The sequence below is a fragment of the Talpa europaea genome, assembly GCF_964194135.1.
Source record: "Talpa europaea genome assembly, chromosome: 6".
NCBI lineage: Eukaryota > Metazoa > Chordata > Mammalia > Eulipotyphla > Talpidae > Talpa > Talpa europaea.
In genome coordinates this window covers 65167414-65239502 of record NC_140072.1, presented here as the reverse complement: position 1 = coordinate 65239502, position 72089 = coordinate 65167414, and the positions used below count along the sequence as shown (strand labels likewise).

The 72089-nt window shown below is 39.7% G+C and overlaps 1 protein-coding gene across 2 annotated transcripts; it reads left to right on the top strand.

The window, feature by feature from the left end:
- Positions 1–40382: 40382 nt before the first annotated feature.
- Positions 40383–71201, top strand: PAPOLG (poly(A) polymerase gamma; the record flags this gene model as incomplete). Of its 2 annotated transcripts, none has more annotated exons than XM_084234449.1 (22): positions 40383–40399; positions 43495–43656; positions 45331–45397; positions 49089–49170; positions 49364–49473; positions 51398–51451; positions 53254–53365; positions 55397–55486; positions 57816–57954; positions 58595–58667; positions 59430–59550; positions 60182–60266; positions 60637–60690; positions 62971–63090; positions 63543–63652; positions 66306–66427; positions 66888–67060; positions 67455–67543; positions 67684–67904; positions 68421–68486; positions 68656–68712; positions 71103–71201. In XM_084234449.1, the coding sequence occupies 22 exons, from the start codon at positions 40383–40385 to the stop codon at positions 71199–71201; spliced, it is 2223 nt and encodes a 740-aa protein (XP_084090575.1). The 2 variants fall into 2 exon arrangements, with proteins under 2 accessions (XP_084090575.1, XP_084090574.1); XM_084234448.1 differs by having other exon boundaries at positions 66885–67060.
- Between the last annotated feature and the right edge of the window lie 888 nt (positions 71202–72089).

The following is a 72089-nucleotide window of genomic DNA, read 5'->3' as shown; positions in this document are numbered from 1 at the left end:
CATCTATCAATGTAGACAACCCATGCATTACCCTAACCCCTTTATTGCACCCCCACCTGGTACCTCACATTGGACCTCAAATTTATCCTAGTAGTTTGTCTTTGAAGCACACCAGGAACCCCTTCCCATCATGCTCATCCTTCACTCATTAACATGTCTGCTGTATTTTCTCCCCAAAGTTCAAGTGGATTAATTCTCTTCCTATCCAATCTATATAATCCCACTATTTTTCCAACATCATACAATCCTTTTCCACTTTAATTTTCTCCCCAGCCTTTGCCCAGACAAAATCATAACTGAATAAATCCAACTGTTTTCCATTTCTACTCCTGCACTAAGCACGACAGAAGAAGATATCAATAGTAAATACTGAGAAATGTGTGAAGTGAAACTATTATCATCTACAGACTACATATGAGAAAAATAAAGCCCAGAGGGAATAAATCACTATACACCACATAACTAATAAACCAAACTATCTGGCTTAATGAAAAATCTTTAAAATAAAATAAAAATTAATAGAACTACAGGGAGAAACTGACAAATTAATCATGGAAGTGGGAAATTTCAATTCACTTCTCCAAATTATAGGTAGGTCAGACATTCAAAAACTTAGTAAAGATATAGATGACGAGACCACACTTAGCAAGTTTGATTTAGTTGCTATATATGAACCCTGTTCCCAACAATGAGACAAGTTCACATTGTATATTGACAAAAACTGACAATGAATTAGGCCAGTGATTTCCAACATTTTTGGTCCCAGGACTCCTTTACTCTGAAAAATTTACTGAGGATTCCAAAGAGCTTTTTGCTTATTTATTAACTTAACAAATACATTTTTTAAAGATTTATTTATTTATACAAGAACTGGGATATAGTCAGAGGCATGGGAGGGTGAGAGAATTCACCAGAGGCAGAGTGGGGAGCAGAACAGGCAGACGAATGGATGCAAGACACTGCTGAGGGGAGCAGCAGGCGAGGCAGGAGAGGTCTGCCCCGCCATGTGGGATTCTCCCTGGCCAGCCAGGAATCGAACCCACGCTGCAGAGGCTGCGGACAGCTTCACAGCGCGGCACTCAACCTGCTATGCCACCGGGGAGGCCCAACAAATACACTTTTTAAATTTTAAATAATAGGTCCATTGCATGTTATCATGAATAAATTTTTATGAAAAACTTTTAATTAATGAGGAAAATGATATTGTCCTCCATTTTGGCAAATTTCTTTAATGTTTGGCATAGTAGGAAACAACTAGATCATCATAGTCGCTTCTACATTCTATCTGTTCTGATAGGTTTATTGAAATCTATCAGGAAAGTCCAGCCTCACACATGAGAAAGAGAACAGCAGCCCCCGAGGCCCAGCCAGGCCTTGATGTTGCTAAGAGCTGGCCTGATACTCACAGCTGAGAGGCCAAACATCAACAATGTACAGAACATCCACAACTCGCAGGGCCACTTTGGGACCATGATAGGCCAAGACAAAAATAAGACCATGACCTTTTCTCAACTACAAAGGTGCCCGAACATCCCCCTGTGTGTGACAGCATGAATAATTGCTCCTTCTATACCAATTACAGCTTCAATGGCACTCCAGCCTGTCTTTCTGTGTTATTTCTGGAGGCCGCTACTACAAATGCCAAACTTGGTGACTTAAAACAACAGAAATTTGTTCTCTCAAGGTTCAGGAGTCAGAAGTCAGAAATGAAGCTGTCCCCAAGTTCACTCTCCTGATGAAGGGACAGGAGAACCCTCCCTTGTCTCTTCCAGGTCCAGGTGGCTCCGGGTGTTCCTGGGCCTGTGGGCAAATCACTCCAACACCTGCCTCCGTCTTCCCATGGCTTTTGCCTCTCAAATCCCCCTCTGCCTTTCTCTACACAGACACTTGTCAGAGATTTGGGGCCCACTTACATAATCCAGGATGATCTCATCTGGAGACCCTTAACTTAATTACATCTGCAAAGACCATTTTATTCAAATAAAATAACACTAGTAAGGTCTAAGGTAAGAATGTGGACATATCTTTTTTGTGGGTGGAGTGAGGGAATCACCATTTGACTTACCATCCCTTCCTATAGTAAGATTTATTAAGATCCTGACAGCACCCAATCCAGAATAAAGTTTTGTTTCCGTAAGCCCTTCCCGCAAATAACCTAACAGAAGCCCAAATCCTATTCTCTTCTCAAGCTATCTTACCAAAATGACAGACAGCTCCCTGTGGTGTATGTTCTCCTTCCTTGCTGTGAATAATAAACCCAGCTTGTTCAATTACAGATCAGTTCTTGGTGGTCTTTAACTGGAAGGCATTGACACATGAATATGGAGCTAGAAAAGAGAGGAGTATATTAATTGCGGATGTTCTCTGATACTACACCAAAATTCAAGAAGTGATAATTCTTTTTTCATGTGATATATGTGTTCATTATCTTTTTTTAAATGAAGTACTGTTGTTTTACATCCTTGTTAATATTTTGACAGAATAGGATTCACCCTTCAGATATGTTCACCGTAGCTTTCCCACCACCAAAGCACCCATAATTCCCCACCATAGTCCATTGTGCAGTTGATAATTTCTTAAGAGGTAATTGGGGGCCTCCCTGGTGGTGCACGGGGTTCAGATGCAACCTATGAAGCTATCTGCAGCCACTGCAGCTCAAGTTCGATCTCTGGCCAGGGAGCTACCCACATAGTACAGCGGACCCCTCCTAACTCTCCTGCTGCTCCCCTCAGCAGTGTATTTCAGTCAGTCTGCCTGTTCTGTTTCCTACTCTTGTCTCTTGTGAATCCTCTCAACCCCCTGCACCTCTGGCCTGTACCAGGTCTTGTATGCATAAATAAATAAAACCTTTTAAAAAGAGGTAATTGAATGTGAAATCTGAAGGCATATCAGTGAACTTTATTCTGTTCCATTAAAATCTATCAATCTATTTTGCACTTTGTGTGGATCTTTTACTCATGCATAATTTTTAACAGTTTTCACTGATCATCTGGAAGATAATGGTTCAGAGTTATGCAGATCTTCCAAAAGTTGACACATTTCATTATACAATCTATATTTCTAAAACTCACACTTTTTGGTATCACCATTAGTCTCATCAGAAATGTTTTATGTAGGAACCTCTCTGGTGGCACAGCGGGTTGAGCGCAGCACTGTGAAGCGGTGCGCAGCTTCTGCAGCATGGGTTCAATTCCCGGCCTGTCAGGGAGATCCCCACATAGCATGGCAGACCTCTCCTGTCGTACCCGCTGTTCCCCTCAGCAGTATATTTTGGTCATCTACCTGTTCTGCTCCCCACTCTGTCTCTGGTGAATCCTCTTACCCTCCCGCGCCTCCGGCCTGCACCCCAGCTCTTGTATAAAAATAAATAAATGTTTAAAAAAAGAAATGTTTTATGTATCAGGAAACTGTCAGGCTTACAGTGGCAGATCCAGAACTCCAAAATTTGAATTTTTACTTAAAGGTTCAAATTTTAATACTGACAACAACTATTATCAGTTATTTTCCTCAAAGTGGCTGGCAATGACCATTTTCAAGAAAATGTCTACCAAATACCCAACCCTGAGTAACCCAGTTTTGTTTGCCAGTTATTTGTTCCAGTTTAAAAAAAGAAGAAGCTGATTCTGCTCTCACTCAAACAATCACACAAGAGCTATACCACAGGCAGCCGTCGAACTCCATTATGCACAAACATGTTTTATATGTGCTTTCCATCTTGTCAAGCAGAAGACAAAAAAGATGTATTCTCAAGGCTTAAAATTTACTAAAAGGATAATATTTTACTGTTTCATGAAGGACATTCTTAAATGAAACTGGTTTTCTTTCCCCTGTGAGTTTGTGGCGGTGACAAATACAAGGATTACGTATAAAGCAGTGTGGTGCCACAGGTAGGACATCACCAACGCAAACAGCAACATGGTGAAAATGGCAAACAGTGTCCCAGTCTTGTTATGAAAATAATGATGGACTCACAGACCTCCTCAAAGGGGCTTGGGAATCCCCAGGGATCTGTAGACTACACTTTGAGAGTTTAAATACCCTCTAAAGCAAATTTCAACAAATTGAAAAGAAGGGGTATCCATCATACAGAACATAGTCTCTGACCACAATCCAATTAAATGAAGACTCAATTACAGAGATAAATGTCCCCTTACACTTGGAAATTTTAGAACAGTTTTTAATAACCCGTAAGCCAAAGGACAAATCATGACAAAAATTATAGAAACATAATTAGAATTGAATAATAAAAAACAATGACAAAACTTGTGAGAGTCAGCAAGCGTGGTATTAAAGGGAAGTTTGGAGTCTTTTTTTTTTTTTTAAAAAAAAAAGATTTATTTATACAAGCACTGGGTATAGTCAGAAGCTCGGGAGGGTGAAAGAATTCACCAGAGCCAGAGCGGGGAGCAGAGCAGGCAGAAGGACCGAAGTACACTGCTGAGGGAAGCAGCTGGTGGCAGGAGAGGTCTGCGCGCCATGTGGGACCCTCCTCCAGAGGCTGGGGAGCAGCCGGGGATCGAACCGGCGCTGCAGAGGCTGCGGCCAGCTTCGCAACCCAGCGCTCAACTGCTGTGCCACCAGGGAGGCCCCAAAGTTTGGAGTCTTAAATGCTAACACTAGAAAAGAAGACTCAAAATGAATGACCTAAATATTCCAGTTAACACATTGAAAATAGCAACAGAGCAGACACAGAAAACATAGAAAGAAGATGCTAATAAGGACAAGAAAAAACATTAAAGAAGTCACAGGGGAAAAAGTGATAGGAAGGATGAATAAATTCCAAAACTGATCCTTTGAAAAAATAAAACTCCCTGTTAAGAAAAATAGCAGCAGGCCAGATGGAGCTGATTACTTAAGCCAAGTGACCTAGACATAGGGGAAGGGATCCTATGACTCCCCATTTCAGGGGTTCATGCAGCCAGACTGTGGCCATGCAAATATTCAGCCCCTTTATTTTATGTTTTTTTAAAGATTTATTTATTTATGCATACAAGAACCGGATACAGGCCAGAGATAGAGGGCCTGAGAGGATTCACCAAGAGACAGAGTGGGGAGTAGAACAAGCAGACTGACTGAAATACACTGCCGAGGGGAGCAGCGGGCGAGACAGGAGAGGTCTGCTGCACCATGTGGGTTGATCCCTGGCCAGGGATCCAACTTGTGCTGCAGAGGCTGCGTATTGCTTCACAGTGCTGTGCTTAACCCCTTAAGCCACCAAGGAGGCCCTATTCAGCCCCTTTAAAAATAAGTTTTATTATTTTCCAGATTTACTATTTTCTTAATGATATCATTTGTAATATTTGAAATATTCTGGGAAACTCATTGTCTTTAAACCAAGTTAGATTCAAATAAGTTTAAAAATGTATAAATAGTCCTGTTTGGCTTTGCCGGCTACATAGTACTGCCTGGAATACAGCACTGAAGAGATGAAGCAGGTCATCTGGCCCTTGCTTAGCATCTGGCCTGAGCAATCTCATAACGCCTGCCTTGCAGGGACCAGGCAGGTATTAAGCCAGGTAAGCACTTAGAAGAGTGTTTGCACACAGTAGGCTCCCAGAAGCCCTCCTAGACTCCCCCACGGTTACTAGGGAGCTCAGTCTTCTGGAAGGACATGGAAGAGACTGCTTTATATCAATTCCACTCTACAGTCAGAGTGAGTAGTCATCAGTGTATTTGCTCATCACTATGGACTAAAGGCTGAAGAAAGGGGATATAAGGAAAGTGAGCCAGAGTACGCCCACTGCTGCCTGTGATCACATCTGTTGATTTTTATTTGTCTGATTTTTATCACCTGCCTGACCCCGTGAGGTATTTATATCTGTGATGGCTGATATTTTGCTAATCTTCCATATTATAGACTTCCCCGACACTTCCAGTAAACAGCTGTGTTTGAATTTTGGCATTTGCCATCACTTTGTAATGCCACTTATTTAAGGGTTTCGTACACGCAACCTCAAGACTAAGTAAGTAGAAGAGGGGTGAGTGATGGATTTTAGGAATTTTCAAGTGTACTTTAGGTTATCTGTCATGCTGGATGTCTTCTGTTTGCCCTCCAACTCCTCTCTCCAACTTCCCCACTGTGCTCTTTAACCAGGACTACATCAACAGCTGCTTTGTTCAACCAAAGATGTGTGTTAGGTGGGGTATGAGGGGCTCACTGGTAGGAGATGGAGGGGCAGGAGAGCAAGGGGGGAGACGGACTTCCCAGCAGACTCACTTTAAAGACATCTGCTCCTGTCAGATGACCTTATCCTTCAAGAATTCTCTGTCTGTGAACTCCTGTAACCACGCCCTTCCATGGTCCCTGCAGGCCTAGGTATGGGAGCAGAACGTGCAGTTACAAGCCCTGGGTACTGCACAATCCCTTCTGGCTCATATGCTGATATCTCTGTATATGGTTCCTGTGAAATAAGAACAAATATATACATTGGTCTCAATGTCTAACACAGAGTTCCTAAACCCTTGTGAGTATGGGTGCCATGAAAATCATTTTCTGTGGTTCCTGATCCAGAGCTACAAAGACTTGTGTAATTTCCTGAATGATAGGACTGTATTTGTTTTTTGTTTTTGTTTTTTTTTTCAAGATTTTATTTATTTATGCATACAAGACCTGGGGTACAGGCCAGAGGTGTGGGGGTTGAAAGGATTCACCAGAGACCGAGTGGAGAATAGAACAGGCAGATTGACTGAAATACACTGCAGAGGGGAGCAGCAGGCGAGTCAGGAGAGGTCTGCTGCACCATGTGGGTAGCTCCCTGGCTGGCCTGGGATTGAACTCGTGCTACAGTGGCTGCAGATAGCTTCATAGGTTGCGTCTTAACCTCTTGCACCACCAGGGAGGCCCCAGGAATATCTTTGTTTTAACGAGGCAACTCTTTTGGGCTCCTGCATAGTAGCTGGTCCCAGAAAGACCAACGCAGGATTAGAAGTTAGGAATTTTCAGCAGCATCCCACCCTACTCCATTCTCTAGAGACCACAAAGGAACTTGAAGGGGAGATAATAATCAATTATGACTATGTGATGAAATCTTCATTAACATTCCCAAAGTAATGAATTCACGGAGCTTCTGGGTAGCGGGCGCATCCATGTACCAGGAGGGTAATCACCCCAATTCCGTGGAGACAGAAGCTTCTGTATAAGAGATCTTTCCAGATTGTGTCCAATAGTTTTGCCACAGCGTTTTTGCCATTTCTGGCCATAAGACATGTTTTTCCACAGAACACAAAAGAACTAACTGGTTGACCATTTGACTTCATTTCTTCAACGATAAATCAACCAACTGCCTTTGCCACACCTTATTTAATGAATTTAATATATTTGTCCATTTGATTTCATTTCTCCGTTGATGAAAGAAGAAACCACCCCTGTAAACCAACATGTTTTGCTTTCTCATATAGTAATGCGCAATGTGGCTTTACACACTCCAAGTTCACACTTCCAGTGTTTGATCACCAAAAAATACAAAAATATATGTGATTCTATTATTGGGACACAAAAGAAGTCAACACATACCCTCTAGGTTCTTCTAGACTAGAAAATAATCGAACAAACATCTGACAGATTGATGAAAGAAAAATAAACAAAAATAAGTTTAGTAACATTTATACTTCCTGAACACATGGGAGAGACCCAGCATGACTGAGTAACTCACCCACATGGCTTCAGACACCATCTTAAATAGCTAAGCTAAGACAGTGGAGGTTGGAGAGGATGGTGAGAATAGGGGAAATTCAGTTAAGAGTTTACCAAGAATGGGCCTCCCTGGTGGCACAAGGGGTTAAGACGCAACCTATGAAGCTAGCCACAGCCTCTATAGCATGAGTTCGATTCCCCAGGCACCAGGGAGCTACCCACATGGCACAGCAGACCTCTCCTGACTCGCCCGCTGCTCCCCTCAGCAGTGTGCTTTGGTCAATCTGCCTGTTCTGTTTCCCACTCTGTCTCTGGTGGATCCTCTCACCTCCCCCTCCCCATACCTCTAGCCTGTACCCCAGCTCTTGTATGCATAAATAAATAAATCTTTAGAGAGAGAAAGAGAGAGCGTTTAACAAAGTCATGCAGCTCTAAGTTCTGCCTTCTTCATTAAAGAGAAAAGGAGATCAGTTCTCCCCAGTACTATGAGGGAGATACCTTAACAGAGAGATGTCTTTGTCAAAAGCAACATCCCCCCAGTCTTCAGAACCCCTCCCAGGAAGTCAATCTTTTGCCAAAGATACATTTTGGGGTGGAAGATTTTTGCTCCCCAAGATACGCATGAAAGTAAAGGGAAACAGCTGTTATTAGACATTCCCTTATTAAACTCTCCTTGAACATCTTCACTTGACAGTGCTATCTGCTTTCTATCAATCTACCTAATAAATTCCCATGTGTGGTTCACCTTCTTCACCTTTGAACCTAACTCCTGGGTGAAATATGTTTCTTTGTACCAGGGGCCAGGAACAGTAAAGGTAGTAGATTCAAACCTCAGCCTGAGAACTCTCATGTGTATAAAAACTACAATTTTTTCAACTTTTCTATAACCCAACTTAATTTCTATTTCAGCCCCAATTCTCCAGGGTGGCAGAAACATTAGCTAAATCAGTTCAGGGCACCCCCTGATAATTAAAATACAATTAATAAGTCTAAGAATAGAATTACATGCCTGGAGTTTGGGAGCCAAGAGGAGGGACACCTAACAGCCTCAAAGGAGGAAAAAAGGGGCATCAAGGAACTTCCTGGAGAGTGTGATGTCTGAGACGAGAGAAAAGGGTGAATGGAATTAGTCAAGCAAAAAAAGAAAATGCCATGCTAGACACAGGATACAGCCCAAGCAGAGGCACAGCGACAGGAAACAGCAGAACTTGTAGGACACCACAATCCATTCAGTGTTGTTGGAGCATAAGGTTCAAGGCAGAGAGAAGTGACAGATAAACAGTGGCTTGAGCTTGAAGAGCTGTTACATCAGATTAAAGAGCTTGAGCTTTATCTTATAGGTCAGTGGTCCCCAAAAGGGGAAGGCTCACACCACAGAGAGTGCAAATGCTAGGACACCTAATGTAATTTGTGTGTGTGTGTGTGTGTGTGTATGTGTGTGATGTACATAATATGTTAGTATCACAGGATATGTTATACAATAAATAGTATGCATATTCTGAAGTTGGATTCAACCTCAGAATTCAGCCAGAATCTGCCAATTGACTTTGCACAACTGTTTTATAATCACAACAAATGACTACAGAGAATGCCCTGTGCAAACAGTACAAAAGAGATTCAGATTGAGGTGTTCCCTCAGGCAAGACTGAAGAGGTCAGCCTCTGATATTTGGAATTTAGGATGGCTGTCGTCATCGTGTGGCGGCACAGCCCATACGTTCTATCAGATTTCAACTGAATTCTTTTTTTTTTTAAGATTTATTTGTTTATGCATACAAGAACTGGGGTGTAAGCCAGAGGTGTGGGTGGTGAGAGGATTCATCAGAGAGAGTGGGGAGCAGAACAAGCAGATCTACTGAAATTCACTGTTGAGGGGAACAGCGGGTGAGACAGAAGAGGTCTGCTGCATCGTGTGGGTTGCTCCCTGGCCAGCCAGAGATCAAACTTGTGCTGCAGTATCTGGCAATAGCTTGATAGCGCTGTCTTTAACCCCTGCACCACCAGGGAGGCCCTAAACTGAATTCTTGAGAAGAATGGCCCTTGGCCCAGATGGAAGTGGGTGAAGTGTTTAGTTTCCTGTGTCATATAACTAGGAAAGTGTTTCCCCTTTGATGCAGCTCCAGGTGGGGTTGTGCTTCTTAGCAAACTCCCTCTTAATATGGGCAACACTGTCCTTCTCCAGTGCCTGAGAAGTACACTTGGCTGAGTCCTGTTACATCTCCCCTGACATGTTTGCATGTTTGATCATGGCCTTTCAGTTGTTACACTGGGTTACTGTGGAGCCCTGGCTGCTAAGGTCTCCTAGGGGAAGGGGTCGGGAGGCTCAGAGCTACAATGGCTAGTGAAGCCATGGTGCACCTCCAAGTGCCCACCTTCAAACATTTCTGAAAACCTCTGCAAAATTAGTGATCCTATAAAAGCATATGTCACCACCATATGTAACATTAACAGTTACGGAAACAACGCATGTAATTTGGTTTCTTGGCTAGTATTAGAGTATTTGTTTTCCAAAATCAGTGAGAATTCTAGATGCAGTTTTGAATATATTCTCCTGATATATTTTATTAGTGAAAATTCTACCAGTTAGATTAAATGTGTGTGTATTTATTTATTGAAAGAGTAAAATGCCAATGATGACTGTGAAGCTAACAATTTTACATATAAAATTAGCTTAAAATTTTCAAATTCTAAAATAAATAGGGAAATATATTGGTACCTAATATGAAGATTAAGAAAGAGTGTAGTAGTAGGATAGTTTTATGAAGAACTTTATATTCTTTAGAGCCAATGTTAATAAAACTGAAAGAATGATATAATGCAGAATCAAAGGGACTCTGTTATATGGTAACCTAACATTCGTGGAACTACTTGGTGTACTACTTGTATTCATAACACAAAATGAAACTATTTACTTCCAGTTTAGCCATGACAATGTCAAGAAAAAATACCTAGTTGGGTGCTGATATCTAATAAACATGAAGTCACAGCATAGCATCAACTTTGCCACTTCAAAATTTCACTCCCCTATCAAGTAACATAATATCCATGACACATTATCTTTAATTCAGACATAATAAAGATTATAAATAACATTTTAAAGAGGAAAACTTTAGGGGAAAATGAAATGCCAAGTCTACCTTTGTCCATAGGTGAAGTAAAACAATCTTTAAAAATCTTTTCATTTGATAAATTCTTTTTATTTATTTCCCAAGCTAAGAATCCTAGGTATAAAATTCCTTCAAAATTACAAGGCAGGGCCTCCCCGGTGGCGCAGCGGTTGAGCACTGGGTTGCGAAGCTGCCTGCGGCCTCTGCAGTGCCTGTTCAATCCCCAGCTGCTCCCGGGCCACCAGAGGAGGGTCCCACATGGTGCGCAGACCTCTCCTGGCACCCGCTGCTCCCCTCAGCAGTGTACCTCGGTCCTTCTGTCTGCTCTGCTCCCCGCTCTGGCTCTGGTGAATTCTCTCACCCTCCCGAGCTTCTGACTGTACCCAGTGCTTGTATAAATAAATAAATAAATAAATAATAAATCTTTAAAAAAAAAAAAAGAAGTTAAAAAAAATTACAAGGCAATGGAAAATATTTTATAGAATTTCATTTGCTGGGCAAAAAATAGCAGTGCTTTTATTGACCATGTTGCTTTGAGTTGTGATGTAGGCATCGGGCATGTGGAAAAAATCTGACATCTTCAAGATTGACAACTGAGCGACTCTTTTGGTTTTTATGGATAATGAAGAGGTTTTTTAAACTTAAACATGACACTGAAAGTTCTTAAACTTGGCACTAAAAGCATTCTTTATAAACTGATAAATTGGACCTCATTGAAAAGAAAAATATTCTGCTCTACAAAAAGAATTCAAGAGATAATCTACAGAGTAGGGGAAATAATCATAAACCTTGAATCTGACAAAGGACTTGTACCTGGAATAGATAAAGAACTCTTAAAACACAATAGTAAAAATTTAAACAATCCAGTTAATGTAAGAGTGAAGGACTTATGAAACATGAGACATGAGAGAAGCAGGGGTGAAAAATGACTCCCAAGTTTCTACCTCAAGTGAATAGCAGCTACCAGCTAAGACTGAGAATGTAAGGTTTTATATTTTAAGGTACATGTTAACTGTGATATCATAAATTTGACATAAAAGAAGATTGCATAGCTCAAAACACAAGACCTGAACAGATATTTCATCAAAGAAAATATTCAGAAAACAAATAAGCACATAAATCGATGGCCATTAAATTTTTAAAAATCATTGGCCATTAAAGAAATGCAAACTGGCCTCCCTGGTGGCGCAAGGAGTTAAGCACCACACTATGAAGCAATCCATAGCCTCTGCAATACAAGTTCAATCCCCGGCCAGGGAGATACCCACATGGCACAGCAGACCTCTCCTGACTTGCCCACTGCTCCCCTCAGCAGTGTATTTCAGTCAATCTACCTGTTCTGTTCCCCACTCTGTCTCTGGTGGTTCCTCTCACACCCTGCATCTCTGGCCTGTATCCCAGCTCTTGTATGCATAAATAAATATATCTTTGGAAAAAAAAAAAGAAATGCAAACTAAATCCACAATGAGATACCACTACATACATATCCGAATAGTCAAAATAAAAATATGATAGCTCTAAATACTGGAGAGGATGTGGGCAAACTAGATTGCTCACATATTGTAGAATGCCAACTATTACAGCCACTCTGAAACAATTTGGCAATTTCTTATAAAATTAAACGTGCAACCACATTTGACTTAGCAATTACCTTCCTGGGTTTTTAATCCCAGAGAAATGAAAACTAACATTCACACAAAAGCCAGTACATGAATGTTAGAGAGGCTTTATTTGTAACAGAAATATTACATTATAAATATTCTATCACAGAAATAGAAACAACTCAGATATCTTTCAAAAGGAAAAGGTGAAACAAACTTGTACCATAGAACTCTACTAAAGAATAAGAAGGCATAAACTTTTGTTACATACAACAACTTGGATAAATCTCCAGGAAATTTGTGGGATGTTAGAGCACCATTTATGCTCAAGTAGTTTGACAAAAACAAATAAATCCTATTCTTTGCACTATTCTTGCAAGTTGGGAATTGTATGGGGACTATTACCAAGATGAAAATGCATACATTGTGCAAAAATGAAAAATTATGTAAAAAATATATAGAATTTTAAAATAATAATAAATAAAAGAATATTAATGAGCTTACCACTTATCTCTGATGAAAATTCCCTTCCTGATACAAGTAAAAATTTGGGTAAAAACAAACAAATAAATAAATAGATAGATAAATAAAAAGGGGAAAAAAGCAAAACTCAAAGTTTATTAGGACATGAAAAAGAAGCAAGGATTAAGCATGAACTCAAAAAAAAAAAAAAAAACAAAGCTAGGAACGGAGGGAGGGAGGGAAGGAGGGAGACAGGAGAAGAAGAAAGGATGGAGGAAAGACTGGCTCCTAGACTCTTGGGTTTCTAGCTTAGGTGCCTGAGGTTACCAAATGAGACTGAGAATATAAGCCTCCTATCTTAGTTACAGTACACATTAAATATGATTTCATGAATTTAATGTGAAAGAGGATCAGAGATTCCCTTTTACTATTGCATGCTAATTTATGAAGTGGTTTGACAAATATCTTTATTTTCAGCTAAATTCTGAAAATTGCCTGTGGTCTGATGATTTGGTACAAAAAGAAACCCTGAGTCTCATTCCAGGCTCTAATTTTACACTGAGGACTTAATTTCTCCAATGCTTGCTTTTTCATTTACAAAATGGGACTAATAATTCTAGTCTGCAAAGTACTTTCCTCAGGAGAGAGTCATAATTTGAGTGCAATTAACTGCTTCTAATTCTTCAAACATAAATTCTACTTGATGATCACCTAATAGTAAAGACACAATGTCCCAAACTACTTGTTTCCGAAAAGTGATTTTTTAAAACCATCAATTCATTTTGAGGTAACTTCATAAAATGAAGATTAAACTGGATCGCAGATAAAAGTAATATCCTTTAACATTAGCCATAACAACTGTTCAACATTACCTTAATTGGAAAGTTTTGCAACATGAGGAGAGGGAGGGAAGGAACAAAAACAACAGAAAGTCAATTCCTACATAAAACTTCACTTTTTCCATCATTATTGGTATCCCTCTTCCCATCAATTTCTCAGAATCTGCAGACAGAATTGTGTATGGTCCCAGTATGAAACTAAGAAACTCATAATAAAGAATACCAGTAGGCATAATGGAGATTCTACCTTGGGGTTTTAATGTCAAACTCTAAGCTTGAAGACCAGACTTGGGGTCCTACCTTAATTAAATGGGACTTACAGGGAGATAGAATACTCAGGCGGACTCTGAGTCTAAACAGGACACTTTTATCTGCCAATTGTGAGTCAATTTTTGCCATATCTTCATAATGCCTTTCAGGTTCTCTTCAGAAGACCAAGAAAGCTGAAGAAGAAAAAAGTAGTGGGGGAGGGGCGGAGCAACATGGCGGCGAGGAGACTCTGCGAGTAAGATCTCCCATTAAAAAAAGTTAATAGGGAGGAAAAGCGGCAGGTCCCAGTGAGAACTGGGACACGGAAGATAAACGGACGACTCCAGCAAACTGCCCGAAGAAGAAAGTTGCCATAAAAGAGGACGACGAGAAGGGAGGGAAGCGCAGAACCCTGCTCCCCTCCCCCGCCCACAGAGGCGGCACTCTCCGAACGGCAGAGAGGAGGAAAACAACAAACCAAAACGCCCAACAAGAAAAACGGACGCAGCAAGTGGGACTGTGAGTGGAAAGGAACTATTTCAGCCACCACACCCCGTGAACGGGAGCTGAGGCGAACCCTGCAGGATCCGCCGCGGAGGTGAGCTCCAGGCGCCATTAAAGAGAGCCCCGCCCCCCAGGAGGAGACCAGCACCAGCACACAGCCCCGGCCGCCCGGTAAGCTTGCGCGAAAGCGGCGCTCGGATTGTAGCTGCCCAGGTCCCCGCGCCTGCGACCTAGGCTTGCGGGGAGACCGCGGAGGCCCTCCCTGAGTGAGCAGGAACAAGGTGCCCAGGCAGGGGAGCGGGATTCAAAAGGCGCCATTCCCGCGCCACTGATCTGGGCTACAGCCCGCGTCCTGGAACTGAGGGCTTTGGAACTGAGACCCGGGGCACGAAATTAGGGGCGTGGGTTCCCCACGACGGTGGGACACAAGGCAGACACAGCACCCCAAAGCCGTTGAGGTGTACCCTACCATCCCCGCTCTGCTCCCTGTCCCACGGGGTGGAAAATCAGCTCCCCAAGGGCTGTAGGAGAGATCTCTGGCGCCACCTAGCGTCTTGACCCCAGCACAGGCTACTGAAGGAGCTAGTGGCCAGCTGGGGAGTTAGCCCACACCGGGCCCCTTCCGAACAAGTAGTCTGAGCCCACAGGGAGAGCGAGCACCCACAGCCGGGGCAGACCAGGAGCGCAGAAGAGAGTGCCTGAGACCAGAAGCGCAGGGAGTGTGTCCCACATCACCATTTTAGAACAGGGACATTTCTTCAGTAAAGACTACCTGCAGAAGGCTTCCTCAGGAGCCAGAGGTGAGCGGGGGAAGTTCGCCCACGCCAGACCCCCTCTGGCCTGCAGTCCAAGCCCAGAGGGGAGCAGAAACCCACCGCCGGGGCAGACCAGGCGCACAGGGGAGTGTGTCCCCACATCGGCATTTTAGAACAGGGACCTTTCTCCAGTAAAGGCTGCTTGAAACTGACAGATGACTCCTGGAAGAACCAGAGGGGAACAGAGAAGCCCACCCAAGATGCCGGCCAGTCCCAACAACACAGTGTCCCAACGCATACGGCAAATTAGAAAACAGACAGTAGGGAGGAGAAGAACCACACGCAACCTAGCAACTCTCCAGAGAAAAAGCACACCACAAAAAGAAAGCCAGCCCCCAGATTGCAACGACAATAACTTGGAAGAATTTCTGAGCCTTCCAGAAAGAGAATTTAAAATTGCCGTGATTAAAAAACTGACAGAAGTCATAAAGGAAAACAATGATAAGGGAAAAATAATCAACGATCAGAAGAATGCAATTGAGTCCCTAGAGAGGGAAAACAATATTCAGAAGAAAGAAATTGAGTCCCTAAAGAGGGAAGTAAAAGAAATGCAGGAGATCAAAGAATTAATGGAAGAACTAAAGAATTCTGGGAAAAGCAATGAAAGCAGAATAGATGAAATGGAAGAACGAATAAGTAATCTTGAAGACACAGAAATAAAAAGAACCAAAACAGAAAAGGAAAGAGAAGTACGAAGGAAAAAGAATGAAGAAAGACTTCGGGAACTATCTGACTCCATGAGGAAAGGAAATATAAGAGTTATAGGAATACCAGAAGGAGAGGAGAGAGATGTAGGAACAGAGAAAATATTCAAAGAGATAATTGAAGAGAACTTCCCAAATGTGAAGAAGGAGCTGAAAATTGATATACAAGAAGCAAGAAGAACACCAAACTTCCACGACGAAAGGAAAAATACAGCAAGACACATAATAGTAAAGCTCCCAAGAATCCAGGACAAGGAAAAAATAATGAAGCTGGCAAGAGGAAAGAAACAGATAACATTCAAAGGAAAACCAATCAGGCTGACATCAGACTTCTCCGAAGAAACACTACAGGCAAGGAGAGAGTGGAGGGACATAGTCAACAGACTCCAAGAAAACAGATGCCAACCAAGAATACTCTATCCTGCAAAGCTCTCCTTCCTCTTTGAAGAAAGAATATGGACCTTCCCAGACAAACAGAAACTCCGGAATTTCATTGCAACTAAACCCCCACTCCAAAAAATACTACAAGGAGTCCTAAAGCCAGAACCTCAGAGCGACGAATAACAATGAAAGAAGGCCAAAAAAAAAAAAAAAGTTATTAAAAGAATAAATAAATCAAATCAAAGGAAAGACAAACACAATGGCAAATACAGATGTTAACATATCAATATTAACTCTAAATGTAAATGGACTAAACTCTTCAATAAAAAGACACAGAGTTGCAGCCTGGATTAAGAAACAAAACCCAACCTTTTGCTGTCTCCAGGAAACACATTTAGCTACAAAAGATAAAAATAGGCTCAAAGTTAAAGGATGGAAAACAATCCTACAAGCAAATGGACCAAAAATGAAAGCAGGAACAGCTATACTTATATCAGATAAAACAGATTTCAAACTCAAAAAGATAAAAAGAGACCCCAATGGTCACTACATTATGATCAAGGGGACAATACTTCAAGAAGAAATAACACTCATTAACATATACTCACCAAACGAAGGAGCACCAAAATATATCAGACAACTGTTGTCCTCTCTGAAAACAGACATCAGAGAAAACACATACGTAGTGGGAGACTTCAACACACCACTATCAACAATGGATAGATCAACAAGACAAAAAATAAGTAAAGAAACCAAAGCTCTAAATAAAGACCTAGAGCAATTGGGCTTAACAGACATCTATAGAACACTAAACCCCAAAAAAACGGAGTACACATTTTTTCAAGCGCACACGGATCATTCTCTAGGATCGATCACATACTGGGGCACAAGACAAACATCAACAGATACACCAAGATTGAAATCATATCAACCATCTTTTCTGACCATGAAGGCATCAAACTAGAAATAAACCATAAAAAGAAGGCAAGGAACTTTCCTACCTCATGGAGATTAAAAACCACACTACTGGAAGACCATTGGACTAATGAGGAGATCAAAGAAGAAATTAAAAAATTTTTTGAATTGAACGACAAGGAGGACACCAATATCCTAAATGTATGGGAAGCAGCAAAAGCAGTAATAAGAGGAAAATATATAGCAATAGAAGCTCACATCAAGAAACAAGAAAGAACGCAAAGAAACAACCTAATCTTGAAGCTCAAAGATCTAGAAAAAGAACAACAAAAAAAACCCAAAACCAGTAGAAGAAAAGAAATAATAAAAACCAAAGCAGAAATAAATGAAATTGAAACTAAAAAAACAATCCAAAAGATCAATGAAACCAAGAGCTGGTTCTTTGAAAAAATCAATAAAATAGACAAACCCCTAGCCAGGCTCACAAAGGAAAAAAGGGAGAAAGCACAAATAAACAGGATCATCAATGAAAGAGGAGAAATCACAACGGACACAGCAGAAATCAAAAGAATAATCAGTAACTACTATGAACAGTTATATGGAAACAAGTTTAATAATCTAGAGGAGATGGACAAATTCCTACAACTCTACAATCACCCAAAGCTAGATAAAGAAGAAATAGAACACCTAAACAGACCAATTACAATTAGCGAAATTGAAATGGTAATCAAAAACCTCCCCAAAAACAAAAGCCCAGGACCTGATGGATTTACAGATGAATTCTACCAAACATTCAGAGACGAATTAGTGCCTATCCTTCACAAACTCTTCCAAAAAATTGAGAAGGAAGGGACAATACCAAACACGTTTTATGAAGCCAACATTACACTAATACCAAAACCGAACAAGGACAACACAAAAATGGAAAACTACAGGCCAATCTCCCTAATGAACACTGATGCAAAAATCCTCAATAAAATTTTAGCTATCAGAATCCAACAATGTAGCCATAAGATAATTCACCACGACCAAGTTGGATTCATTCCAGGGGCACAAGGATGGTTTAACATCCGAAAATCAATCAACGTTATCCAACACATCAACAAAAAGAAATATAAAAACCATATGATAATATCAATAGATGCTGAGAAAGCTTTCGACAAAGTGCAACACCCATTCATGATAAAAGCCCTTGAAATTCTTGGGATACAAGGAACATACCTCAACATCATAAAGGCCATCTATGACAAGCCAACAGCCAGTATCATTCTCAATGGTGAAAAGCTGAAAGCAATTCCATTAAGATCTGGAACAAGACAAGGATGTCCACTCTCACCATTGCTTTTCAATATAATACTGGAAGTCCTAGCCAGGGCAATAAGACAAGAGAAAGACATCCAAGGAATCCAAATAGGAAAAGAAGAAGTCAAACTATCACTATTTGCAGACGATATGATATTATACATAGAGAACCCCAAAAACTCCACAGAAAAGCTAATTCAACTCATCAATCAGTTCAGTAAAGTGGCAGGATACAAAATCAACACGCAAAAGTCAGTAGCCTTCCTATACACAAACAATAAATCTGAAGAAGAAGAAATCAAAAAGACCATCCCTTTTGTTATTGAAACAAAAAAAATCAAATATTTGGGAATAAATCTAACAAAAGAGGTAAAGGACCTATACAAAGAAAACTATAAAACACTGTTAAAAGAAATAGAAGAAGACACAAAGAAATGGAGAGACATCCCCTGCTCATGGATTGGAAGAATAAACATTATTAAAATGGCCATCCTTCCAAAAGCAATATACAGATTCAATGCTATTCCAATCAAAATTTCAATGTCATTCTTCAAAGAAATAGAACAATTTTTGATGAAATTCATATGGAATCACAAAAAACCCCGAATAGCCAAAGCTCTCCTGAAAAAAAAAGAAGGGAATGGAGGCATCACACTCCCAGACTTCAAACTATACTACAAAGCCATAATCATCAAAACTGCATGGTATTGGAACAAGAACAGACATACAGACCAATGGAATCGAATAGAAAATCCAGAAATAAACCCACAAATTTATGGTCAACTAATCTTTGACAAAGGAGCAAAGACTATGCATTGGAGCAAAGAAAGTTTGTTCAATAAATGGTGCTGGGAAAACTGGGTCGCTACATGCAAAAGAATGAAGCTTGACCGCTACCTCACACCATACACAAAAATCAACTCAAAATGGATTAAAGAACTAGACATAAGACCTGAAACCATAAAATATATAGAAGGAAATATAGGCGAAACACTACGTGATTTGCACATCAAAGACATCTTTACAGACACATCACCCAAAGCAGTGATAGTGAAGGCAAAGATAAACAGCTGGGACTACATCAAATTAAAGAGCTTTTGCACAGCAAAAGAGACAATAACAAAAACAAAGAGAAACCCCACCAACTGGGAGAACATTTTTGCACCCAACACTAATGATAAAGGACTGATCACAAAAATCTGCAAAGAGCTGATGAGACTCAACAACAACAAAGAAAATAATCCAGTCAAAAAATGGGCAGAAGAGCTTAAAAGAAACTTCTCTGAAGAGGAAATGCAAATGGCCAACAGGCATATGAAAAAATGTTCAACATCACTTGTCATCAGGGAAATGCAAATCAAAACTACCATGAGATACCATCTTACACCAGTGAGAATGGCACATATTAAAAAAACTAGCAACAACAAATGTTGGCGAGGGTGTGGAGAAAAAGGAACTCTTCTGCACTGTTGGTGGGAGTGCAAACTGGTCCAACCACTGTGGAAAGCTGTGTGGAGATTTCTGGACCTACTAAACATAGAGCTTCCATATGATCCAGCAATTCCACTCCTAGGTATTTACCCAAAGGACACAGAAACATCAATTCCAAAGAACACCTGCACCCCTATGTTTATAGCAGCACTGTTTACAATAGCTAAGCTTTGGAAACAACCCAAATGCCCAAAAATAGACGACTGGATCAAGAAGATGTGGTACATATATACCATGGAATATTACTCAGCATTCAAAAAAGATAAACACATGCAATTTGCTGCAACATGGATGGCGCTGGAAGGGATCATGCTCAGCGAAATAAGCCAAAAAGAAAAAGAAAAATACCGGATGGTCTCACTCATAACAGGAATCTAGAAAACTTAAATAAGGGACCAGGAAAATGAATAACTATAAGAAAGTGAAAATCAAAATCAACAAAAAACTATGAACCAGAGACACTTTTAGGGGGGCGGGGGCGGGAGGGGAGGGATTGGGGTCAGAATGGGGGGCTGCAATTGTATGGGGAATATAACAATAAAATTTATAAAAAAAAAAAAAGAAAAAATTAGTGGGCCTCCCTGGTGGCGCAAGGGGTTAAGCACAGCACTATAAAGCAATCCGCAGCCTCTGCAGCACAAGTTTGATCCCGGCCAGCCAGGGAGATAGCCACATGGTGTGGCAGACTTCCTGTCTTGCCTGCTGCTCCCCTCAGCAGTGTATTTCAGTCAGTCTGCCTGCTCTGCTCCCCACTCTGCCTCTGGTGAATCCTCTCACCCCCCGCATCTCTGACTTATACCCCAGCTCTTGTATGCAAAATAAGTAAATCTTAATTAAAAAAAAGAAAAAAGTACTAAGTGTATTCATTACCTCTCTTCACAGAGAACTAATGACTTTTGTAGCACAGTGATTTTTTTAAATGTTATTTGCCCTTTCTATTTTAATGTGATTCTTGTTTAAATACAGACTGATAAAACAAAAGTCACAGAATCATGAAATAGGCCTTTAGTAGCAGAAATGGAAAAAGCTAGTACTTAGAACATTCCTGAATAAGACTGCAGTATCTGTGCCATAAAATGCCACAAAAAGTGCTTTTTTAAAATTCTAATTGAAGTATAACATGCATACTGAAAACTGCACAAATCTAAAGTGTACAGAAAATGAAGTAATGACCATATCCATGTAACCAAAATTAGGTCAAGAAATAGTAATCTGTGAGAAAACTAATGAATGATCAAAATAGGTCAGGACAGTGGTTCATGTTGGTGCTGCCACCCAGGAAGAAAACATGCCTGCTGGGGTGTGGAGAATGTTCTGTCTTTTCACCTGGGTGGTGATCATGAGCATTCACATATGTAAGACTTATTCTGTACACTTCCGATGTGTGCTTTTTCTCTATTTAAATTATAACTCAGGGGCCTCTCTGATGGCACAGGGGCTAAAGACAGTGCTATCAAGCTATAGCCACTGCAGCACAAGTTCGATCCCAGGCCAGGAGGTGACCCACATGGCATAGCCCGCTGCTCCCCACAGCAGTGTATTTCAGTCAATCCACCTGTTCTGTTCCCCCCCTCTCTGGTGAGTCCTCTCACCCTCCACACTTCTGGCCTATACCCCAGTTCTTGTATGCATAAATAAATCTTTTTAAAAATTTAAATAAATTATAACTCAAAAAATAAAACATTTTAAAGTGTTGTTATTCTCTGTTTTAGAACCATAATGAACATATTATTTGGTATTTTGTTCAACATGATATTTGAGAAATTCATCCATGTAATTGAATATAGCTACAGTTCATTTCATTCATTTGGGATGAATCCAGGTTAATATGAAAAATATTCCTGTATACAGCTCTTGTTATATATGTGTTCACGATTCCCCAGGGTATATGTTTAGAAGTGAAATTGCTGGACCTTAGGGTGTGTGTTTGTTCAATTGGATATACTGCTAAACAGCTTCGTAACTTGGTCCTATGATTTACATCACAGTCAGTATATGAGAGTTCCCATTTGGTCCACAACCTCATTAATAACTGGTTTTACCAGTCTGTAATTTCAGTGCATTTTATTGCCATTTTCATCTTTAATTTCTTCAATTACTAATGAGTTTGAGTACCTTTTCATGTATTAATAGTCATTTTTTTAAATCTGTTCAAATCTTTTACCCATTTTTTAAACAGCTTGTCTGTATTTGTCTAACCACTTTGAAAAGAGTTCTCTGTATCCACTGGCATTAGCTAGTCTTTTCAATGTGGCCAGTCTTTTCACTCTCTTAATGGTGTGAATTGATAAACAGATATTTTATGCTATTTTGGTTGTGTTTATAAATCCTTTCCTTCATGCTTAGTGGACTTTAGAATTTTTATGTTTCTTTTTAAAGTTTCATACAGTTAGGTCTATTTCCTGGAATTTAATTTTCTGTATGGTATGAGTAGGGATCAAGTTCCATTTATTCCATATGGATATCCCACTGTACCAGCACAATTTATTGAAAAGATCGTCTTTCCCCACTACTCTGAAATATCACCTTTGTCAAAAATCAAAAGTCTGTGTGGGGGCCTCCCCGGTGGCCCAGGGGTTAAAATCTCGGGACTATCGAGCCATCACCACCAACCACTGCTGATGAGTTCGATCCCCAGCCGGGGAGATGACCCACATGGTGCAGCAGACCTCTCCTGTCTCACCCACTACTCCCCTCAGCAGTGTATTTCAGTGGATCTGCCTGTTCTGCTCCCCACAGTCTCTGGTGAATCCTCTCACCCCCTGCACCTCTGTCCTACACCCCAGTTCTTCTATGCCACCCCCTGCACCTCTGTCCTACACCCCAGTTCTTCTATGCATAAATAAATAAAACTAGCCTTTAAAAAAAAGTCCACATGTGTTTCTATTGCTGGCCACTCTATTCTGTCCAGTTGCAACAGGGAATTTGTGGTGGGAACGGGATGAGGGACACAGTTGTCGTGGAGCAGGTTTGCAAGGCAAGACTCTGCTACTTGAGCAGAAGTTCTTGTGCCATTTATTGAAAGCATACAGGCTAGAAAAGCTGATCATATGACAGTGGTATGAGGAATAAAGTCCGGAGGGTGGAATAGGAATAGGGGACGAAGTTTTATGAGGGACAGGGAAGGAGACATCGTGACCAAACGCCAAGAGACATTTGCGTCAGCAAAGTATTTGATGTTATCACAAGCAGAGTCATCCAGAGACCACCATGGAGACACTGACACAATCAAGTCAACAGTGGCCTAGGCTCCCTGGGCCTGCCTCGTGATAGGAGCTATACTCCGTAGGTAGTCAAGGAATGCTCAGCTGTGACTTGTAGATAGCAATTAGGTCACAGTTGCCCATGAGTGGCCAGCTAGTAGCAAGCTCATAGAACCCACACTCTCCAATAGGTCTATTTATCTATCCTTGAACAACACTATGCTGTTTAAATAACTATAGATTTATAAGTTTTGATCAGCAGTAACAAGTCCTTCTACTTTGCTCTTTTTCAAAATTATCTTAAGTATTTTTGGCCTTTGTATTTCTGCATAAGTTTTCAAATCAGTTTGCCAAAATCTACAAAAGCAAGCAAACAGAAAGCTTATTAAGTGTTTTATTGGGGCTGAATGAATATTTAGATCAATCTAAGAACTGTATTCTAGTCCATAGAAACATGGTGTTTTCCTCTATTTTCTCATATGAGAGGAAATTGCAGATTCAATTCCATTTTACCTATATTTAAATCTGTATTTTAAAAGTAATTATACTTTTTCATAACTATAACATATATATCAAATTCAGGAAATTAGCATATTATTTGTATCTAATCTACATGACTTATGACCTTACATAAGTAGAAGCTGCCATTCCTAAAGCCGTATCCAACATTCAAATAACAGCCTCAACAGCCTTCACCAATTTGTTCACTAATATCCCCTATAGCAATAGAGAATAAAATCGTTTTGCTTTTTTTCTGGTCTAAGATCTACCTAGATAGACTCACATATTGCATTTAGTTGTCATATCTTTAGCCTTCTCTAATCTGGAACAGGTTCTCAGTCTGTGTTTTGAGATTTTTTTTTAAGAATACAGGTCAGTTTTTGGTTTTTTTTAGAACATCCTTGATTATTTGAGTTTGGTATTTCCTCATGATTTTATATATATATATATATATATATATATATATATATATATATATGTTATGCATTGAGGGCAGGAAACACCATGAAAGTGACATTGTGTCTTTCTTGGGACACCCATATCAGAAGGAACATAAGGTCAGTTCTTCCCTTAGCTGGTCATGTTAATTTTGCTCACTAGGTGAAGGTGGTATCTGCCAGGTTTCTCAACTATAAAGTTATCTATTTTCCAGGTCTGATGTTGTTAAAAAGCAAAATGCACAAATTTAGACAGCAGCATCCCACTAGGTACTGTCTGTAGACAGAGACGAGGACAGGGTGATCTGCAAAATAAAAGATTGTGTCAAGTAAACCAACTTCCTTTTGGGGTAGGAGGGAGCGTATTATGCAGATTACCTCACGGGTGCTAACATGGAAATTCCAAATTGATTGGTTTGGGATTATACTTGCAGTTGAAACTGCAGTGAGATTAGATCTTAAATCTGGGGGTGGGAGTAAGAGGTGGAGGCCAGCATGAAGAACTCCATTTGGAGCCTATTTTTTCTATTTTTAACTATAAGGTTTTAAGATGTTTTGATGCTATTTCAAGCTCTTTGATGCTATTTTTTAGCCATCATTTTCTGATTGCTGATGGTACACAGAAAAGTAGTTGATTATAGTATTCAGCAAGCTTGCTAGATTCTAAATTCTTTTCATTCTAATAATTATCAGTAGATTATTTATGAATTTCCTGCATTATGAGAATGTCAGTTGTAGATAACAATCATTTTTTCCTTCTGTTTTAAGGCATAAACATTTTATTTTGTTTCTTATCTTTTGTACTAGCTAGGACAAAATGAATAGAAATAATGACAGTGAACACCCTTATTTTGTTCCCGACTTCAGGGGAAATGGTCTTGATATTTACTATTTAACATGATACTTATTATAAATAATTTTCTTAAAGAACTGTTTATCAGATTATGGAATTCTTTCTACCCATTGGCATTAGACTTTTTTTTCAAATATGAATATATATAGGATTTTACTAAATGTCTTAAATAATACTGATAATTAAATTGATTATATTGATATTAAATTAAATTGATACCATTTCCCCTTATTCTGTAAATAGTTAATCATATTAAATTAACTTTTCAATGTTAAACCAACCTTTATTTTTCTGAAATAAACCCATCCGAATCACATAATCGTTTATAGTCTTTGCAAGATTCTAATTTTTGAGACAAAAGTTCAACTGCCAGGCCTCCCTGGTGGCACAGGTGGTCGAGTGCAGCACTGTGAAGCTGTCCGCAGCCTCTGCAGCGTGGGTTTGATCCCGGCTGGCCGGCAAGAATCCCACATGGCAAGGCAGACCTCTCCTGTCTTGCCTGCTGCTCCCCTCAGCAGTGCGTTTTGTCAGCCTGCCTGTTCTGTTCCCGCTCTGTCTCTGGTGAATGCTCTCACCCGAGCATCTCTGGCCTGTGCCCCAGCACTTGTATAAATAAAATAAATCTTTAAAGAAAAAAACTTCGGGCCTCCCCAGTGGCGCAGCGGTAGAGCGCTGGGATGAAAAGATGCCTGCAGCCTCTGCAGCACCGGTTCCATCCCTGGCCACCGGGCAAGGGTCCCACATGGCGTGCAGACCTCTCCTGCCGCCCGCTGCTCCCCTCAGCAGTGTACTTCGGTCCTTCTGCCTGCTCTGCTCCCCGCTCTGGCTCTGGTGAATTCTCTCACCCTCCCGCGCTTCTGACTGTACCCGGTGCTTGTATAAATAAATAAATAAATCTTGAAAAGAAAAAAGAAAAAAAAGTTCAACTACCCTTACTATATATTATATATGTGAGTGTATGTGTATACATGTATAGATATTGTACATATTGTATATATTACATATATTTTAGTTTAATTTATGCACAAGTTGGTAAATGTTTCAAGTTTCCTTTTCTAGACATTATAGCTCTTTAATGAATCACCAAAAGTGCATAACTTAGGATAACATGTAAATGTAAAAACTTTGGAAGTTATTTACTTCTCATTGTATCTATCTATCTATCTATCTATCTATCTATCTATCTATCTATCTATCTATCTATCTATCAAAAATTCCAGAACAACTCAGCTGAGTTCTGTTCAAGGTCTCTTATAACATTGGTTAAGAAAAACACAAGAGGGTCCTCCCCTGGTGGTGCAGCGGTTGAACGCTGGGCTGAGAAGCTGCCCGCAGCCTCTGCAGCACTGGTTCTATCCCCGGCTGCCAGCGAGGGTCCCACATGGCGCGCAGACCTCTCCTGCCACGCCCGCAGCTCCCCTCAGCAGTACATTTCATCAGTCTGCCTGTTCTGTTCCCTGCTCTGGCTCTGGTGAATTCTCTCACCCTCCCGCACTTCTGACTGTACCCAGTGCTTGTATAAATAAATAAATAAATCTAAAAAAAAAAAAAAGGAAAACACAAGAGGGCCTCCCTGGTGGCTCAAGGGGTTACGCGTCAGCACTACAAAGGTATTGGCAGCCACTGCAGCACTAGTTCCATTCCCAGCCAGGGAACAGCAGACCTCTCCAGACCTCTCCAGTCTTGCCCATTGCTCCCCTCAGCAGTGTATTTCAGGGGATCTGCCTGTTCTGCTCCCCACTCTCTCTGGTGAATCCTCTCACCATCCCCCACCTCTGGCCTATACCCCAATTCTTGTATGCATAAATAAATCTTTAAAAAATATATAAAGAAATGAACAGGAGCCTCCATGGCATCACAGGGATTAAAGTCTCAGTGCTATCAAGCTATCGCCAGCAAAAAAAAAAAGTTTATTCCTAGGTAAAAAAAAAAAAAAAAGCTATCGCCAGCCACTGCGACATAAGTCCAATCATTGGCCAGGGAGCTGAACTACAGGGCTCAACATGTTACAGGGCAGGGAGAGGGGCACCCCATACCTCTCAAACCTGCCTGCTCCAAATAGGTTCTGCCATCTGCCACATCAACACAAAACATATGAGAAGGAACTAGTAAACAATACAGGAAAGGCAAAGCATGTAGTTCCTAAATCAAGCACCCAAAGGAACTAGTGAGAAGGAACTAGTAAACAATACAGGAAAGGCAAAGCATGTAGTTCCTAAATCAAGCACCCAAAGTTACCCATCCCCTCATGTGTAAAACTCCACCCAAGCAGGATTGGCCCAGAGCAAGGCCCCAAAGCCTTCCACAAGTCCAAAACACCTTTCAGTAGGGACCCACAGAAAAGGATCAGAAACATCCAGACAAGTCTGGAAGAAAAAGAGCAAAATCAAAATCAAGATAAAAGCTGCTATTGTTACCTCCCCACAGGTCTCTCACCTACATCTGTTTGAGCCAGTCCACCACCAAAAGGCAAGCGCAGTTTCTTTACTTGTCTCTGCTCCATATGCCACCTCCAGGTCTCCTTCTGGCTCTCCATCCTGCTTCCTCCCCTTCTACCTTCCCTTCCGCAGCTTCTTCTTCTCCCTGCTCAGCTCCACCCTCCCTTGGGTGGGGCAGGAAACCTTGAACTGCCCCCTTTCCCGGGGACCACCCTGTTACGAGCAGACCTCTCCCTCTCCTGTCTCACCTGCTGCTCCCCTCAGCAGTGTATTTCAGTAGATCTGTTTGTTTTGCTCCTCATTCTGTCTCTGGTGAGAGGTCACGCCCCATACCTCTGGCCTACACCCCAGTTCTTGTATGCATAAATAAAATAAATGTCTTTAAAAGAAAAAAACAAAGATTATCTGAGTACACAGCAATCAAAAAAGATAAACACATGCAATTTGCAGCAACATGGATGGTGCTGGAAGGGATCATGCTCAGTGAAATAAGTCAGAAAGAAAAAGAAAAATACCGGATGGTCTCACTCATAGCAGGAATCTAGAAAACCTAAATAAGGGATCAGGAAAAAGACTAATTAATACAAAGTAAAAATCAAAATCAATAAGCAACTATAAACCAGAAACACACTATGGGGAGGGTGGGGGAGAGGAAGGACTAGGGTCAAAATAAGGGGGGGGGTGCAAAAATAAATAAATATTGGGGGAAAAAAAGATTATCTGCATACACATACAGATCTAAATGACTTTATTGAAAAATTCTTGAATCAGGCAGCATGCTCCCTAGGTTGTAAAAAGGTGCTCTAAGAGAGGGGTTAGACAAACGGAAGGTTTTATAGTAAGAAAATGGGTAGGACAAGGTTATTAGCAAAAGAAAAGAAAGATTGCTTCAGGCAAAGCCACCTTCCCTTATGGGAAGCAAGGGGATCTTGGGCAGGTGATCTCACTGGTATATTCCAAGAAATTCCAGACTGATTGGTTTAAAATTCCACTTTTGTGAGTGGCTGGAGCAAGTTAGTACTTAAATCTTTGTAGGACTTGGTGTAAAGACTGCATTTTTTACCTGTTCTTTCTTTTTTTCTTTTTTAAGATTTATTTATTTATTTATACAAGCACTGGGTACAGTCAGAAGCACGGGAGGGTGAGAGGATTCACAAGAGACAGAGAGGGGAATAGAACAGGCAGATCTACTGAAATACACTGCTGAGGGGAGCAGCGGGCGGCAGGAGAGGTCTGCGCACCATGTGGGACCCTCGCCTGGCGGCCGGGGATCGAACCAGCGCTGCAGAGGCTGTGGGCAGCTTCACAACCCAGCGCTCAACTGCTCTGCCACCGGGGAGGCCCCTGTTGTTTCTTTTATATACAATTTGTCAGACTGGTAGGGGTTAGAGTTATTGCAAAGATTTTTTCATTCACATCCCTGATGTCTAACCTCGAGAGAATGCAACGCTATCTACAGGACAACCTAGGGCTGCTCAAACATTCCCCTCTAAAGTAGCTTCAGGGCGACAGGACTTCTTACATAGTATCTTGGGGTTCAGGGGTTGGAACATAGGCCCATCTCTCAATGGAGGAGTATCAAGCCACATGATAAGGAGGCCATGTGGATTAGCTTTACAGTGATATAATCATCTTTAGAAAATGCAACCTGACAAAGCGGCAGCCCACAAACTCCACAGCCATCTTAGAGAGTTATCTCTACCAGTACACCCCATTCAGTTATCTACATTAGCTCCCACACCTTCTTTCCCATCTCTGCCCCACCACCACAGCATAATGCCCACTTTAACTTCATTGTCCTTCATACAAAGGCACATAGTAGAGCCTCACAAACTTGCTTTTAAGGCCAATCTCTAGAGCTGTTTTTTTTTTTAAGATTTATTTATTTATGCATACAAGAGCTGGGGTGCAGGCCAGAGGAGCAGGGCATGAGAGGATCCACCAGAGATAGGGTGGGGAACAGAATAGGCGGATCTACTGAAATATACTGCTGAGGGAGAGCAGTGGGCGAAACAGGAGAGGTCTGCTGTGCCATGTGGATCAGCTCCCTGGCCAGGGATCAAACTTATGCAGCAGCGCCTGCCTATAGATTCATAGTGTTGCAACTTAAGCCTTTGTGCCACCAGGGAGGCCCCAATCCCTAGAGTTTTGAGGGTGAGGAAGAGCCTCATCAGGCTTGAGAAGTGGATGTTCCACATCATCCAAGCTAGAGGTCCTAGAGAATTGCCATTATGTGCTCAGGACAACTTGACAGACTCCTAAATGCATCTTTGTCTCTCTCTCTCTCTCTCTCTGTGTGTGTGTGTGTGTGTGTGTGTGTGTGTGTGTGTGTGTGTGTGTGTAGAGGGAGAGGGAGGGCTACTTGGAAATCATCCCTTACTGTCTGGGTTTTTCCTAGCTGGCAAATAGTCAAATGAGTATCAGACAGACTGATAAGAGAAAAAAGCAAAAAAGAAATGTAATAATAACATGTATACTTTCTGTATTCATGAGAGAGATGCAGTGTGACAAGGAACTAGCCCACATGATTTTGGATGCCATCTTAAACAGCTTAGCTGAGACAGGGGAGGTTGTGGTGGTGAGAATGGGGAGGTCAGTTAGGGAATTTACCAAGGAAGGCACTGTAGACAAAGCTATGCAAATGAAGATCTGCCTTCTCCAGTGAAAAGAGATAAGGAGATTATATTAATATTTTCCTGCTACACATCCTTATAGAAAGTTTACTTATAAATATCTCTTTTCAAAAGCAACCTCCACCCTAGCTTCAGAGGCCCTCCCATGAAATAAACCTCTTGCTAAAAACATATTTGAGGGTAGAAAATTTTTACTCCCCTACAATGCCAATATGACAAGATGATGTTCTTTCCTCAATAACTGCCTCAAACAGCTCCCCATTGAGAGTGTTCTCCCAATCAGGACTGTGTTAGGAACTGGTAGAACAAAGATAAAGAAGGAACTCACAATGGCAAGATGCATCTGTCAACTTGTTGGAACATGACCCAGAGGACATAAGAAAATTAAGGGATGTTAAGCCAAAGAGCATGGCCAGGTTTGCACTTTACATAGGTGTAAAGGCAGGAATGGACCACAGTGCAGGTTTTCTGATCCCATGCAGTCCGGGTAAAGGAGGAGTCAGAGTCCTCAGTGGGTTTTTGCAGGTCTTTTATTGGGGTTCACCAGGCATATGGCAGGCAGGGGTGCTGGGGGGCTGGGAGGCTGGCAGTCCTCCCAGCCCCCAGCAAATCCTCACTCTATCTGGGCTCTCTGGCGTTCTCTGCTTCTGCTGCTTCTTCTCGGCTTCTCTCTCGGTTTCTCTTTCAGCTTCTGCTGCTGCTCCTGGGGTCCCCGTGACGCCGCCCTTAAAAGCCCAGTCTTAGCCCAGGTGAATCCCAAATACCTATGCCCACACCCTATTCCAGGTGCCCGCCATCAGGCATGCATTCAGGACCTCAAGGATCCATCATCTATCCTGATGGCAGGAGGGCAGAAAAGCCTGATATTTTTCCTTACCCTACAGTCCACCCCCTCAGGGTTTTCTGCCATACAGTCTATACATATATATACAATTTTCTAAGCAAACATAAACAATGCAGCCATGGCCCACAAAAGCAAATGCATCACAATATAACAAAATACAACAGAACACAAATAAGTCCAGGCAGGGCACCAACCTAGTGCAAAAGACAATTATTGGTACCAGCAGATGAGCCACCAAATCTGCTGCCGAAAGCACTGCTCATACGAGGGAGGGGAATCACTCACGGCATCTACTATAACACACCAGGAGCCGTCAGGCTTCCTGGCCTTCTCTGGCTGTAGTCTTGGCTACAAGCCACACACACACAGCATCCACCCCAGGATGCACTAGCTCTGGGATTGGCGATTCTATTCTGTTGGGGGTAATCACCAACCCTCAAGGTTTCTGTCTGCAGTCGCTCCAACACTTGGCTTTCATAGCCACCAATGCGACTCGCAGACCCCGGCACTCAGGCCAACCCACTGCACAAGCACATGGGTCGGGGATCCAAACTCTACATTTGGTTTGGGCTCCACCCCAAGCCACGTTCCCCACCAGTCCCCTAAGGACGGGTTCCTCAGTTCCTCACCCTCACTCAAGAACGAGCAGGGCACCACCCACAGGTGATTTTACAAGACTCACAGGTCTTCAGCATACTCAGGCTTGCTTAACAGCCACTCAGGGCTTCTCAACTTAGCATCAGCACCAGCTTTTGCCATCTCAGTTGGCTTTTCTCCTCCACCTGGCTGCTGGGCATGCACAGGCTGCTTTTGGCCATCAAGGCCCACTGGTCACCCCCAGATTCCCATCTCCTGGGCTTTACAAACAAAACTATTCCACTCCCAGGGTCCCAAAACATATCAACCTGCAAGGTCCTCCGCCTTCTGGTGGGATTGTCAGTCCAAGTTCAATTGTCAGTCCATCAGTCCATGTCTCTTGGCCTCTCCCTGAATCAGCATTGGAGAGCTCCAAATCTTGGTCCTCTCTTTGCCAATGATTCTTGCTGCCTCAGGAGTGTTTGGCTGGTCCTTTCAGGTGTCGTTGGCTGGTCCTCTCGTGCGTCTCCTCCTCCAGGTGTGGTCTTGTCCTGTAGATTCTGGACCTTGTCCATCTCCTGGGTCGCCATGATGCCTCCAGCGTCGTCACAGGCAGTCTTTTACTCCTTAGTCCCTCCAGGTCTTCGGAGGGCTCCATACCCGTCTGCATGGATCATCCTGCCGACTACGCCAATTGTAAAGGCAAGAATGGACCACAGTGCAGGTTTTCTGATCCCATGCAGTCCGGGTAAAGGAGGAGTCAGAGTCCTCAGTGGGTTTTTGCAGGTCTTTTATTGGGGTTCACCAGGCATATGGCAGGCAGGGGTGCTGGGGGGCCGGGAGGCTGGCAGTCCTCCCAGCCCCCAGCAAATCCTCACTCTATCTGGGCTCTCTGGCATTCTCTGCTTCTCTCTCAGTTCTCTTTCAGCTTCTGCTGCTGCTCCTGGAGTCCCCGTGACACCACCCTTAAAAGCCCAGTCTTAGCCCAGGTGCCTACCATCAGGCATGCATTCAGGACCTTAAGGATCCATCATCTATCCTGATGGCAGGAGGGCAGAAAAGCCTGATATTTTTCCTTACCCTACAATAGGTAATCACTATGTTAAAGAAAAGCCATTCTGCCCCTCACTGAGTCTTCAGTGGCACTACCTATACAAAATCTCTTAAATTAGGCCTGAGGGGGATTTCTCTGGTATAAGACCTCTTTGAGAATCTTCAAGACCCAGTTCGTGTATGTGCACACCAAGAAGGGTGCACTGAAGGAAACCTGGAGGAATAGAGTTTGTCTTCCTCCATTTAGAAGACAGAATTAGGAGTTGGAGTATCAAAATCTTTATCTGCTAGAGAATTTACTCCAAATTCTGAATTAATTTTCACCATCCCAAAAATATAAGCTAATTTGAGTCCCTAAAGATGAAAAATAGGCATGGCAACATCCCTTGTAAAATACACTAGAAATGTCTCTGATTTATCCAAAAAAGCCAGGGATGCTTTCAGCAATGAAATCCTATGAAAAGTCCTTCAAAGGTGCTAAATTATTTTCACAGTAGCCTTTCATAGAAACTAGAGCAGCAGCAACAATTCCTGGTAGGACTGTCTTTTCCTGCACCATAACCAAGAGTGGACGAGGAAACTGTATACCTGATTGATTTGGGAAATCAAAGTAATAAAACTGCCAGCAACACTGCGGACAAGTGATTAGAAAAAGGCTGGTTGAAAATTTAAACACCCAAACTCATTAATCTCCAACTGCTAAAGACAAACAAAAAGCAAGATTAACATGATTGTAAACTAAGCACTTGCATCCTGTGGCTACCGTGTTGGCCTGCTGAGAGGGAATGAGTTGATCAAAGCCTTGAGTCTGCGGAGAACTGTGAGATTAGTGCTGCTTCGGAGAGCTCACAGCCAGGATCCATTACCCGGCCTGTTCCAGGAACAGGTGAATACCGTAATTAATCTTGGCTTCAATTTGGAGGGAAGCGGGGAACCTACCTGCCACGTCCACTTATTTTGTATGTTAATCCCCCATGCTCTGGGGAAAAGTTTTTAAATTGGTGTAAACACTTTTTCTGCCCTTTCAAATGTGTAGAGAAGAAACAGTTGGGAGTGGTTGCTGAGTTCTCTGACTTCAGGCAGTTAACACACTTCCTAGGAAAGCTGCTGATTGCTAACTCGCGTGGTTGGACGCATCTAAGCGCACAGAGCAAAGGTTCTTCCAAAGAAGCTGGTGGGTTTTTTAATGCAAGAAATACTTGGAGATGCAGGGAGCCTTACCCCTTAAACACAAACCATGAAAATCCAGATACTGGGAATTGGAGCTGTGCTCAGAGGCAAACGCATCTAATCCATGGGATCTTGAATTGCTTAAAAAGAATGTCCAGACTTTACATATTACTCTAGATACAGAAAAATGAATAGGCACCTGCCTTGACTATCCTTTGCACCAAATTGATATCTTTAAGCAATAAAATGTACGAATAAGGCAACTATAGAGACAATTGAAATTTCACATTTGATATACTGATAATTAACGCTAAAATGTAATGCTGAATGAAATGGGTAGCAAAATAAAAAACAAACCACAGAAGCAATCCTTCTGAGAGGAGACAAATTATGAGTGTTAGCATAAGATGTTAGAGGGCACCCTCTGACGCCCCTAATGTGGGAGCGGTGGAGGCCAATCTGTTGAAGGGGGTTAAAGAAAAGCAGGTCCTTTCTTTTGGACACCCTCAGTGACAGGCTGAAGCACCAGCGAGGTACAAACTGGCTGTCCAAGCATAAAACCTTAAAAAGTAAGGACCTTATCCCAAAGACCCTAACACATTGATAGAGAAGTGACTTCCATATTACAAACTCCCCCATTCTACTCACTCCTCCCACACAGTTCTTTAACAAAATATTGCTGCATTTCTGAAATATCATTACTGCTAGCTTTTTCCCCCTTTTTATGTCATCTGAATCTGATTCACACTATTAAAAAATTTGGTAGGGCCTCCCCTGGTGGCGCAGGCGGTTGAGTGCAGCGCAGTGAGGCTGTCTGCAGCTTCTGCCGCAGACCTCTCCTGCCATGCCCTCTGCTCCCCTCAGCAGTGTATTTTGTCAGTCTGCCTGTTCTGTTCACCGCTCTGGTGAATCCTCTCACCCTCCTGCGCATTGGTCTGTACCCCAGTTCTTGTATAAATAAATAAATAATTTTTAAAAAAATTTAATAAAAAATAATAAAATTAAATTAAAAAAATAATAAAAAATTTGTTAGGGAACCTGTTAGTTTGGGCTACTATAACATGATACCATAGACTGGGTGGTTTAAACCACAGAAATTTATTTCTCACAATTCTGGAGACTTTGAAGGTCAAGATCAGGATGCCAGCAGATTTGTGTCCCTATAGAGGTCCTCTTCCGACTTTGCAAGTGACAGTCTTTTCATTACATCCCCATAGGATGAAGAGCAAAGAAAGAAGAAAGACTCTTCTTATAAGACCACTAATCCCATCATGAGGACTCATTACTTAATTACCTCTTAAAGGCTGCACCTCCAGAAACTGTCACACTGGGAATTAGGGGTTCCATATATGAATTTGGAGGGTACACAAACATGCAGTCTATAACAGGATCCATATCAATTTCTGACAACATCCAACTTCTATTTGTTCAAGACCAAGTGAATAAGACTGGAACCACTGACAGCAAATTGAACCATATATTTTATTTTGTCATTCAAAGTGTGTAGAGTCCCTGCTTGATCAATATCCAACTTTCAATGTATATAGAAAATGTGAGGGTTATTATTGACACCACAGGAAAGCAATGAGAAAAATCCAGAAATTGGAACATTCTAGGGGACAATTAGCTTGGTCTCACCAAGTCAATGTCATTGGAAAAATAAAAAGCTGGGGAAGGGAGGGCTGTCAATGGTGGAAAGGCGCTAGAACTAAGAAGCGACAGGAGAGATGTCTAGTCTAGAGTAAAATATGCTTCAGACATGCAATAACCAAATGTAATCATAGTTCTTGCTTGAATTTTTTGTAAAGATTTATTTTATTTATTTATGCAGACAAGAACTGGGGTATAGTCCAGAGGTGCAGGGGGTGAGAGGATTCACCAGAGACAGAGTGGGGAGCAGAACAGGCAGATTGACTGAAATATACTGCTGAGGGGAGCAGAGACTTAACCCCTTGCACCACCATGGAGGCCCTTGCTTGGATCTTAATATGAACAAACTTGATTAAAAGATATTTTGAGGACAAATGGAGAAAACTTGGATTTTGGTATTATTGTGGTTATGCAGGAAACTATCCTTATTTAGATATGCATATTGAAATATTTAGGAGTGAAATGTCATGTTATCAACAAGAAAATAGGTGCAACATATGATAAAATGCAAAAATAATCTTTAAGTGAAAGGTATTTGGTGTTTAATTATCCTATTCTACTTTTCTATACATTTATAATTTTTGTAAGTATAAAATATTTTTAAAATCTAGCATTTGTGAGGGGTTGAGCAAAGAGACCATCCCACACATATTGTTCATTGGAGTGTAAACTGGTATAACCTTCTTAGAGTACAATTTGAAATATATAAATTTTATTTTAAAATATACATACCCTTTGATATGGTGAATCCATCATTAAAAATCTATTCATGGGGCCCTCCCTGGTGGCACAGGTGGTTGAGTGCCACGCTGTGAAGCTGTCCGCACCCTCTGCAGCATGGGTTCGATCACGGCTGGCCGGCAAGAATCCCACATGGTGCCGTAGACCTCTCCTGTCTCACCCGCTGCTCCCCTCAGCAGTGCTTTGGGTTCTTCTGCCTGTTCTGCTCCCCGCTCTGTCTCTGGTAAATCCTCTCACCCTCCACGCCTCTGGCCTGTACCCCAGCTCTTGTATAAATAAATAAATCTTTTTAAATAAATAAATAAATCTATTCAATTATGGGGCCTTCCTGGTGGCGCAAGGGGTTAAGATGTAACTATGAAGCTGTCTGCAGCTACTCTAGCATGAGTTCAATCCCTGGCCAGGAAGGTGACTCACATGCCTCACCCACTGCTCCCCTCAGCAGTGTATTTCAGTCAATTTGCCTGTTCTGCTCCTCAGTGTCTCTGGTGAATCCTCTCACCACCACCCTCACATCTTTGGCCTGTACCCCAGCTCTTGTATACATACATAAATAAATCTTTTTTAAAAAAAAAGAACCTATTCAATGACTAGTGACACAAGTACAAGGAATGCACATATTAGGATGCTTATTATGGCATTATTTATAATATAAACACACTTAACAGGAAAAAAGCTCAATGTATTTAACAATATATCATCTATGATAAATGTCACCACATTATCATTTAAATGGACAAAGAAGGTATACATTTACTGCATTGTTTTGCTAGGGCTGCCATAAAGAAGTACTGTACCACAGATTGGGTAGGTGACTTAAACAACAGAAATTAATTTTCTCACAATCTGGAGGCAAGAAACCTGAAGGGGTCAAGCAAAATGGCCTGTTCCTAGGTCTCCTTGGCTTGTAGATGGTAATCTTCTCCATTCGCCTTCTTATAGTCTTTTCTCTGTACCCATCTGTGCCCTGATTTCCTCTTCTTATAAGGACACCAGTCATGTTGGAGTAGGGCCCACAATAATGACCTCATTTAAATTTAACTATTGCATTAAAGTCCCTATTTCCAATTAGAGTCACATTCTGAGGTACTGGGAGTTAGGACTTTGATATATGAAATCTTGGAGGGCACAATTCAGTCCAAAACATTTATTGACATAGAAAGATACTCATGACTGAGGTTAAAAAATTCAAGGAGCAGAATATGATCCTGCTTTTCAAAAACAAAAAACAGTTAAAACATAACTCTGGTATACTTTATATGTGATACAAAGTACACAGAAAACATTCAGGGAGGACAGATATCCAGCTGTTGGTAATGGTTCCTCTTGTAAATAGAACTGGAGTTAGGGATGCAAGGGAGGAACAGACTACCACTTACATTTTAAGAATACAAGTTACTTCTGTAATTTAAAATGTTTTACTTTTAAAAAGACAGCTACAATGTAGACCTCCCCCCCCCACACACACACACACCAAAGGAACATTTATTCTTCCTTGAAAGTGTCTGTATTGAAATGGGGGTGGAGCATTTAACCCCAGGTAGTTTAAGAAAGAAAATGGGAAGAAAAGGAATTAAAATGGAGTCAAACTACAAATAAAGGAAAAGAAAATTTAAAAGAATTGTTATGATATTGCTTTTGATAAATAAGTAGAAATGTAAAAATGTCGTTGATAGCTTTAGATACCACTGAACTACCTGCCCTACCTCCCCTAATACTGGGCATTACCTCAATAGTGGGGGGAAGGGTGGCAGGGAGACCCCCAGATGGTAAAGTTTGTCTTTGCCAGCTCAGAAGAATGACTGGATTACAGTCAAAAGTCAAGTTTTACAAAAAAAAAAGCATTATTTCTTATATGTCTAAAATTTTTGGACTGAGATTAATATTCGCCATACATACTCTTCTCACCTAATTCTCTTACAATCCTGTCTTCATTTTACAGTTGAGGAAAAGGCTTTTTTTTAAAGATTTATTTTTTTATGCATACAAGAACCGGGGTGTAGGCCAGAGTTGCCAGGGTTGAGAGGATTCACCAGAGACAGAGTGGGGAATAGAACAGGCAGATCTACTGAAATAAACTGCTGAGGGGAGCAGTGGGCGAGACAGGAGAGGCCTGCTGTGCCAGGTGGGTCCTCTCTGCCAGGTGGGTCATCTCCCTGGCCAGGGATGGAACTCGTGCTACAGTGGCTGCCTATGGCTTCATAGTGCTGAGACTCAACCCCTTGTGCCACCAGGAGGTCCGGAAAAAGACTTTTTTTTTTATATACAAGAGCCGGGGTATGAGTCAGATGTGCGGGAGTGTGAAAAGATTCACCAGAAACAGAGCGGGGAACAGAACAGGCAGACTGACGAAATACACTGCTGAGGGGAGCCGCTGGCGAGACAGGAGAGGTCTGCTGGCCATGTGGGTTGCTCTGAGGCCGGCAGGGATCAAAACCGCCACTGCAGAGGCTGTGGACAGCTTCACAGCGCTGCGCTCAACAGCCTATGCCACCAGGGAGGCCCCCGGAAAAAGTCTTTTTTAAGGTTAATTTTCCTGAGGTCATAAGACTAGTAAGTAGCAAAACTAGAACCCTATGCTCCTCGCTATGCCACCTGGAGTAGAGTTTGCCTTCTCCCTACCACCTGCACCCAATCACTACTCAAAAATCTTGCTAAGTTAGGCAGCATCTCCTTTTACAGGAATACTGATTGAGTAGTCCTCCAATTTTAGGTGGTCCTCTTTAGACCTCCCTAAATACCTTAACCCCATCTGTATTACAAATCATACTGTATTTTTAACAATTTCTATGTTTGTGGTCCTCAACTAGATTGTGAATTCTCAAGGGCAGGAACTAAGTATCTTCAGGGTGTCATAGTTCTACCACAGAAGATTATCATTAATACTGATTGTTTCCTTACTAAACTCTGAACTTCATAAGGTTAAAGAATACATCTGGTTTGGGCCTCCCTAGTGGCCTAAGGGTTAAGTCTCAGCGCTATCACCACTATGACCTGAGTTCTGAGTTCAGTCCCTGGCCAAGGAGCTATCCCACATATGGCACTACAGATCTCTCCTCTCTGGCCCACTGCCTCCCTTAGCATCTATTTTAGTAAATTCACCTGTTCTGCTCCCCAGTCTGTCTCTGATGAATCCTCTCAACACCTCCTCTCCCCTGCTCCTCTGGCCTACACCTCACTCAGTTCCTTTATGCAAAAATAAATAAATAAATCTTAAAAGAAAACATGGAAACACTTAAAAAAATACATCTGGTTTATGAGCCTAATACAGTGGTTGACTCAGATTAGGTTTTCAATACATATTTTTAAATGCATGAATTCTATAATGAATTATTAATGAGACTGAATCTCCCCCTATTACTGTGATTGCAAGTCACATTCAAGAAAAAGTAGTTTTTCCTTGTAATGATTTTGTATTTGAAATTACCCCTACACTTTAACATTTTTTAATTCGTCGTTATTTTCTCATTTTCTGCCTTACACTCACAGGATCTGCAATATTTGAAAGCTTGAGATTTTCAGCCTTGAACTTACGCTATTGCAAACGGCTGGCGATCCCTCCCTTTTCCACCTCTTTGGCTAAACTGCCAGGACGTCCTGAATCAGTGGCTGGTATGTAAGAGATGAGTGAATGAACAGTTAGCCCCTGCTTTACAATCTTGCTTTCGCCTGGAAAACTGTAAATCATACGGTCCTGGGTGTGACCCTCTTACGACAATCTGCTCAACCAGTGAATTGATGACTTTACATTTGACTATAACTAATTAAAGATGCGGGATGATGGAAGAGTCAATATACTTTTTGCCAAGCAAGGCTGGGATTTTTTTTAATAGATCTGATACAGGCCCTCATTAAAGAACCAAAAGAGACATTTCAAATTACCTTCCAAGGGGTCTGCCTAGCTTACGGACAAAGAAAAGCAAACGCTCTGCCGGGCCAGCGCCGGCAGGGAGATCAGCGCCCCTGTGGGCGGGGCCGCGCGGGCACCTCCCGGGCCCAAAGGCGGGGCGGGCCCAGCCCCCGGGGGCGGAGCCACGGCGGGCGAGGGGCAGGCTGGGAAGCGGCGCCATATTGGCGTCGGCCGCACTGTATTGTCATAAATAGAGCCGGTTTTGTAGTGTTTCCACTATTCGGTTGGCTGCCTCGGCCGTAGGAAGTGAGGAAGGGAGCGAGCACGAGAGCTACAAACGACTAGCGGAAAGTGGACACGGCGAGAAGGGAAGGGCAGGAACAGGACTCCACCGCGAGAGCCGCTCGCCGGAGAGGGAGACGCAGGAAGCGATGAAAGAGATGTCTGCGTACGTGTTGGGGGGCGGCAGTTGAGAGCGAAGCCGGGAGTGGTGGGCTGGGGTGGTGGTGGGCCGGGGACCTGGCTTCGGGTCCCTGCCCGGAGTTCGCCCGGATGGTCGCTTTTCCCGCTTTCGGTCGGTGGGCAAGGGCACCTCTCCTGCACCCGGCGGCTCACTAGGTACCCCTGCACCGACTCGCTTACTCCTGGACCCCTCCTCTGCCCCCCCGTCGTCCCGCCTCCGAGGACGCCCGCAGACCAGGGTGTGGAGGAGGAGAGGCGCGTGTGTCCATGGGGAGAAATTGTCAGTCACTTTCCTGCTGCCTGCACTGTCTGAGCCGGTCTCGGCTCCTGTCTGCATTGGCGCAAATACCATCCCCCTACCTCCCCCTCCTCCCTTCCGACCGGCTGTCTCCAGGTCTTCAGAATTGAATGACCTATCCAGTCCTGGGCGTCTCTATAATAGACTATGGTGTTTTCGGCCCTCACCCCCACCCCGGGGCCTCCCCACTTACCTACTATATATCTACTGGACTATACCTCCTGCTTACACTTTGATAAGTCAGAAACCGTGACCATGCTTGCCAAGATTTTGTTGTAGCTTTTTACATTTGGGGTTATTAGTAAATAATTTCAACATACAGAAAATGCAGAGAATATCATAAGCATCATTTGGGTAGCCACCCTCCACCGCTCCCAAAATATAGCATTCTGTGTATGAGAGTGGTTATGTGTATATATTTAAAAGAAATCAAGCATTCCAAACACATGGGAGTCTCCCACCTCCTCTGGTTCCATTCTCCTCCCTCCCCAGAGTTCCTCACAGTCCAGAATTAGATGTTTGTTGTTGCTGCATTTTTAAAATGTTACTACTGCATGTTTGTGTTCATGACTGACATTGTTTTACTTGTTTTTAAACTTTATATAGTTAGTGTCACACTTGTTATCCCTCAGCTCCCTTCTTTAATACAACATAGTAACTTTGAGCTTTTTGTCCATGTTAGTATTTTCGCCTTTTAATTCCTATTAGTTACCATATTGTCTTCCATTGTAGGGATACACGCTAATTTAGGCCTTTTCCTGTTGTGACTTTTTTTAGGTTGTTACAGAGTTTTCTAGGTTACTGTGGCACTGAGCTCTCTTGTACATCTCTGCTTATACACTTGAACTAGGATTTCTCAAAGGTGTCTACTATAAGTGAAATTGATGGATTGAAGGGAAGTTGGGTTCTGTTGTTTGCTTTCCCTCGCTGGTCCCCCACCCCTTATGAGGTGAGGGAGGTCAGAACCAAACATTAGGAATTTTAGTACTAGTGGGGACCTTTTTCAGCATGCAGGAAAGAAAGTAGAACTGAGGGGAGATCACAGTGTGAGAACTGAAATAGTTATAGCAGGGAAATGGAGTAGTGGGAAAATCTTGGGTTTTGGAGTTCAAATTCCTGCTTTTCCTCTTTCTCTTTGAATCTTGGGTACTTCATTATAAATGGTACTTATTCATTTCCTTCCTCTCAGGTTTCTTGAGATTAATTCATTGTTCATATATAATCAGTTTGTGCTATTCAGATATAAACACATAAACAATAAACACCAAAACACTTCTCTAAGCCCTCTTTGCAGCAAATAAATCAATCCTTTAAAAAGTTATAACTTGAAATCATTAAAATTTTGTTTTACAGAAAAACAAATAAGGAAAGAAATTAAAGTCACAATATTGATATTTCCCTTTTGTTCTTTAGGTCATTGATTGATTTTGGAAGCTCATACACAGGCTGTTTTATATTCTGTTTGATTCTCCCTCTACCTAACCATATCTTTAAAGTGGATGCCTTTCTTTATGAATTTAGTAGTGATAAACTAATGTTTTGACTGGTTAAAGTTAAACATTACTATATTTTTGTGTGTTAATGTTTATAGGGCTAATTTATTTTGAGATAACATTTCTTTCTGTTTGGTGTTTGATCTTTCAAGAATGCGTGGTGAAGGTCGGGAATGTTGGTTATTGTATGTTTGCTTTTACTTTCTTAACAAAATAAGTTTTACCAATTCATGTTGGTCCCAAATTTTATGTTTTGAATTTATTGATCTATGTAAATCCAAACTCTCAGAAATTATGCTTTGCTTTATTTAGGTCTTATAATATCTTAATGACTAGGATTCTTTGGAGGATTGTTTATATTGCAACCTATGAAAGGTTGCCTGTTAGTATAAAGAATATGATAATTTTTCAGTAAGAAAATGATTTGGGTTACCAGCTTAAGTGAAAATAATTAACATTACAAAATACTAGGGCCATAAACTGACTTTAATGCAGATTTCTCAAGGACCACACAAATCTAGTTGTGATTTCGTTTTGTAAAGCCAAATACTCCACAAGGACCTTCTAGTGGGATGTTTTTTGTTTCTTCCCTGAGGGGGAAAAAAATCATTGTTTTTTTTACTTAGTGCTTTCTTTCAAGTGACTGATTGCTTTTTAAAGATTCAAATCTGGATGGTACTTGACTTAAGTCTGCAGGGTGTAATGGAGGTGGCCTTGGCCCTGCTCCCATTCAGGCTCTTTGCATTTGAGCTGAGTGGTGTTGGCATAGTTGTCCTGATGCCAACACATGCTGCTTTTGGCTTGAAAAGACATGCTCACCATCAAAACTGGAGGCAGTATGAATAGTCCTTCGTCAAAATAAACATAAAAATACCCTTTTTTTCCTTATAAAAAGGTTCCTGTCCTAGGGCCTCCCTGGTGGCTCAGCGGTTGAGCGCTGGGTTGAGAAGCTGCCCGCAGCCTCTGCGACTCCGGTTCGATCCCCGGCTGCTCCCCGGCCACCAGAGGAGGGTCCCACATGGCGCGCAGACCTCTCCTGCCGCCCACTGCTCCCCTCAGCAGTGTACTTCGGTTCTTCTGCCTGCTCTGCTCCCCGCTCTGGCTCTGGTGAATTCTCTCACCCTCCCGCGCTTCTATAAACAACAACAACAACAACAACAAAAAAAAAGTTCCTGTCCTGACTGTTGGTACTCAGTAAACCTTTAAGTTAAATTAATATGAATGGATAGGTTTTTGTTATCAGTGTGATATGATACTTAAACTTTTTTTCTATTTCATTTTTTAAAATAGAAACACCGTGCTGGACAGCCAGCGTCAACAAAAACATTATGGAATCACCTCTCCAATTAGTTTGGCATGTCCTAAAGAAATTGATCATATTTACACACAAAAATTAATTGACGCCATGAAACCATTTGGAGTGTTTGAAGATGAGGAAGAATTGAACCACAGGTATGTCATTTGAAAATGTAAACTTTTTATAGTACATTATTTAAACATTAATTCTACAAACATGTTGAGTACCTTCAATGTCTCTGCTCAGGGATACAACAATGACAAAAAGAAAACTTTTGGCCATCTTAGATCTTAGATTTTAGGTGGAATTTAGGGGAGGAGACTAATAGTCTAATAAGTAAAATAAATACAATGTTACATATGACAAATGCTGAGAAAAATAAACTGGGAGTGGAAGTTATAGAGGAAGGCCTCATTGAGATGGTGATGTTTAAGGGAAAGTTGGAAGGTGAGGGACAGAGCTAAAAGTAGAAGATCATTCTAGGTATAAGGCCTGACATAGGAGTATACTTGGTATATTTAAAGAATACATAGTAATATAGCCTGGGTGTCTGAAGCAAAATAAGAAAGCCGAGGAATATGGGCTTAGAGAAGTGAGGTGGGGCGACCTCCTTGGTGGCACAAGGAGTTAAGTCACAGCACTATGAAGCTATCCGTAGCCACTGCAGCATGAGTTTGATCCCTGGCCAGGGAGGTAACACCCATGGGGCAACAGACCTCTTCTGTCTCACCCACTGCTCCCCTCAGCAGTGTATTTCAGTAAATCTGCCTGTTCTGCTCCCCACTCTGTCTATGGTGAATTCTCACCACCCCCACATCTCTAGCCTGTACCCCAGCTCTTGTATGCATAAATAAAATAAAGAAGTGAGGTAGGAAAGAACTTGGGAGCAAAGTCACTCAGGACCTTATAAGCTTTTATAAAGGTTTTGGTTTTTACTCTGAGGGTTTTGAGCAGAAGATTGACATGATCCGAGTCACGTGTTAGCAGTCACTCTGGCTGCTATATTAATAATACTTTGAAGATGGGTAAAGGGCAGAAGTGGGGAGATTAATAAGGAGGTTATTATATAATTCAGGAAGGAAATCATGATGATTGAAACTAGGGAGATGGAAGTGGATGGAGGTGAAAAGAACTAGTAGATTTCTGGTTATATTGTTTAATGACTGGAATGTAACAGAGGTGTCAAGGATGGTGCCAAGGTTTTTGTTCTTAACATCTTCAAGGATGGAATTCCATTATCTGGGAAGACTAAGGAGACACAAGTCTGAACACCTCAGGAATTCTGTTTTGCACATGGTATCTTTGAGATGAATATTTTCTTAAAATGAGGGTCTGGGCATGCCATTGGGTTTTTTTTTTTTTTTAAACCAAATTGCTTTTATTAAGTAATAGTATTTCATAAACATTAGCCAATAACTAATTTACCCATTTTAATTAACTAAAGACATATGATTATCAGTGAAAGAATGACAACCTCTGTTGTCATTACCACATTGAGTTGATTTTATTCCATAGTAAGGCCAGGAAAGTTGACAATTCAGCTGGCCTCTGCAGTCTTATTGAAGGTAATTTTGATTTTTTATTAGGCTTCTTGAATTTTGAAGATAACTCAAAGATAAATTATCTTTACATTTATCGTCTCTTTGGAACATTTAGGGAGTTCAGAATGCCAAAGAGATGTGCCATGTATCAACAGACGTGATAGCATTAGCATGTATGTTAAATGCTTTTACTCTAGCACCAACACAAAGGTACAACTTATATGTTTAATTACTTGGGTTTTTTGTTTGTTTTACTTTTCATCTAAGGCATGTTATTTTTTATTATAGGCTGGTGGTTCTTGGTAAATTGAACAATTTAGTAAAAGAATGGATTTCTGATGTCAGTGAGAGTAAGGTAAGATGCTAAACTACATTGAATTCATACTTTCATTATGTCGTGATCATTAGTCAAAGTCTAATAGTAGCAAGATGCAGTAGTTGAATAATCTGAAATACATTAAAACTTGTCTGTCAAGTATATTTGGTAATGAATTGTTCTAGACTGCTGAGGCTCTTCTAAATGAGGAATTACCCCAGAGATAGCCAGTGTCATTCCAGAGATAACCAGTGTCAGCCTACAACTTCCATAAAGGTCTTGGGTAACTCATGTACACTGAACCAAAATTTAAATATCAAGAAATTTTACTTAAGCCAAATTTCAGACTTCTAGTGAAATAGCAGGTCTGATAACACTTGTGACAGGCAGGAAGGAGCTTGCATGAATTGGGCTCCTGCCTTCTCTCTGAGACAGCTGTCATATATCAATGAGTTTCTGTCTTTCCTTTACGTGCAATTTCATTTTTGTACCCACCTGGCTCCTGAAACATAGACGTTTGCAAATCCCAATTTATAACTATACAGCTTTTTCCCCCTCCAGTAGCGTAATTATTTTTCCTTAATAGTTGATTATATATATATATATATATATATTTTTTTTTTTTTTTGGCTTTCTTAGAGTATTTTCAATATAGTTGATTTTCATTCATTTGAAAGTCATCGCTACAGGTTATACTAAAATGAGGTAGGACATGCTCAACTGGGTAATTTGTTTGCTCCTTCATTAAGTGGCTCAAACTGTTGTATTTTGTTTTTTCAGTGTTAGCTCTCCCTTAATAGCTGTCAGCTGAAAGTTAATCTTTCATAATAGTCAGTGTTACTTGATTTAAATTCCCATTCTATCTCCTTAATATCTGCATGATTTTAGAAATTAGTTAAATACCTGTTAAAATACTTGCTTTCACAACTTATTTCTTTCTGTATCTATGATACATATTTAGAACTTGTTCTTTTAAACACTGGGCTCTGAATAAGCTCATGAGGGACTCTCTCCTAAAACTGTCCGTGAGTGTAAATTACTGGTGTTTTTGCTGGGGTTCTTTGTGTTTTTTGGGTTTTTTTTGTTTGTTTTTGTTTTTTGTTTTTGCTACCAAAAAGCTATCTGGCTCTTTTATGAGCTCTTAGCAGGATTATCAGTAGTTGAGGTTTTCAGGAAAGTTGAATTCTAAGTTGGTGAGATGCAAGCCATGAATTAAAAAAAAAAAAAAAATTGGTTATAACATCTTCCATTGCATGGATAAGATGGTGGTCATTTTTGGTGTCAATTATAATTTCATTTATTTCTTAAATTTCATTTATTTTCATATTACAGTTGGGGAAGATATCTGAAGGATTTGTTAGTTCAAAGGTCATTTCCTGAAGTGGGATATAAACTTTAAATAGTCTAGAATCTCAAGTCAAATCATTTTATTTAAATTCTGTTTTTCTGGGGAAATTATTTTACTCTCTGATTCAGTATATCACTTTCTCATAAATCATGCAAGAGTCATGTTTTTTCAATGCACAAAGGTAAACTAAAAATGTACTTAGACCAAAATATCCTGACTTCCTATCTTTTGGATTTATGTTAGTTACTAATATGTTTACTGACTTGTTCCTAGCTGTAAAATTATTTGTGACACTTTTTTTTTTTTTAAGATTTATTTTTATTTATACAAGAGCTGGGGTACAGGCCAGAGTTGCGGGAGGGTGCAAGGATTCACCAGAGACAGCAGGAAGAAAACTGGCAGACAGACTGAAAGCACTGCTGAGGGGAACAGCGGGCGAGACAGGAAAGGTCTGCCTCACCATGTGGGATTTTCCCTGGCCAGCCGGCAATGGAACCGGCACTGCGGAGGCTACAGACAGCTTCACAGCTCTGTACTCAACCCGCTATGCCACCAGGGAGGCCCATGTGACATTCTTAAAACATTAATAGTCATTAAACAGAGGAAATAGGGCCTCCCTGGTGGCCTGGGGGTTAAGACTCTGAGCTGTCACCGCCTCAGCCTGAGTTCCATCCCTGGCCGGGGAGCCAACCCACATGGCACAGCAGACTCTTCTGTCTTGCCCATTGCTCCTCTCGGCAGTGTGTTTCAGTAGATTCACCTGTTCTGCTCCCCACTCTGTCTCTGGTGAATCCCCTCACCCCCTGCACCTCTGGCTTACTCCCCAGTTCTTCTGCAAAATAAATAAATATTTTTTAAAAAGAAACAAAAATAAAAAATAAACAGAGGAAGTAACAAACATGATATCCCGTTATACAGATACTTTTATCCAAGGTAATCAGCAGATACTATTCTTTATAACTTGCACTAGATGTGGAGAAATAAGAGAAGTGATGGACACAATTTTCATCTTAAAGGAATGTATAGTTGAAGAGATGAGACTTATAAACAGGAAAAAAAAAAAGGGATTGATAAATGTAGTTTAAAAGGGGTTAAAGATAATAGAGCTAGGTTGTCAGGGGTAGAGTGTCACAGAAGGGGATATAGAACTTGAAGTAAACTTTGAGAAATAGATGATATTGAGATACCTACAAAGGATGGTCAAGCATTCCAGGCAGGGACAGTGGCAAATGCAATGGAAAAAAAGACAGATTATGTTAACAGTCTTTGCAGCTGAAACTTTAGAAGGGAAGATTAAGAGACAAGGCAAGGAAAATCCTTAAGAACCTGTTGTGGCACTTTCAATAGAGGCCCACGGATCCTATCTCAGTTTTTAAAGAATATGCATTGGTTAGTTTTGAGCAGAAGAATTATAGAGGAATTGAAGGATATTAGCCAATGAATTTTGTATACCATGGAATGAGAAAATAAAAACTTAAAGCAAGCAGATAAGTTAGAATAATTTTAAGTAGCCTAAGGTTAGGGTAATGATAGCTAAATAGAAAGGGGGCATACTGTAAGGATATAAACTAAAAATTGGTAAGCCAGGAAAAAGAATGGTGATTGTGAGTATGGGTGGAATGGAAAACAAGGAACAGAAAGAAAGAAATGAGCTGGACATGGTGCACAAGTCTGTAGTCCTGGCTACTAGGGAGGCTGGGACAGGAGGATGGCTTGAGACCAGGAGTTCTGGGCAAAAGTGAGCTATGCTGATCAGGTGTCTGCACTCAGTTCAGCATCAATATGGTGGCCTCCTGGGATCAGGGCCCACCAGGTTGCCTGAGGAGAAGTGAACCACCCCAGGTCAAAAATAGAGAAATGAGGAAGGATACCTGGGTTTGTATACTAGGAAGAACTTTTTTTGCTTCTTTCAGGCATGGATATTAGATTGGATCAGAAAGTCTGAGTGAAAATATCTAATGGGAAGTTAGAAATGGCTCTAGAGAGAGGTGAAAAGTAGCATTCTAATTCTCTACAGTAAAAAAGATGTTAATAAAACTTGTTAGGTTAACTTTTACAAGGCGATCCTATCAAGAATGACCCAATTTTCTTGAAAGAAACTTCCAAACCTAGAATCAAGAAATGACGCATATCTGTCTATTAATGAAGCTAAAGGGGAGCCTGAATTGACTGAGGATATGACACTGAAAACACAGTGATAGGAGGAGGCAAGAACGGTCAAGTGGTAAAAAATGTTTTTCTTTAGAGGGGTGTGAATATGTAGTGGGAATGAATTCATTTTTGTATTCCCAAAAGTACTTTTACAAATCTCAATAGCACTTGGGTGAGTTTTATGCTGAATAATTTAAGCGCTTAAATGCCTTTGATTTAATTTTATTTTAGAATCTCCCACCTTCTGTTGTGGCTACTGTTGGTGGTAAAATTTTCACATTTGGATCTTACCGACTTGGAGTACACACCAAAGGTAATTGCTTGTCTATGTTCTGATAAGAAGTTTCAATAACAAATTCTTACTTGTTTTATAATTAGGAAATACAGAAGAAGAAATTCCCAGTATCTTACTACTAATCAACATATTTTGTTCTGTACATGTATTGTATATATTTTTACATAATACATAGTATACTGTTCTTGATAAGAAATACTTTGATTTGCAGGAGCTGACATTGATGCACTTTGTGTAGCTCCAAGACATGTGGAGAGATCTGATTTTTTTCAGTCTTTTTTTGAAAAATTGAAACATCAAGATGGCATTAGAAACTTAAGAGTAAGTGTCCTCTGATATTTAATGTGTTAGAACTTGTTAACAAATATTGTAAAAGCTAGGGCTTATGATTATTAAAATACTTCTTAGAAGTTACTATATCTTGTTAAAAGAATATGTAATGATTAAGAACAGGGACTTTATAGTTGTACCTATCTTAGTTTGAATTTAGAATCTACTACTTATTAGTGCTTAGATTTTGGTCATCTATTCTCTTTGTGCCTCAGTTTCCTCATCTGTAAAATGAAAATGTGCTGATGTTTTTTAAAAGGTTTTTTTTCTTTTTTTGAGAACTACTGGGATAATTTACAGAAACCACTTATTAGTATAATGTCTGATAAATCATTAATGTAAATCAGATGGTGCCTGCCTTTCTATATAAAGTTTGATAGTAACTCTTTATAAGTGTATATCTAGCCAGTCATTCAAATAAAATTTTAGCACTAGTGATTCGTCAGATACTGGCCTTAGTCCCATAAATATAATAGTAAGCACCACATTTTTTTCTGGGAGGGAGAGATTGGGGAAACAAAGCATGTAAATTTAGTGCAGTCTGAAGTAGTAGGATAAGGTGAAGGTAAAAGGACCTGTGGTAATTGGGAATAGAGAAGTTAAGAATTTATTAGATGGGGGATTAAGAAAGGCTCAGAAAGACATTTCTACCAAACTAGTTACTGTATTATGTTTTGATAGGTTGGTCAGAATCTATGTTTTTATTTCTAACACTAGCACTCTTTAAAAATAATCAGCTTTCAGTTTATCAGTTTTCAGTTTAAGCTCAAGAAATAGTAAGTACTGGGCTCCCCTGGTGGCGCAAGGGGTTAAGCACAGCACTATGAAGCAATCCACAGCCTCTGTAGCATGAGTTCGATCCCCTGGCTGGCCAGGGATCAACCCACATGGCGCACAGCAGACCTCTCCTGTCACACCCACTGCTCCCCTCAGCATTATTTTTTAGTCAGTCTGCCTGTTCTGTTCCCCACTCTGTCTCTGATGAATCCTCTCACACACACATCCCCGCCTCCCCCCCCCCCCGCACCTCTGGCCTGTACCCCAGCTCTTGTATGCATAAATAAATAAATCTGTAAAATAAAAAATAAAAAGAAATAGTAAGGAGTTAGGGCCTCCCTGGTGGTGCAGGGGTTAAAGTCTCAGCACTATCAAACTGTCACCAGCCACTGCGGCATGAGTTACATCCCCAGCCAGGGAGCTGACCCACATGGCACAGCAGACCTCTCCTATCTTACCTGCTGCTCCCCTCAACAGTGTATTTCAGTAGATTCACCTGTTCTGTTCCCCACTCTGTCTCTGGTAAATCCTCTCACCACCACCCCCCATCTCCGGCCTACACTTCAGTTCTTGTATGTATAAATAAATAAAAGTAAGTCTTCCAAAAAAAAAAAATAGTACTTAGATGATAGCGTTTCTATCTACCAGTTTCTAGTGAATATTTTTAGGAGGACAATAAGCTAAATAACTGCATCATAACAATTTTGAAGGCTTTACTACACAATCAAAAAGTAGAACTTACCTAGAATGTAGGACCAAGCATATTTTCACTTTTTCCCTTGAGTTAAAATACAATTTGGGGGCCTCCCTGGTTGCCTAGGGGTTAAGTCTCAGCACTATCACCACTTCAGCCTGAGCGCAATCCCCCGCCAGGGAGCTAACCCATATATGGCACAGCAGACCTCTCCTGTCTCACCTGCTGTCCCCCTTACCAGTGTATTTCAGTAGATCCTCCTGTCCTGCTCCCATTCCATCTCTGGTGAATCCTCTCACCCCCATCACCTTTAGCCTATACCCCATTTCTTCCATGCATAAATAAATACATCTTTTAAAAAATACAAATTGGGAGCAATTCACTATGTTGACAGGAAGGTAGAGAAAGAATTATACATGTTATAATTGTTTTCCTCTTTTGTAGGCTGTAGAAGATGCCTTTGTACCTGTTATAAAATTTGAATTTGATGGTATTGAAGTAAGTGTTTAAAATTTTTCTGACCTTAATTGAACCATGAAGTTTTCTTTATTTTTTTTAAATCAGACTTGCACAGATATGCATTTTAAAGACTCAGGTGGTCTTTAGTCTCTCATCTTCCCCTCTCTTATACCATTGACTTCTCAACATGAAAAACAAACCAACCTCCATCCTTACCCCTCATGATTTTATACACTCCTTTCTTATTCCTATAATCTCCTAAAATTATTACAGCTTAGTACTGTAATTTTGGTTGAGCAATATCCATTGTTTACATTATTTTGATATAAATAATGTTCAAAACTGAATACAAAGTATGCCAGATTACCAATTTTGCTGTGTGACCATTTATTTTCTTGGGAGTTAATAATTGTTTTGTTTCCTTGGTTTTTATACTTATGACCAATTCAGACCTGGTTGTCCCCCAGGTTTCTAAATCTCCTCTAGATAGGTTTACATTCCTCAAGCTTTTGTCCATAATCATCTTGAAAAAAATAACTCACTGAATATTATCAACTGTTTCTATTCACAAATATGACGGATATATAGCTATCTTGACATCTTTCTTTACATCATCCTAGGATTTCCTTTTGGTTCTCTCTAGCGTTTTCTTTCTGATTTACTTTCATTTTAGTAGAACTCACCCACTAGCTTCTTGAAAAAGCAAATATTTTTACATCTTGCATGCTTAAAAATGTCTTTATTCTGTTCTCACATTAAATTGATAGTTTGAGTATAGAGTTCTAGGTGGGAAATGTTTCTCAGAATTTTGAAGGCCGCTTCAGTGCTGTGTTGATAAGTGGGATGCCATTTTGATTTCTCAGTCCTCATTGTATTTGACCTTATTTATCTCTTCAGAAACTTACCTTATTTTTTTCCCTCGTTTTCATAGTTGTAAAATTCATGGCAACACTCTTTGGTACATGTATTTTCAGTCAATAGGCTAGATACTCAGTAGTCCTCTTTCAGTTTGAAAATTCCTGTCCTTCAGAGAAATTATTTGGAATGCTATTAGAGTTTGTTTTTTCTCATTTTTCTGAAACTCCTAATATTTATATGTTAAACCTCCAGGACTGCCTTCTGTTTTTGTTTTTTTTTTTTTAATCTCTCTACTTATTAACATTATGTTCATATTTTTCTTCTGATTTTTGGTGTTTTCTCATTTCCCAAACTTTCAGTTGTTTTCCATTCCTCTGATATATATTTAATTTCCAGAAATACTTGCTTATTCTCTAAGTGTTCCTTTTCTTTATGTATGGATGTGTTTATAGCCTTCTGTCCTTAATTCCTAGATACATTTTTACCTCTGCTTTCTTAAATCTGCTAGGTCTCCTACCATTTGTCCATGTGCTTTCTAGTATTCATAGTCTTTGCTATTATGTCCTTCTATTTGTCCTCATGAGTTGCAAATAAAACCAAACCCCCCCCCAAAAAAAAAACATTTGGTGGTATTTTAGTGGGGTTTCAAGAAAGAGTGAATGTAAATGTGTGTTGAATCTGCTGTCTTTATCTAGAAATCCACTCATGGGGTTTTGATGTGTTTTTTTTTGGTTTTTTGTTTTTTTTTTTTTTTAACGCTTGGGATATATCCCAAAATTAAAATGCTTTCTCTTAACTTGAAAATTTACCCTCACAAAACTTAGTGATTTTCCCATATAAGATTGCCTAAATGAACCTTTTGAAGTTTCGGTAAAACTTCCCAAAGCAGTAATTAGAACTTTTTACATTTTCAAGGAGGGGAGGTGGGGAGAATTGACTAGAAGAAAAGGTAATATTTTCTCCTTTTTTGCATCTTTTCAAAGATTGATCTAGTTTTTGCAAGACTGGCAATACAAACCATATCAGATAATTTAGATCTAAGAGACGACTCTCGACTGAGAAGCCTTGATATAAGGTGTATTCGCAGCTTAAATGGTAAGCTTCTTAAAAGAAATCTCAGGTACCTGCTTGACACCAGCTAGACACAGATTTTTTTTGCAGAACACTTAAATTGAACTTTTTTTTAAGAAACTAGACTAATTCAGTTGAAAATGATGTAATTTTCTTTATTCAGAGATGATTTGACCATATTTAAACATCTTAAACGCAAATTAAAATGTTATTTGTGTTTGTAGTAGTGGTTCTCAAACACAGTGGTCTCAGCACTTCTCTGCCCTGTAAAACTTTGAGGACCCCAAAGTGCTTCTGTTTATGTGGGTTATATCTTCAGTATTTGCCACATTAGTGATACAGTAGAAGACAGCTATAGTCTCATATCTGAATTAATAGTCAGTCTTGTAATATTTTGTTTTGCTTGAAGCGTAGGAAGAAAATACAGCCTCTAAATATGTGTAATTGAAAAAAAATTATTTTAGTACCCTTTTGATACTACAGGAGAATTTGACCAGTGACATTTTCTTTTTTCTTTTTAACAGCTATGAGTACATACCATAAAAATCATCCTTTTTAGGTGTATAGTTATTAATAATCTTTAGTATATTCACAGACTTGTGCACCACATCACAATTTCAGGACATTTTCATCATCCTCAGAAGATCCCTCATAACCCATTTGCAGTCATTCCACTTTCTAATCCTCCAGTTCCAGGCAACTACTAATCTACTTTCTGTCTATAGATTTGCCTTTTCTGGACATCTCATATAAATGGGCTAATACAATTTGTGGTCTTTTGTGTCTGACTTCTTTCACTTAGCTTAATGTTTATGAAGCTCATCCACATTTGTAGTATTTCTTTTTTTTGTAACTTGTTCCTTTTATTGCTGAATAAGAGTGACGCTTTTGTAAAGGTTAATTAGATCTAAAACTATGTCACTTAATGTTAAATTAAAAATCCATTGGTCTGTCTTGTTCTTTGAATGGATATTTTACTCATGTATAATTTTGTACAGTAATGCCTTGGTTGTTTGGAAAATGCTGGTTCACAAAGTTATTTGTATTTTCTAAATGTTAACACTTATTTCATTATACATTATTCCAAAAATCATATTAATATCACCACCAATCAGTCTGATTACAAAAGTCAAATATTGTAAAACTGTCAAGCTCACAGTAGCAGATATTAGTTGTCCAAAAATCTTAATTTTTATTTGAAAGTTTAAATTTTATTATTGGCAACATATCTTGTCATTTGTTTTCTTTGAAGTGAGGAGCTCACATTATTCATTTTTTAGGAGACATCTGCTAACTTTCATATGAATAGCCACGGTTTGTCAAACACGCTTTCAAGTAAAACTGATGTTAACTTGAAAAAAGCAGGTAGTTAATGTTACTGAGGACATGCTCAAACATTGTATATATTCCTTTTCTGTTTCCTAGCTGCAAACATGTGACAGTGAAGATATTGTCTGCTAATAAGATTTTGGTCATAGTCTTGATTCACTGCTAAGGTAGCAGCAGTTTTATCCACCACTGCTTTTGCATTCAGTGCAAATGTTAACACCGTGAAACAGGCAAGGAAAGTCTTAGTATAATTAGAGTAATGGATGTGACCTAACAGATTCCCAGGGGTTCATAGATTGCACTTTGAGAACCACTAGTTTATAGTCTCTTGTTTAACAGAAGTATTTGGCATTTTACTGCACTCTGTGGTGCAACAGTAAGCCACAATATTTGTGGATAAGGTTTGCATTAAAGCAATAACTTTTTTATAACTTGGAGGCTTTTGATTAACAGTAAAGTAAAATGCAGGAGAAAGCTAAAAAGATTTTCAGACCCATCTCTTATTTTAATACTGATTGCATTGCCTGTATGCTTTTCAATTCTTTAAAAGCAAGTGATTTCTCATATGTAAGTGCTAAATTTCAAATACATAAGGAAAATAAACCAGTGTATTTTATTACCTTATAATTCTTAGCATTTAAGAATCTGAAAGTTAGAAGGGTATTGGAATTAACTGGCTTTTGTAGCATAATAAAAGAATGCTTTTTTTTTTTTTTTTTTTTTTAGGATGTAGAGTTACTGATGAAATTTTGCATTTAGTGCCAAATAAAGAAACTTTTAGACTCACCCTAAGAGCAGTCAAGTTATGGGCAAAACGTAAGTATCCTAAGTCTTTTATGTTTACATTATGAAATTGCAATTTTTAGTTGCTAATGATAGAAGCATATATGGGAATTCTTGAGCATATTGATACTGTCAGGGAATTGAGGTCCAATAAGTTTTGGAGAAGCTGTTTCTTTTAGGTGTGCTCTGATGTGACTCTATCTCCTCTATTGGGTGAAAATTGAAAACCCTGACTTTCCATCTTCCATTTCAGCCAGGCAGTTAGAATGAATTAGAACTTAGAGTGAAACCCTCACTGGTCTTCAGCCCTCTCAGTGGGCAGGACTGTCTTACTTGTATTTGTCTCCCCATCACCAGGAAAGAGTCCAGTTTGTAATAGGTATTCAATAAATGTATTAGATGAAGAGCCTATGGTGATACTTAGTTGTCAGAAAAGTCATGATGTATTTTTGCTTGAAAAACAGAAAAAATACATTATGACTTTTTTGACAACCCAATTATGTTTGTTTTTACCTTATAACACTCTTCTAATGAGTCCTGGAGCTATACCAGTGTGTTCAGCATATGATTCATAAAAGGCCCAGTCATGCTGTGGCATAGCACATTTTGTGTTATTTGTAGCTACATGTAAGTAGTGCTGCACATCTAGCACAGGTTTTACATAATCTAAAACAGTACACTCCAGTAAAACTCTGTGATGATGGAAATGTTTCATATCTGTTGTCCAGTACAGTAGCAAGGTGGCTATTGAGCTCTTGAAATGTGTACCCGAGAAATTAAGGAGTTGAAAACATATATCCACATAAACATATGTGCATGGCAGCGGTTTTCATAATAGCCCAAAAGTGGAATCAATCACATGTCCACCGACTGTTGAATGGATAAGCAAAAGGTGGTCTATCCGTATTGTAGAATATTACTTGGCAATAGAAAGGAATGAAATACTGATACATGATATGACATATCTGAACATTGAAACCATAGCAGTAAATGGAAGAAGCCAGTCATAAAAGACTAAATATAGTACAATTCCATTTATGTGAAATGTTCAGAATAGGCATGTCTAAAAAGTCAAGTAATGATTACCTAGGTATGAGAGGATTAGGGGTAAATCAGAGGGATGTGACTGTTAAAGATGTTTTAAACATTCCAGAATTTATAATGGTGATGCTTGTACAGCTCTGAATATACTAAAAAACACTGATTTTTATATTTTAAATGGGTGAATCTCATGGTATGTGAGTGATAATAAAACTATTCCAGAAATTTAACCACATGTGACCACCATATTGGACATCTAAAAAGACTTTAAAATCAATAAAATTTGTCCTTAGCCTCAAGAGTTTTGTAAAGGTCAGGAGAAAGTAATTGATTTTTTTTTAAGATTTATTTATACATACAAGAGCTGGGATGTAGGCCAGAGGTGTGGTAGGAGGGGAGAGGATTCACCAGAGACAGAATGGGGAGCAGAACAGGCAAAATGATTGAAATACACTGCTAAGGGCTGTAGTGGGCAAGACAGGAGAGGTCTGCTGTACCATGTGTGTTAGCTCCCTGGCTGGGGATCAAACTCAAGCTGCAGTGACTAAAGATAGCTTCATAGTGCTTCGACTTAACTCCTTGCGCCACCAGGGAGGCCCAGGAGAAGGTCATTTGCAATGAAAAGACAACATAAGCAATTTGTCTTACCTTACAGATTAAATTATATACCATGTTTTGTCATTTTTCAGATGCATATTTTTCACATTCGTTATAGCCAAATTGGAGAGTTCCTATTTTTTTTCCTCTTAGCTGGATGTAGAATAATGCTATATAATGTATTAAGGACATCTTAGATTTGATAAAATATGGTATGCTATTTTATAGATTGCTATAAAAAAAAGTGAGTAATATTAATGGTATATTGTACTTTATGGAGAGGTGGGTAATTCTGAAGAATACTGGTTAGTCCCCAACTTTACACTTCAGTTTTCCCACAGATATGATTATTAATTAAATATTTATTTTTCCTACTTGTAAACTCTCCAGATATCTTTCCTCCTTTCGTTTCTCTATCAGCCACAGATATTGAGAGGAGGGAAATTTGTGTTGTATCAGTAGGGCCCACTTGGGCAGTGAGACCAGAGGCAGGAAACTGAGGTGTCTGTATTGGAAGAGTAAGCCAAGAGAGTAATATGAACAGCTTTTGCTTCACTAATAAGACAGTGTACCTTCTATGAAAGACTGCTTGTTTATTTTAATGTTGTTCCTATAAGGGAAGAGTTTTAACAACAGCATAAGGAAGGAAGTTATACTGTTCCTTATGGTTGGAAGTCATGGATGGTAAGTCCTAACAATAACAAAGATATTATTGATTTCCTAGGACGTGGTATTTATTCCAACATGTTGGGATTCCTTGGTGGTGTTTCCTGGGCAATGCTAGTTGCAAGAACTTGCCAGTTGTATCCGAATGCAGCAGCTTCTACCCTAGTTCATAAGTTCTTTTTAGTTTTTTCCAAGTGGTAAGTATTTATATGCATAATTTTGCTAAGCTCTACTTAATATATAAATTTGTTGGAAATGTAAGAGCTATACATAGACCTTTTCTGTTTTTTTACATTCTTTGTGAAGTACAAAATTTAAAAATATCACATCTGTGGCAGTGATGGGCCACCAGGTACAGCAATTTTTCTAGGAGTCTGTATGGGTGGGCCTTTAGCTTGAGAGAGTGACCATAATAAATTTGGCTCTGCCTATTATTAGCTATGTAGAGGTTGTTTACTATCTCTTCATACATAAAACGGAGAAAATAATCATCACTACTGCATGGATTTGTTATAAGTATTTTCAGTAAATGTTAGCTGATGGTGTTAATAAATCAGCATTAAATCCATAAATGCAAATAAGAAGGGAAAAATTTGTGTAATTTCATTACAGTTGATAAGCAAAATAGTATTTGCCCTTTCAGAGAACACTGCTTGAAAATAACCAGCTTTTTCCTTTGTGTACTTCATTCTCTTACCCATTTCTTCTTTTTTTTCAATACCTAATAACCAAAGCATTTACCATATGAAAATTGAAACAGTCTTAATAATTATAACATTTCGTATAGTATATACGAAGTGAGGTTCTATGTGAGTTAATATGCCTTCTTCATGTTAGGGAATGGCCAAATCCTGTGCTGCTGAAGCAACCAGAAGAAAGCAATTTGAATTTGCCAGTTTGGGATCCTCGGGTATGTGACTTATTAAAGAATTTCATTAAACCTCTTAGGAAAAGGACGTTCCTCTAAATTGCAATCCACTTGAAAATAATTCTGCCTGTCCCTGATCATCTTCCGTCTGTATAACTACAGTGCTTTTCCTTCTCCTGCTTTATTTTTTGGTCCAGATGATTTGTATTTCCAATTCTGATCCAAATGTATCATTAAAAATCATCCATGTAAGACTGTGAGTGGGTATATTAACTAAAGTGTCATAACCCACTAACAACTCTTACAAGTAATTAGTTACTGATAATGTTACGATTAATTTTGCAGCAGAATTTAAAGCAGATTCATGGTTTCAAATAGCATAACTTATACTTACCTTGCATTTTAATTTGCTTTTAGAGTGAGTGCTCGTTCTAAGTCACCCAGGGGAAGTCCTCTATTGAGTGGGTGCAGAAAGAGGACTGAGAACTGTTGGACCCAATAATCCCTTGGCAGCCGTGCTTACTGGATTTCCTTGGTTCTGAACAACCATTTTTTTATAATGTACACCGTCAACTCAGTAGCTTCTTAGGGGAAAAATAAACTTCTACAGAATTTTCTTTGACTTTGTCAGATTCAGCTGACTTAAGAAATTTTAAATGTAGTTGGGGAGAGGAAATGTGCTTCTTAGAATTGAGGAGATGTAGTATTAAATTTATATTTCATATTCTTCAGACTTTTGGGGAAATGAAGTGAGGACAACTGAAATAGGAGAATAGATCAATTATTCTGCTTCTAATTTCACAGGTAAATCCATCAGATAGGTATCATCTCATGCCCATAATCACCCCTGCCTACCCACAACAGAATTCTACGTATAATGTGTCCACATCAACTCGAACAGTAATGGTAGAAGAATTTAAACAAGGTAAACCTGTTGGCCCTGTTGCCCCTTACATATTCCCACAAGATCTTGGTTGACAGTTTTATTCTCTATGGATTGGCAGTTAAAGTTATATCACCTATTATTTCTAAAAATTCTTCAAATGTTTGTTTTTTCAAATGTTTGGTTTTCCAAAATATATGATATTAAAGCCCAAAATAGAGCCAGCCCAAACTGGTAGAAATTGATTTTTGTGTTCTGAAAAAGAACATAAAACTTTTTTTTAAAGATTTATTTATGCATACAAGAGCTGGGGTACAGGCCAGAGGTGTGGGAGGTGAGAGGATTCACCAGAGACAGAGCAAGGAACAGAACAAGCAGACTGATGAAATACACTGCTGAGGAGAGCAGCGGGCAAATCAGGAGAGGTTTGCTGCACCACGTGGGTTGCTCCCTGGCCAGCCGGGGGGCTGGAACTGGTGCTGCAGTGGCTGCGGATAGCTTCATAGGTTGCATCTTAACCCCTTGCGCCACCAGGGAGGCCCCAAGAACATAAAACATTTATACTTTTTTTAATTCGAGAAATTGATGGGGTGAGAAGTTTTGGGAGTAGGGTGATAGAGAAGTTGACAATGTAAGGTCACTATTCAAAATCAATCTCTCTTTTTTAATTTAGGTCTTGCAGTCACAGATGAAATTCTTCAAGGGAAATCAGATTGGTCCAAACTGCTTGAACCACCAAATTTTTTCCAAAAGTATAGGTATTTGAAATTTTCTTTATTTTGTGTGTATGTTTAAAGAAGAATGTTAAACTTAAAAAGTTAATAATGAATGATGGATGACAGTTGTCACTGCATTTCAAGTGAGGTAGAGAATAGCTTAGCAGAAATCCTAAGCTATAAGTTTCTGTGTTCTAGTAGTATCTAACCCAATATGAGTAGGTATTTTGTTTTTAGTGCACTGTTGATTGCAGGGTCTACAATTCTGTGAAAGCAGGAGCACATTTTAATTTTCATAAACTATGTGTCTACATGAGTTTTTTGTTCATTGGGAGGGAGAAAAAATGATGGAAAGGTGGGACCTAACAATGTTTCTGACTTTTTCCCAATTGTTGCTGAAAATTCTTCATAGACATTACATAGTATTGACTGCCAGTGCATCAACAGAAGAAAACCATCTAGAGTGGTAAGACTTAAATTTTAAGTTTTCTACTTACTCTGTGGTGGTAACATGTTTATATTGTACTTTGACATTTATGAAAGACCCTTAGTTTTCAAGATTATTAAGTCAGATTAGTGGCTGTTGTACGTAATCATGGAGTGTCAGTGTTTAAGAAATAGCATCAAATTAAGATTTCAGACTAAGGAGTGACATGAGATAAGGATAGATGTGTGGCTCTTGTCTTTTTTTGTTTGTCAGATTTGAGTCTAAGCAAAATTGTGAATCAGCTTGGATTATTCCTCTGCTTAGCCTCTCACTGAGTTTTCCATTCTTGCCATAATGTTTTCCCCATCAAAACTGGAAGGAACAGACATTTTAATATTTTTTTAATTAGTGGATGATGGCATGAAAGGTTTCAGAATTTTCAAGCTTCTGTCAACAGATATTTTTGGTTAAGGAGTGGTGTCTTCTTTCTACTGCATCTAAATTTATTCCCTCTATGTCCAGTGTATTGACGTGTCCGGCTTCAAATACTGTATTCATTTTTGCTTCAAGAATTTTAACACCTGGGCCTCCCTGACGGCGCAAGGGGTTAAGTCTCAGCCCAGTGAAACTATCAGCAGCTGCTGCAGCACCGAATTCAATCCCCGGCCAGGGGAATAACCCACAGGGTACAGCAGACCTTTCCTGTCTAGCCTACTGCTCCCCTCAGTAGTGTATTTCAGTAGATCTGCTTGTTCTGCTCCCCACTGTGTCCGATGAATCCTCTCACCTCCCACCCCCACCCCCATCCCCACACCTCTGGCCTACATCCCAGTTTTTGTATGCATAAATAAATAAATCTTTAAGAAATAAATAAAGTTTTATTGAAACACAGCCACCCTTGTTTATATGTTATCTGGGGCTACTTTTATTTATTTTTTAAAGTTTTATTTATGTATACATGAACTGGAGTACAGGCCAGAGGTATGGTGGGGTTGGGGGGTTGGGCATGAGAGGGTTCACCAGAGACAGAGTGAGGAGCAAAACAGGCGAAACTACTGAAATACACTGCTGAGGGGAGCAGTGGACTTAACAGGAGAGTTCTGCTGCTCTATGTGGGTCACCTCCCTGACTGGGGCTCTAACTTGTGCTGCAGTGGCTGTGGATAGCTTCATAGTGCTGCGACTTACACCCTTGCACCACCAGGGAGGCCCTTTTTTTTTTTTTAAGATTTATATATTTTTATATAAGAACTGGGGTACAGGCCAGAGGCACGGGAAGGTGAGAGGATTCACCAGAGACAGAGTGGAGAGCAGAACAGGCAGACTGACTGAAATACGCTGCTGAGGGGAACAGTGGGCGAGACAGGAGAGGCCTGCCGCACCATGTGGGTATCTCCCTAGCTGTCCGGGATTTGAACCTGTGCTGCAGAGACTGTGGACAGCTTCACAGCGCTGCGCTCAACCCACTGTGCCGCCGGGGAGGCCCTTTTTTTTTTTTTTTTTTTTTTTTTTTAAGATTTATTTATTTTGTGCAGAGGAACTAGGGTGCTGGCAGAGGTGCAGAGGGGGAGAGGATTCACCAGAGACAGAGTAGGGAGCAGAATAGGCAGAACTAGTGAAATACATTGAAGGAGAGCAGCAGGTGAGACAGGGGAGGTCTGCTGTTCCATGTGGGTCACTTCCCTGGCCAGGGATTGAACTCATGCCGCAGTGGCTGGCAATTTCTTGATAGCACTGAGACTTTAACCGCTGTGCCACCAGGGAGGCCCAGAAATTAATATTTTAGGTTCTTCACTAAGGCATGAAATTTTAGACTGGAAGTGCTTTTTTTTTTTTTTTAAACTCATAGAATTATTGGGGTGCAGGTGGGTGGGTGTTGGTGAGAGGATTCACCAGAGACAGAGTGGGGTGCAGAGCAGGAAGATTTACTGAAATACGCTGTTAAGGGGAGCAGCAGGTAAGACAGGAGAGATCTGCTGCACCACATGTGGCTTAGCTTCCTGGCAGGGATTGAACACAAGCCATAGTGATAGTGCTGAGACTTAATCCCCAGGCCACCAGGGAGTTCCCTAAAGTAATTCTTCTTAAGGGAAAACACAAACCCCTTAGTTTTTTGTAATTTACTTTTATTGTTTGTAGTTTTTTTTTTTTAATTGAATCAGCATTGGCTTATATCATTTAAACTTTTAAATAGTCTCTAATATGTTGAATTAAAAAAAATTGATGAAACATAGGGCAGCAGAGCTAATATGTTACTTGACTTACTTGGATGTAGCTCCAAATTTAATATGGAAGAATCTTGTCTGTTGTCTTATTTTAGGGTTGGATTAGTAGAATCTAAAATACGTGTACTTGTTGGAAACTTGGAACGGAATGAATTTATTACTCTTGCCCATGTAAATCCCCAGTCATTCCCAGGAAATAAGGAACATCATAAAGAGTAAGTTAACTATTTTTAACATTATATTTCTTAAATAATGTTACTTGATATATGCATTAAGATCAGTTGTGAGATTATTGTTTAACAGGCATTGATGGAGGGATAATACATTATATTTTGAGTATGAGTGGTTATCATTAAAACTAAGTACCTGCTATGTTGGTAATCCACAGAACCCTACCCAAAGCTCTTATCACAATACTTGGAGCATTTTTAATTATGTATTTAGTAAGTCATTTCAATCCACTTAATCTTCTTTATAACAACACAGGATATCTTACCTGTGTCCTGGGTGTCAGTTTTGAGAATTTGGCCATTCTCAACTTGTATTGAAAATAACATTGAAATTTGTATTTAACCTTCATTAGAGACCTAATTTTAATTACTAATTACCAAATAATATCTGTAAAAGTGTAACAAATTAATGGAAATTCTTAAATTTTACTTTATAGCAATAATTATATATCAATGTGGTTCCTCGGAATAATTTTTCGGAGAGTAGAAAATGCAGAAAGTGTTAACATAGACCTGACATATGATATACAGTCATTTACTGATACAGGTAAGACTTTATTATTAAAGCTGTGGTTCGAACCTGCCTATGGCTGCATATTTTAAAGTTTCACAATTAGTTAGATGAATATGTACATCCATATTATGGAAATCTATGCTAGTATTTTTAGAAGTAAAGACATGATGAAACAATTTCCAATACATATTAAGACGGGGGGTGGGCAGGCAGGTGATAATTGCAGAAAAGTGTGTAGTGTGCTGTCATTTATATAGTTTAAGAAAATACATGCATATCTGCTTATAGATGCATAGATCTCTCTAGAAGAGTACATGATTTAAAAAATAGAAACTGGTAAAAACTGATTATTTCTAGATCGAGGAACCAGGTGTGTCTTGGAGACCCGGCTAATCCCTTTGAGTTTTCTGCTATGTGAATATATTATCTATTTTAAAAACAGAAAGTAAATTAAAAAAAAAAAATCACCAGTGTAGGGTTGCTGAATGTGTTTCAAAAGTAATGAAAAAGGTGCCTTTTACATATAGCTCTCTAATAACACTGCTCTGGGCTATCTTAATATATTTGGAGTGGTCTTAATTTGGAATAGTGGACATTCATACTATTAATATTCATGGTTTGCTTGTGTGAGCTTTCTACATTCTTCTTAAATTAGCCCTCTCATCATGAAAATGCAGATTCCTATATTCACTTTAGAAATAGTGAATCAGTCTCTCTGAGGGTGGAATCACAGAACTTAAACACTTTGGAAACTTTTTTTTGAGGTTTATTTTATTTATTTATGCATACAAGAGCTGGGGTGTAGGTCAGAGGTGCGGGGAGGATGAGAAGATTCACCAGAGACAGAGTGGGAAGCAGAACAGGCGGATTGACTGAAATACACTGCTGCAAGAGCAGCAGCCTTGACAAGAGAGGGTTGCTGTGCCATGTGGGCTAGCTCCCTGGCCAGGGATCTAACTCTGCTGATAGCTTGATAGTGCTGAAACTTGACTCTTAGCACCACTTGGAAGGCCTTGGTAATTCTTTCACAAGCAATCTGGAATTTAAAATAATACAAAATTTTCCTTTCTAATTTGTGCTCATTTTCAAAGCCAGCTTTGCAAGTTGGGAAGCTATGTTTATTACAGGCCCATAAAGCATTCTTCTCCAGGGCCTCCCTAATGGCACCAGGGTTAAGTCTCAGCACTGTTAAGCTATCACCAGCCACTGTGGCATGAGTTCAATCCCCCACCAGGGAGCTAACCCACAGGGCACAGCAGACCACTACTGTCTCAGCCGCTGCACCTGTTCTGCTCTACGCTCTGTCTTGGTGAATCTTCTCACCACCACTTCCACCCCCACCACCCCCCACCTCTGGCCTGCACCCCAGTTCTTGTATGCATCAATAAATAAAAATAAATCTTTAGGACCTCCCTGGTGGCACAGGTGGTTGAGCGCAGCACTTCGAAGCTATCTGCAGCACAGGTTTGATCCCTGCCGGCCGCGGAGAAGATACCCACAAGGCGCAGCAGACCTCTCCTGTCTGGCCCTCTGCCTCCCCTCAGGAGTGTATTTCAGTCTGCCTGTTTTGTTCCCCACTCTGTCTCTGGTGAATCCCCTCACCCTCCCGCACATCTGGCCTGTACCCGGGTTCTTGTATGCATGAATAAATAAAATTTTTTTAAATAAATCTTTATAAAGAAATAATTATAAATAAATAAAACATTCTTCTCCAGATGGGGATACCAAGACTCCAGGAAATTAAATTATTTACCACATCTCATAGTAGTAAAATGAAGCTTCCCAGCCCTGTTCAGAAAATTTATAATTAATTAATTATTCACAGTAAACAAACATTAAATAATTTATGTGGTAGTTAATAAAACTGATTTTCTTATATGATGATAAGAGCTCTAGAATGGGAACCTAGGGTTTTGGGTGTTCTGATCCCAGCAAGGTGTTCAGGGTCATTAAGCCTTATTTCCCTACCTCGACAATAAGAATGTACTTCTAGATGGTTTCCTATGTCTGATGTTCTTTGAACACTGAATTTTTAAAAAGCTACATGGAAGCGAAAAGCCTGAGTTGCATCTTGGGTGTTTGGTATAAAGACTACACTTCAGCAAAGACTATGAGAAAAAAATGCCTTTTGGGAAACAGAAACCAAGACTTAGTGGGGGGAATCCTTTTTAAAATACATTTATTTTGTTGAGGAGATTTAATTATAAGAAAGTCTTAGGGGCCTCCTTGCTGGTACAAGGGGTTAGGATACAACCTACGAAGTTATCCGCAGCCACTGCAGCACAAGTTCAATCCCTGGCCAGGGACATGGTACACATGGTACAGCAGACCTCTCCTGTCTCACCCGCTGCTCCCCTCAGCAGTGTATTTCAGTCAGCCCACCTGTTCTGTTCCCACACTGTCTCTGGTGAATCCTCTGACCCTTTGCACCTCTGACCTATACCCCAGTCTTGTATGCATAAATAAATCTTAAAAAAAAAAGGAAAGTCTTAGAAGTTGGAAATGAGAAAACCAGTTGTTACTTGAATATGATTGTGACATGTGAAAATGTTTTAGAAATACTTGTTCTGTAAGAGGGTGTGTATGTAGTGATGGGAGATGTTGAAAATGCACGTATTTAGAAAAAGAAAACAGAGCCCTTAGTTGAGATAGAAGTTTCCCACTTAATATATTGACATTGTTACAGTGTACAGACAAGCAAACAATATAAACATGCTAAAAGAGGGAATGAAAATTGAAGCAACTCATGTTAAAAAAAAACAGCTTCATCATTACCTACCAGCAGAGATTCTTCAAAAGAAGAAAAAGGTAAGTTCATAATCTTAACTGTCCAATGTGGTTTATAAGTGATCCTAGCATTACATTTGCATTCTAACTATTTAATAAGATTATTTACCCAAAACTTAAAGAAACAATATTCATTGTTCATCCTAAATTCAGATTACTAATGTGTCTGAAAACTTGAATGATTGGTCTAAGTTTCTTTTTGACTTATACTACACATAGTCATTATTGGTAACCTAATAATCGTATTTACTGTATTATAATGTTGATTTCCTCTGCCTCCAGCAGGTGGTGGTAAAACTGTTAGTTATAATCTAAAGCTATTGAGTGGAAAGAGGAAAGGTATATAGCTAGTTCAGTCTAAGACTAAAATATCAACTTCATTAATTACAAAAGAACTGTTTTATATGTTCTTTAGAATTGAAACCATTATTTCTTTGTTTTGAAATCCTGAGATTTCAAAGATTTCTCTCTCTCTCAGCAAAGTCTTTCTGATGTCAGTCGGAGTTCCAGTGGACTTCAATCCAAAAGATCATCTCTGGATAGCAATTGTTTAGATAGCTCCAGAGATACTGATAATGGAACACCTTTTAATTCTCCAGTGTCTACAAACAAACCTTCCAAACCTGATAATCCGTCTGCAGGAGAAGCAGAAAGGTCGGTATTTCAAAATTGTCCTTTCAGTCTTACATTATTTGAAGATAATGTAAACTTTTGTATACCTTTGCAAAATTCCTTTTTTAATTGTTGAAAAGTTTTATCATTTGCTAGTCAGCTTCTTGTTTAGAAATACTTGGCAATTTGTAGTGATCCTGTGGGACATAGTATATGATTATGAATATGTGGGATTAAATAAATACACAGAAATGCACAGATACTCTTTTTAATTTTTTTCTCTTAATCCACACTTTGGTCTTTTACTTTTTTTCCTTTTTCTTCCATGAAATGTTAAAATAGGAGTACTCGAAAGAAGTGATTCTAAATGTTAAAATAAGTGTTTTTAAATGAGTAGTATTTAAATCACTTAATGATAACTTAATACTTTTAATAGGAATAGTCCTGAGTCTGCTGTTGTAATTCTGGAAAAGCCACTGGGTGTCCCACCAGCTCAAGGTCTGTCTATTCCAGTCATTGGTGCAAGTAGGTATCTAAACTTTTATTGTTAATGATTCTACTGTAAATATACATAACTACACTTAAAATGGGGTAGGGCACAGGTGGTTTGGTGGAGGCTAATAAAATTTTAAAAATAAAAATAACCTTTTTTTTTTTCATTTCAGAAGTTGACTCTGTAGTAAAAACTGTATCACCCCCAGCTGTGTGCACAATTCCTACTGTAGTAGGACGAAATGTCATTCCTAGAATCACAACACCCCACAATCCTGCCCAGGGACAACCACATCTAAATGGAATGTCAAATATAACTAAGAATATTACAACAAAGAGGTCCCATTCCCCATCCATAGATGGGTCTTCTAAAAGGTTGAAAGACATAGAAAAGGTAAGTTATGACTTACTTGGTAATTCAGTAACTGATTTTTTAAAAATTAAAATAGTACTAAACAAACAACTTGCTATGACCATCTTATTCCATTGACCTCTATTTAATAAGATTATTTACCCAGACCTTAAAGGAACAATAGTAATTGTTCATCCTAAATTCAGATTACTAATGTGTCTGAAAACTTGAACGATTGGTCTAAGTTTCTTTTTGTCTTACACTACACACAGTCATTATTGGTAACCTAATAATCGTATTATTGTTAATTTCCTCTGCCTCCAGTAGGTGGTGGTAAAACTATTTATTATAATCTGAATTGATTTATCCAAAAAGGTCACCCAAATTGTAGAATTTAAGGGTAACAGTTGAATTCAATGTAATTTAAATTCTCTTCACTCACCAACCATGTTTTGATAGTTTTTAATGATAGCCTAATGACTAGTTTTCTCAGTTTATATGTATTTGTATGGTTTTGTGGTACATAATAGCAACTCATTGTAATGTTTACATTTTTAGTTTATTCAACTTGAGTCAACATTTAAGGACTCACGTGCTACCGAAGATAGAAAAAGGAAATCAATGGTAAATATATTAATAGTGTGCTTTAAAATACTTTTAAGGAGCTTTATGCTGTATTCCAAAGTGGATCAGATTAGATCTGTCATGTTTTGGTTCTGTTTTAATTCATATAAAAATAAATTTGCATGTCAGAAAGAAAGTTTTCACTTCCATATAATGCTTCTGTTTTTAGGATGCCATAGGAGGAGAATGTATGCCTATTCCAACTATTGATACATCACGCAAAAAGGTAAGTCTTTTTCTTTCCCTATTTTTTTTAAGGTTTACTTTATTTATGCATACAAGAGCTGGGGTGTAGGCTAGAGGTGATGAGCAGGGGGCAGGGAAGTGATGGGGGTGAGAGGATTAACCAGAGACAGAATAGGGAGCAGAACAAGCGGATTTACTGAAATACACCATTGAGGGGAAATGTGGGTGAGACAGGAGAGGTCTGCTGCACCATGTGGGTGAGCTCCCTGGCCGAGAATCAAACTGCAGTGGCTGCTGATAGCTTCATAGTACTGACACTTAACCCCTTGTGCCACCAGGGAGGCCCAACAGTCTTTTTCATAGATAAAACACATAAGTTAAAATTCATAGATAATCTTCACATACAAAAAGCTTATTTGAAAGTCTAACATTGGATGAAGGAAAAGAGTAATATTTTGCCTGTCCTCAGACCAGAAGTAAAATTGGCAGTTGAGGATAGAAGTAGCGAACAAACTATATGATTCTAAATATATGTACCTCAAAAGTTTAGAAAAGGAAGTAGTATAAAAGTTGAAAATTTAGTGAGATTATGTTCAACCTCTAGGGTTTTATTTTTTGAAGAGCAATTTAGTGCTCAGCACAGTAATTTATGACCAATTCTTAATAGTATTGGTCAGAATTGTGTGTCACTGCTTACTGTCAAAATCAATAGTTAGGAGCCATACTTACTAGTATTCTGGATAAGCCAAAATGTAGTGGTGTATGTACTAAAGTACTTTTAAAACTTAAGCATCAAGGGTCCCTCAACTGGGACTCCCTGGTGGCACAAGGCTCAGCTCTGTGAAGCTATCCGCAGCTACTGCAGCAAGAGTTTGATCCCCATCAGGCAGCTGACCCACGTGGCGCAACAAACCTCTTCCCGTTTCACCTGCTGCTCCCCTCAGCAGTGTATTTCAGTCAGTCCGCCTGTTTTGCTCCTCACTCTGTCTCTGTTGAATCCTCTCACCACCATCCTCCTCTCCCCCCGCACCTCTGGCTTACACCCCAGTTCTTGTATGCGTAAATAAATAAATCTTAAAAAAAAAAAATAGTCCCTAAACCTCAATAAAAAAATTTTTTTCCAAAGACTTGCCATTGAAGCTAATAATATAGTAGTATTAAGCATGGTAAGCTAATAAGTAGTTGCTCAACAGTCAGACTTGTATAATTGAGAGAAAGCCCTTCTTTGAGAGTTTCTAGTAAACAGCCTTATTTTTACCCCTCATTAAAGAACAAAGTGCTTCTCATCACAGTCATCACCATGCCAGTTTCCCTAGGCTTTATTGCCCATTCTAAAACAAAATAGAATGTACCTTCAAATTTTCTATTATTGTAGAATTTGTGAAATTTCTCTTCTAATGTAAGAGTGGGTTACAAAGTATATGGGTATAAATATGTGATGATAGAATAAAATTAATTTGATATGTATATTAAAGTATGAAAGAGTGAAATGAAATGTCTGCCTTGTGCATAAAAGAATAAGCCAAACATGGCAAATTTTAATGTCTGAATCTTGGGTTGTGGCATTAAGTCTTCATTGTTCTATTTTTCACATTTATATATGTCTGAAATTTTCCATGATTTTTAAATTGTTGGTATGATACAGGTATTTATTTAGTCAGTGTACCAGAGATTTAACTTTTGCAGTCATCTCTTGACAAGAAACATAGTGTTTCCATTCATGTAACTATCTGTATATCATGTTTTCCTCTATAACACACACATATCTTTCACTTGATATCCTAAAAGTTTCCTGTTTAATGACCTATGTGCTTCTTGTTTCTCTTTACCATTGGCTGACTTTGAGGACTATATATATATTTTTTAAAGATTTATTTATTTATGCATACAAGAATTGGGTACAGGCCAGAGGTGTGGAGGGAGGGGGGTGAGAGGATTCACCAGAGACTGAGCGGGGATTAGCGCAGACAGACTGACTGAAATACACTGCTAAGGGGAGCAGTGGGCGAGACAGGAGAGGTCTGCTGCGCCATATAGGTTACTCCCTGGCAGGCTAGGGATCCAACTCGTGCTGCAGAGGTGCGGATAGCTTCATAGTGTTGTGCTTAACCCCTTGTACCACCAGGGAGGCTTGAGGACTATATATATTCTTTATACATTTCTTAGTCCAGAGCGGCAATTGATTTAACAAAGTCCTCTTTCCTATACTTAACACTGCTCCAACTTCTGCTCCTTTTTTCCAAAGCTCTCCCTCTGCTTTTCACCTCTGTTTAAAAGGGGGAAAAAAAGTCACCTGATGGAAAATATTCAATATTCAGTTTGAGTGTTTAGAACTTAAAGGATTTGGAGAAAATTCAAGTTTGTGGCTGATTTACTAGTTGGACCTTTATAACATACAATGGCTTTTCCTTCTCTGTTTCTCTGTATTAGAGACTACCCAGTAAAGAACTACCAGATTCATCATCTCCAGTTCCAGCAAACAAAATCCGTGTCATCAAAAATTCTATTCGACTGACCCTCAATCGGTAAAAGCAGTGCTGCCTCACTGAAGTGAATATGCAATCATTTAGTGGCATAGATGTAACCACTTTTTTTTTTAAATATAAGTGGTTGTCATACATAAAATAAGGTGAAAGTTACAGTCATCAGCCTAACAACCTTGAAGTGGTTTTTGAACTCTCACACTTTGACCTGCAGATGCTGTAGCATTCTCTCATTGGTTGCTACATACAGTTCTCTGAGGATCACCTCTATCAAATTGTCATGTACAATATTATGGCTTTGCGTTGGAGGTTTTATTGCCTTAACTTTCGATGCTTGTTTCTCTTATGGGAACCAGTTCTTGGCTACTTGGACACTGATTTAAGGAAATCCTGAACTTTTTTTTGTTTATTTTTTAAAGTCTTATGTTTAATCATTGTATAAAACTGAAAAAGTTGAAAACAAAAAAAAATGTCTTATTATTTTCCATCTGTAACACATTTACTTTAGCGTTGAAGCCACTTTGTGAAACCTGAGATGAATGTGAGGTATCTTTTCTGTTTTTCTCACTTGTGTAAATGTACTTAATGTCTGTTCTGTTGATTTAAATTATTTTTTCCAGATTGGCACATGGAATATTTAAATTTTTATTTTTTGTGCCTTTCTGTCCAGATGTTGCATAGCTACCAGGGAGGATTAGTCCAGTGATTACATAAGAGTTGGGCACCATAAATTCTCTATATTTTGCCTCCCATGGAGGCCTTCGAAATGCATCTTTATTAAGAATCAAAATATAACCAGGATACTGAAAGTCAGTATATGAATGGTGAAATTGTTACATATCCTGTCTCATGCCATTCTTGTTAGTTGACTGGTATTTTTTACTGATGAGCAATTCATTCCAGCGTCAACAATAACATACCTTTATGGCAAACT